This window comes from Thamnophis sirtalis, unplaced genomic scaffold (genome assembly GCF_051295495.1).
Source record: "Thamnophis sirtalis isolate CommonGarterSnake01/CBP01778 unplaced genomic scaffold, rThaSir2_p1.2 scaffold_2, whole genome shotgun sequence".
Taxonomy (NCBI): Eukaryota; Metazoa; Chordata; class Lepidosauria; order Squamata; family Natricidae; genus Thamnophis; species Thamnophis sirtalis.
In genome coordinates, this window is record NW_028261382.1 from 142,355,192 (window position 1) to 142,427,280 (window position 72,089).

The 72,089-nt window shown below is 39.8% G+C and overlaps 1 protein-coding gene across 2 annotated transcripts; it reads right to left on the reverse strand.

Moving 5' to 3' along the window:
- Positions 1-29,774: 29,774 nt before the first annotated feature.
- PPDPFL (pancreatic progenitor cell differentiation and proliferation factor like) lies at positions 29,775-34,600 on the reverse strand. 2 transcript variants are annotated; one of them, XM_014064538.2, is made up of 5 exons: positions 34,457-34,600; positions 32,952-33,044; positions 32,025-32,117; positions 31,802-31,901; positions 29,775-31,524 (listed from the first exon to the last, which is right to left on the reverse strand). In XM_014064538.2, exons 2-5 carry the CDS (start codon positions 33,004-33,006, stop codon positions 31,512-31,514), a joined length of 261 nt encoding a protein of 86 aa, XP_013920013.1. In that variant the 5' UTR covers positions 33,007-33,044; positions 34,457-34,600; the 3' UTR covers positions 29,775-31,511. The 2 variants fall into 2 exon arrangements, with proteins under 2 accessions (XP_013920013.1, XP_013920012.1); XM_014064537.2 differs by having other exon boundaries at positions 34,336-34,543.
- Positions 34,601-72,089: the final 37,489 nt, after the last annotated feature.

The window sequence follows — 72,089 nt, forward strand, 5'->3', positions numbered from 1 at the left end:
ACCCCTGGATTTCAGCAAATTAGTTATAGGAAGCGCAATTTTGGCAAAGGAAGGAATGAATTGACGGTAGAAATTAGCAAAACCCAAAAATTTTTGCAATTGTCTACGAGTTCTAGGCGCGTCCCACTCAGTGACCGCCCTCACCTTTTCAGGGTCCATTTCAATGCCGGCTGGAGAGATGCGATATCCAAGGTAGTCAATCTTAGTTTGGTGAAACTCACACTTGGATAATTTGGCATAAAGATCAGCAGCTCTGAGTTTTTTCAAAACAGTGCGCACAAGTGCGACATGTTCGTCGTAGGAGCGAGTATAGATAAGGATATCGTCCAAATATATGATAACTCCTTTGTAGAGGTGGTCATGCAAGATCTCATTGATTAATTGCATGAAAACTGCAGGGGCCCCCTGCAGGCCAAAAGGCATGACCCAGAACTGGAAGCAACCAAGAGGGCAGTTGAAAGCAGTCTTCCATTCATCTCCCTCTTTTATGCGGACCCTATAATAAGCTTCCCTGAGGTCCAATTTAGTGAAAATGCGGCCCTTCCCCAACTGGGCCAACATGTCCTTCATTAATGGAAGTGGGTATACATTTTGGGCTGATATCCCATTCAAATTTTTAAAATTAACACATAATCGGAGAGAGCCATCTTTCTTTTCACGGAAAAGTACAGGGGCAGCAACCTTGGGACGAGCAGGTTCAATGAATCCCCGTTCCAAATTTTTATCTATGAAATTCCGCATTTCTTCCATCTCCCTGGGTGACATGCAGTATATTTGGGGTTTTGGTAGTTTAACCCCGGGTAGAATGTCAATAGAGCAATCAGTAGGTCTGTGGGGTGGAAGTTTGTCGGAAGACTTCTCACTGAAAACTCCCCTTAGGTCCCAATACACTTTAGGAATCTTTTCCTCTCCTTCGATCCTCTCCTGCCCTCTGGCGGCCACCTCAGGATTGCAATTAACAGGTTTCTCAGGAACGTCCTCCCCTTCCGGAGGCTCTTTTGTGCGAATGCGTAACCAGCCTTCCCTCCAATTTATGCGAGGGTTCCATTTCCGAAGCCAAGGTAGGCCCAAAATGAGTGGCCTGTCCATCCCAGGAGCCGCAATGAATGAGATTAGTTCTGTGTGGGAACCCATTTTCATTTCCAAGGGCTCAGTAAAGAAATGAGCGCCTCCCCCCCCGCGATGGACCCATCTATTTGGCAAAAGACAATGGGGTTTTTTAAAGTACGTAATTTGAGGCCCAACGTCTCCACCATAGCAGGATTGATAATTGATCGGGAACACCCTGAGTCAAGTAAGGCGTGAAGGGATTCCGGCTCCCCATCGGGCGGAACTTTTAATTCTATGGGGATTAGCATGGGGCCCTTGTTTGAACTCACCCAGCGAGGCGATGTGTCGTCATCTGAGTCATCAGAAGAGCTGGGGGGGGCGTCCGCTTCTCCCTCTAAGGCCTGGCTGAAGCGAGGGGGTCTGGAATCCACAGCGAAGGCAGCTTCCTTCTTTCTTTTGTCTGAGGACTTGCCAGATCTTTCCTCCCGCTTGGATGGGGGTTGGGAGGTTGAGGGCAATTTAGCACGGCAGTCGGGTGCGCGATGGCCTAATTTTCCACAACGAAAACACGTTACTGGCTTTGATTTCCCCGAGGAGCCACCCCTCCCTTCGCCCTTTCCTCCGAACGGGGCTTTCCGGCTAGGGGGGGGTGGATTTTGCAGCTTTCTCCTTCTTTTTCTGTCTCTCTTCTCTTGCATAACGGAGCCTCGTTAAATCCAGCTCGATGTCAGCAGCGTGTTCAAACCAAACGGTTAAGTGCTTGGGGAGATTTCGATTGACACATTGCTGATAGATATCTTCATCCAAGCCCAAAGCAAATTTGTCCAAAAGGGCTTCTTCACTCCACCCCCTCATGTACTGGGAAAGGCGTTGAAACTCTTGAATATACTGGGACACCGGTCTGTCGTCTTGCTCGACGGTTATAAATTTTAACTTGCTTCGTTTCTCAGTAAGGGGGTCATCAAAGCGTCTTTTGAAAGCCTCCATAAACCTATTGAAATTCCTCAGGAGGGGGGAGGTCAATTGATGTAAACCAGTACTCCAGTCAGACGCTTCACCGTCTAAAGAGAGTAAAATCATCCTTATCTTCATGGTATCTGATTCAAAATCTGGGCCGTAGATCTCCATGTAATTGTAAACTTGCATGATAAAAGACCCCAGTTTCGCAGGGCTTCCATCATATCTCACAGGCAGGGGGGGAATTTTAGCCATTCTGCGTCTTCTGGGAGGTGGCCCCCCTAGTCTGGCAAAAGGCCCAGCAGGAGGGGGTGAATCAGCTCGAGGGGGGGTGAATCAGCACGTGGGTTTTCTCGCTCCCAACCCCTCCTGACCTCTTCATCTTCCCCACATATTTGCCCAAAGTACCTTTGTTCCAAGTAATCAGGTTGATCTCCCCCCTGGGGTCTTCTTTCGGCTCCCGCCTCCAGCGGTCTTTCTTGGTGTTTCCTTCGGGTAACCCCCGCATCCCAGCCTGGTTCCTCCTCTCTTTGTCCTATCGAGGTGGACCATCGGGGGGGAGGTGGGTCAGCCGGGCTTGATATCTGCAGCTGAGACAAATCTTCATGAAGCAAGAGTTCGGCGGGGAGTTCTCCCTCCTTTCCTTCGCTGGCTGGCGAAGACATTTGCACCCTCCACGGTAGATGGTGATCTCCTGGAAAGATGATTTTGAGACTTCGCTACTTGTCAGCACCTCTCCATTTAATAATTAGGAAAGAAAAACCATGAGACTCCATACGTGGAAAATCAAATGTACTTTTACTAATTAAAAATGGTTAAAGAGCGGTTGCATAGTGAAGTCTGATTAATTAGGCGCGAAAGCAGTTGATATATAGAATAGCCCATTCCACACCCCCTGGCATCATAGGCCTAGTCCAATCATAAGTCCTTCAAGTGTCAGGTGTGAGATAACTTCAAAAGGCATCACGAAGATGGAATGTCGGTGCCGTTAGTCCAGGTGGGAAACACCCACGCATGCGTAGTCTGACCATCCAGAGAACTCCAGAACATTCCTCCAGCACATCGAATAACCCCACCCAAATACCATGCCCTCCCTCCCCGTTTTATGGCAGCTGAAGCAACAGCAAAGCAGAAGCTGACAAGTACAATACGATGTTGGCTATGTAATAGTATACATGTGCTTATATGTTATGAAAATGAAACAATACAAAACTTTATATGAAAAGAAGAAGCTATCATTTTAAATTTGTTGCCTAACAAATGCAAATGTAATTGAAATAGCCCATTCAACCCCACATTTCATTTATTAAGAAAAGAATTATTATTGTATTTACTGCAGCATCAGTTTTTAAAGGTGACCATTTCCTTAATGATAGGTTTGGATGATGGGGAGGAAATATACTATATCTCCATTTCTTTACAAAAAGAAGGTTTATTCTATGCTTTTTACTATACACCTTTAATTTGATGCAGAGATCTTACTTTGCTGTGAACTGGAGGGCCATCTGTTAAGGCTGAAGTGAGGAATTTATTCCCATTGATGAAGTGCAGATTGCAAAAGGTCAAATATCAATTATAGGTTAATTAACTTAAATTTATTGTACACACTTAAGTGATTTCTGTTGAATGGCGAACCCTTAATAAGGGGCAGATGTCATTTAAATGAACTTTAGATATTTCATACTCTAAAAATTCATTGAATATTATGTTTATTTTTTATTTTTTTTTGGTACTCATTTTATTGAGATTCATAGGCCGCCCTATTATCATTAAGTTGATAATGTATAAGCATTATTATAGAATATACACAGTAAAGCCGGGGTATCAAACTTGATTTCCTTGAGAGCCGCATCAGGGTTGTGTTTGACCGTGGAAGGCTGGGGGGTGGGGTGGGTGGGCATGGCCAGTTCGACTTCACTCGTGTCGAGGGTGCCTGTGGTGGCCAAGTGCTAAGGCAAGATTTCCCTGAGACCCTCACTCTCATTATAATCTTCTCCCTTCCTTTTCTTCTTTTTCCTTCCCTCTTCATTCTCCTTTCTTCTTCCTTCCCCTCTTTAGTTATATTTCCTTCCTTGCTCTCTTATCATCTTTCTTTCTTTTTCTTTGTCTTTACTCTTTCCCTTTCTCCTTTCCTGTCCCTTCTTGCATGCTCAAATGCAAAAAGGGAAACATTTTGTTTTGTTTTTACTTTGTTTTGCTGGTCCTCTGCCAGCAAAAATGGAGCCCCCCTCTGTTTTCGCTGATAGATGCACACAAGGCTGGTTCTTTGCTATTTTTACTCCAGCCCCGCAGGCCAGATCTAAACATCCCATGGGCCAGATCAGGCCCATAGACCTTGGGTTTGACACTCCTGCAATAGAGGATCACCCCCCCCCCAAAAAAATATTATCAAAATCCTATCAAAATATGATAATATCACAAAATGATGAATTTATATTTTCATTTTATATAGTTGTTCATGAAGTTCATTGTATGAGAAAAGCATAAACTGAGCAAAAAAGATAATTTTAGAAAATAAGAGCATGGATTGGATTCAATTGTATTCTGAATCCCCGGTCAAATTTGGTTGCTATGGATTGATTCACATGACAAAGGAGGATCTCTATAAGAGTTATCCAAATAAAATCTGTAGTCATTTGGAGGTCCGATGCACAAGTTGAGGCGAGTCCTGCACATAGAAAAAACAGATATTTTTTTCCTGCTAAAAAACTATGACCAGAACACTTGCAGTTGTTCTATAAATACATGGAAAGGGAGAAAAAAGGAGGTGTAATGAGATGAATGCTGAACAGGATACCTTTGAATCCCTGGAAATATCGAAGCAGGATCTCTTTAATCACTGAACTTTCAGGGTTCAGGGTTGACTCCAGTAAATGACATTTAATTCTGTCAAAAACATTTAATCCTATTGCAAAGGAATATATCTCGAGGTACAAATTCTATGCACATGTTAAAAAATAGATTGACAGGGTTTTAGTTTTCCTTGTCATTGTCTACCAAACAATACAGGAAATTAATTCTTCTCACTTTTAAGCTCTCAATTTGTCTGACATTCCCTCTGATCCTATTTATTTTGAGATCTGGCAGTTTAACCTCCCCAAAGAGATTATGTGCCAACAGATGTTAACTACTTTTGTCTAAACCCAAAACTTTAAGTATCTTTTTTATTTTTCATTTTTTTAAAAAGGTGGAAGGAAGAATTTAAAACTCAGATCCGAAACTGTTGATCCTGGTTCTTCCCAGACCCGCTTGTGGTTCAGCCCTGAGAATTACATTACATGAAATTGTAACATTAGAGAGTTGCTTCCTTTATAATTAACACACATTCTTCAATAATACATGAATTAATTAAGTTTCTTACAGGGACACGGTGGCCTTAGTGGTTAATACACTGAGCTTGTTGATCCAAAAGGTCGGCAATTTGGCAGTTCAAATCCCTAGTGTCGTGTTACGGAGTGAGCTCCCAGTCACTTGTCCCAAATTCTGCCAACCTAGCAGTTTGAAAACATGTAAAAAATGCAAATAGAAAAACAGGAACCATCTTTGGTGGGAAAGTAACAGCTCCGTTCACCTCCGGCATTTAGTCATGCGGCCACATGACCATGGAGACTTCTTCAGATAGGACTTGCTCTTTGGCTTTGAAACAGAGATGAGCACTGCCCCCTAGAGTCAGAAAAGACTAGAACATATGTGCAAGGGGAACCTTTACCTATTCACTTCTCAAGTTCCAACCTCATATTTTTACTTGCATATCAACAACTTATAGTACACTTTGGATCTGGAGATGGGGTGAGGAATAAATCCAAGTTCCAATTCAGTATTGATTGGAAGATGAGGAGTTATTTGCTAAAGTTCCTGGAGAACCATAGGCATGAATTGCTGAAGTTGAAAGAAAGAGTGACAATTCAAAAATTTACTTGGCATTGATTGGTCAAGGTCCCTGGAATGTTTGCTGAGAAGCAGTTCATATGCCCCATTCCCGAGTTACCTTTCCAATGGCAGGAGAAGATTAAGGCCTGCCAAACACCCTTTGAAATTTATTCCTGGAGACCAATAAAAAATTGCAGTTCTCCTGAGTATAACTTCTGTCTTCTGGCTCATTATGCATAGAATACCTGTTTGTAAAACTATTTCCTCCTCTTATTTTGCCTACTGAAACTTTTATTACCTTCTTCTCATTAGCTATCTGGATTATCCATAAAAAAGCAGATACTTACTTACAACACTCTAAATTCTCTTTTCTTCCCTCTTGATTGTTTAATATCTGATAAAGCCCTATTTGCAGTGTTGGTGTCACTTCATTGTTATGTACTTTGTTAAAACTATACAAGTATTATATACAAATATTATCTCCCCAGTCGGGCAGCAGAATCATGGTCATTCTGCACTCTACAGCATAGGACTATATATTACGGAATATATTTGCATACATCCTTATTGTTTAATGTAATTTTGCATTTCTATCAAAATTGCTTGAGCTCCACTGTGCCATGGCCAGCCACCTAGGATGCTAATAGGTAGAGTGGACTGCTTCACTTGGACCTCTGCAGATATGTTCCCTTTTTAAAAGGCAAAATCATACACTGTACTTCTGAACTGGCTGTCTCTGTGTGAAGTCTCACTTCCACAGATATCACCCCAGAATCTGTAGTTAAAATAATCCATTGCGGCAGTGTTAACCAGACAAAATTATCTTGTTGACAAACAAAGGAAGGTGAATGGAATGCAGCAAACAAAATAAAATTGAACTAATAAAATAGCAGCCTTCTTAATGTTCAACTCTTAGGTGTCTCATTATTAAAAAAAATTGTGCTTGCATAAGTTGGCTAATTTTTCTAAAGCCTTAATTTCAACTAATTTAAAGCAGAATTGTTAGGAATATAATTCTAATGGTTGGGTTGGCAATATGTAAATCATGTAACAATGCTATACCTATTTCTTTAAAGCATACTGTAAAATGTGATTGGTTGCTGTTTTTCCTCAATTGGCCATAAGAGAGAGCCAGAAGGACTGTTAGCTCTCTCTCTATTTGTTAGATGCTGGGCTGATCTGATCTGAGTGCCATGAGCTATTGTAAGTTTTGCAACTGTTAGCAAACTTTGTGTACCGGACTCATTATATGTTACTGGACTATGTTATTTGGATTATCCTTTAAATGAAAGACATTGATGACTGACTGAATTATCTGTGTATGAGTTGGACTGTTTGATGGACTCTGATACCTCTATTTCCATGAAAGTAAAAGCCTATTTAAACTGCAGTGTCTCTGTATGCTGGTTTGTGTGTCATCCAACACAACTCTCACAACGCTTCGCTGAACGTACTCGCTTTTCCAACGGGGAGCTTACCTAACACTTGTTATGGGCCCAGAGTGTACCAGGTGTAGCTAAAGGAGAGTTGGTGTTGATACGCAATACCGTATACAGACAGCTGTTTATTTAGTGATTGCACTATTCTGGAGAAGATGGTGAGCGACCCATCAACAAACCTATCTATGATAACCTGGTTGGATGGAACAAACTATGTTTTCTGGTCTATGAAATGCAGTCTATTCCTGCATAGGGAAGGTTTATGGGATGCTGTACAGAATGCACTGGATGTAACTGCTTGGAATCCAGATAACGATGATGATGCCAAGAAGATTGCGGATTTTCAGCGATGCAACGAATGGGCATTGTGTATAATTGGTCTAACACTGAATGACCAACAATTAATACATATTCGTGGGGAAAATTCTGCTGCAAGATGTTGGGAGAATTTGAAGAGAATTTATGTATGTGACACTGTAGGTGCACACATACATCTTACACGCAAACTGTTTAGGGCACGTCTTCTGAAAAGTGGAGATATGTTAGCTCATTTGAACTTTATGAAAGGGGTTTTTCAGGAGCTATATGAAAAAGAATTAATTTTCTCTGAGTTACATCAAGTTTATATCATACTCTCCTCACTGGATGAGAGTTATGATGTTTTTGTATCGTCTCTTGAAGTCTTAACCCAAAATGAACATACGTTGACTGACATTAATGCACGACTGTTGGAAGAGTCAAGGAGAAAGATGGAGAGGGAACAACTGAAAGAGAAACCACCACAACATGAGGAGTCACCTTCTACTGCCTATACTGTTCGAAAATGTTTTTCTTGTGGGGCTAAGGGACATGTAGCTAGGTTCTGTAAAAATGCAAAACAACAGAATGCCGCTAGACATAGAAAAAACACTAATGTCTACTTAGCTATGTCTACTTTGGCTATGTCTAGCAATGCACCTGTAAACCATGATTCATGGTTTGTTGATAGTGGAGCATCACAGTGCATTACTAGAAATAGAAAATGCTTTGTAAAAATGTTCACACGCAAGCAGCATGTATCTTTGGCAAATGGATGGAAGGTGAAGGCGGCTGGTGAAGGTAATGCATGTTGTTCATTCCTAAAGGAGAAGTTACCAATGTTATATGTACCTAAACTGAAATTTAATTTTAATTTAATTTATTATCAGTAAGGGCTCTAGTTAATATTACCTTTAGGGGAGATAACTGTATAATTGAAAAAGAAGGTAATAGGGTTACTGCCAAATTAACAAATGGTTTATACATTATATCTGATGCCCAAATAACTAACTCAGTTTATGATAATGTGAAACCACATGATGAATGTATACATTTACTACATAGACGTATGGGGCACATTAATTTCAAGATGCTGCAACAAACTGTTAAGTTGGCAGAAGGAGTAAAACTAAAACCATGCAGTAAATATTTAAACTGCAATATTTGCAATCAGGAGAAGAGCAAAGGTACTCCTGCAAACAGATTGAATGGTTTTAAAACAAAGGAACCTCTGGAAGTTGTTTTTGCTGATTTAATAGGACCTAAGAAACCCAGTTTGGGAGGTGCCTGTTGTGTTTTGAGTATCATGGATCATTATTCATTATTCAAGCTACGGTTTCTGCTATTTAATGAAAAACAAAACAGCATTCAGCATTTCTTTAATTGGCTGAAGTTTGCGGAGAGAAAGATGAAAGCCAAGGTTATCACTGTAGTTACTGATAATGGACTGAGTTTACAAACCAGAAATTTCAAACGATGTTAAGAACAGCTGGTATCAAGCACAAATGTTCTGCTCCTTATAGGCCACAACATAACTTGTTTGTAGAATGAAGGGGGCAAACATTACAGGCTATGGCTCAAACTATGATAGCTGATTCAGGTTTGCTGGAAACACTGTAGGGTGAAGCTATGATGTGTAGTAACCATGTTTTAAATAATGTGGTGAATACAACAACCGGTGAATTGCCATTCACTAGGTGGCATGGCAGAAAACCAGATCTGAGTTACCTACATACATTCGGAAGCCCCAGCATGGGTGCATATTCCCTCACAAGTAAGACTGAAAGGGCAACATAGAGCTCGACACTTATTTTTTGTAGGTTACGAGGCCAACCATAGATCGTTTAGGTTTTGGGAGAAAGGCACAACTAAGGTTCACTGTAGCGCTACTGCTAAGTTTATAGAACACATGGGGTGGAATAAAGTAGAACCAACTGACGATGTAATTATCGACACCCAGGTAGTCCCTAGTGATGAAATGGTAAAACCAGAAATTAAAGAGGAAGTGCGGGTCCAGGAGGAACTAGAAGAATGGGAGCAGGTTATACAGGAGAGTCCACTGGTGAGCCCTGAGTTGCCTAGACGTTCAACCTGTGTAACATGACCACCTGACAGATATCAAGCTACTATAGCGTGTCAAGTAGATAAAGTTCCTGCTACTTATCATGAATTAACCCTGTATCCTAAGGAGGAACAGAAAGTTTGGAAAACAGCAATGGAAAAGGAACTGAAATCCTTACAAAAGTTAGAGGTGTATGAAAATGTAAAGTTACCACCAGGTAAATGGATCTACAAGATTAAAACAAGTTAGATGGGACTGTTACTCATAAAGCCAGATTAGTTGCACAAGGGTTTGCTCAGTCAGCCAATGACTATGATGAGGTATTTGCACCTAGTCTAAAGGCTACAACATTATGTGCATCATTAGTTTGGGCAGCTAGGCATGGATATGTAGTGAATCATTTAGATGTTGAGACAGCATATCTCCATGCACCATTGCAACATACTGTATATTTAAAGAAGCCTTTAGGGTTAAACAATGATAGTAATACTGATTGCTGGAAGTTAAAAAAGAGTCTTTATGGCTTAAAGCAATCAGGCTATGAATGGAATCAATGCATAGTGAAGGAATTAACTAAGATGGGTTTTAAAGCTGGCATAGCTGTTCCATGTTTTTTTAAGAAAGAAAGTGATGGTGTGATTTCATTGTTGCTATTGTTCACTGATGACATAGCATTAATCACTAAAAGTGAGCAAGAAGCTATGAGTATTATAACACTGTTAAGGACGAAGTTCAGTATAAAACATCTTGGTGAGATTAGGCAATACCTTGGGTTAAAGATAGATAAAACTAAGGAGGATACAATCTCACAAACTGAGAAGATTAACCAGCTACTCAGAATGTTTAGGATGGAACTGTGTAAACCAGCTAAAACTCCAATGAGTCAGGAATTTAGCCATGATAATGTAAAAAGCCCTGTGTTTGATAAGGATATTTATCAATCATTGATTGGTAGCTTATCTGAGTAATTGGTCAAGGCCCGACATAGCCTATAGTGTAAATCAATTAGCCAGGTTTAATGCTGAACCTACTGAAAGGCACTGGCAAGCTGCTAAGATGATATTAAGATATCTTAAGCAAACGATGCATTATGCATTGTATTTAGAACCTAGAGATGATCTGAGCTTGACTGCATATGCTGATGCAAGTTTTGCTACAGATGTGTCTACACGGAAATCAACATCAGGGTTTGTTGTATTCCTGGGAAAGGCACTAATTGGATGGCGGTCTATTAGATAAAAACATTTAAGTCTATCGACTATGGAGGCTGAGTTCTCATGTCTGTCATTATTATGTACATATTTAGTGTGTTATAAACAACTCCTGCTGGATATGGGGATTGACATACGACAACCTATTGTTGTTCATGAAGACAATCAAGCAGCAATTCAGATGGCATCCAATCTTGCTGTAAAAACTAGGTCAAAACACACAGATATAAGATATCTGAATGTACGGCAAAGTGTGAATAATAAATTAGTTTCACTGGAGTATTGTATGTCTGAGGATAACATTGCAGACCACTTTACCAAGGCCCAAGGTAATATAAAGCATAAACGTTGTTGCGAGGAATACAGTAAGATTGTAAGATTTATATATTGTCCTACCCAAAGGGGAGAATGTTAGGAATATAATTGTAATGGTTGGGTTGGCAATGTATAAATCATGTAACAATGCTATACCTGTTTCTTTAAAGGATACTGTAAAATGTGATTGGTTGCTGTTTTTCCTCAATCGGCCATAAGAGGGAGACAGAAGGACTGTTAGCTCTCTCTCTGTTTGTTAGATGCTGGGTTGAACTGATCTGAGTGCTGTGAGCAATTGTACGTTTTGCAACTGTTAGTAAATTTTGTGTACCAGACTCATTATATGTTACTGGACTATGTTATTTGGATTATCCTTTAGGGGGTTTTGTATGCTCTGGAGGTGATGACACACTAGATCAAACTGCAACAAAATCTGCTCACTGTCAGTCCTGATATAGAATGAGAAGTTTCTTACTTACAAGGACATAGGCAATCAGAATTCAGAATGTGAAAAGCACGAACCAAGAATAACTTGAAAGTGTCAAAGCAAAAATGAAGGGTACCAAATTGGATGTTTTAGGATTAAGTGAATTTAAATGGACCAGAACAGGCTATTTTTACTCTGATGATTAAATTATGTCTTATACAGGGCATGAAGCCATATAAAGGATTGGCATGGCAATAATATTCAAAAAGGACATTACTCTTGTATAATACATCATAGATGTAATAGAAAAAATTATGACAAATTATGAAGATTGCTGAATTAAACATCAACAAAGGACACAGTGTTTTTAATAGCCTATTATAATGCAAAACTTTCAAGTGATATAAAAATTGGAAATCACACAAGATTTTGCATAGGTAAATATGATAACACAGTATTAATATAATAATGGGGCTTTAGAAAGCATATTGGGTTTCTTTTAACACCTGCTTAAAACAACACAAACCTCTGCACATGGATATCACCAGATAAAGAACAGTTTAAATACAGAGAAGGAAATATAATATGTAGATTGAAAACTAATCAAACACAAGCATTTCAGCCTACAGCTGGACCATCCATTATTGGCGGATGAGACCATAAATTATAAAATACATGAGTTAAACCTGAAAACTAAAAAAAATATAACATGAATCAACAGACTATAATTTGAATAGTATGTGATCAAAATAAAAGATTCATATCAGAAAGTTTTAATATGCCTGACTTCTGCAAAAATGAATGTTGGTTCTGAGGAACAAATAAGAGTTATGATAAAACTGAACTAAAAAATTATATTCCTTAAAGTTCAAAGAAGGGGGGGCTCAAGTTGGTTTCAGAATGAGAATCACATTCAGGGAAAGTTGGGAGGTGAGCACCAGGGCAACACGAAGACTGTATGGCATCTGAATACAGATTCTAACATCAAATCTGAAAGGATAAGGAAACCATATTGACAAGCAAGAGAAGAACATAACAAGAAAAGGAAAGAAAGGTCCTTTAAGAAAGCCCAAGAAACCCTTATAACAGTTATAGATAAGGTAGGAATGTTGAAGAGTAGTCATGAAAAAGATCTGAAAAATAAATGAAAAGAAGAGACCTGCCAATGGTGAGAGATATTCTTCCTAGATTTTCAAAATTATAAGCAAATTATTTAATCAGTATAAAAGTTCCTCAAATAAAAGGGTTGATTAACATACTGATTAGTAATTGTAGCTCAAATATAGGTGGATGTAGTACTGGGTAACTTTGAAAATACATATTAATTTTCTGCTTACCTGATTATACCCATTATCTGATAAAGATGCTTAGTATTTCTTATGAGTTCCTAGAATATCATAAAGTCCTGCAGATATTGACAGTAAATAAATTTAATCTGCAGTCTACATTTCAAGCACAGAGATATGCTTTTATCTCATCTGCAATGTCCAGTTGCCTATGTTTTAATACCAAGAATTTTTTTTGTCTATAAAACAGGAATTGTCTCTAATTTCACTCTGGCAGATCATTTTATTAGAGCTGGGTTTTTTATGTTCATAACTGGACAGTTTTTTTTTACTTTTTTGACCACACCTTGCAGAAAGTCCTGGAGACCTTCATGAAATGAACTGCTATAATCTGGAATTAGTGTCACAATTCAAGCTTAAGTAACTAGCACTTCCTTCAGAATGTGAATGAACTCCACTTCTTCATTCACCATGAAATAACAAATTCGTTGAGGCACATTTATATGTTCAGTAATAACTATTGGCAGGTATGTGATTGCTCAAGTATGATTAGAAGTAAGCAAACATTTTTGGAAGAAGGCGGGGCTTAGCAGTGAGAAGATGGAGTTTCAGGCTACTCCTGAAATTCCTCTATACCGAAGGATTTTTGGACGGGTTCTTTGAACCCTAGCTGTCCCGGAGACGACAGTGAAGGTGGGGAGAGGCCCAGGACCTCAGAGATATCCGCAAATCTCTGGGGGGGGGGGTATTAACTCCTCATGCCAATTCCTTTTTGGATTAGCTGCGTGCTAACTGAAACTGCAGGTTGCCCCTAAGAATGGAAGAAGTGATGTCATCTGGTAAGCTGATTTTATTATCCAAGAGAGACTGTTCGTGTTAAAAAATTAAGCTAATTGAAACCAAAAAACAGGAAGATTTAGCGGCGAATTGGCTTATTCTAATGGATTTATGACTGGTGGTTACTTTACTTCTTAAATGCTTCAAGAAACTCCGCGACATCCTCCCCCCTCTGAATCTCCCTAAGTGGATCGTAAAACTTATCTCCTACTAATTAGCTCGTCACGATTCGACATTTTTATTACTTTACTACCTAGTTCTGTTTACAGCTAGATAAGATTGACAGCCTGTAAGAGACTAAAAAAAAGTGCTTCGAAGCCGGTGGGGGAAAAAAAAGAGAGCTTCTAATTTTTAACTACGACACATCATGGCGTCCCAAAATACCTCTAAGATTTCATTTCAGGCTCTTTTTTCTGCGTGTAGAGGACTTTTCAATTCTTATCAAAAACTGGAAAGAAAACTGGATCAACTGATTATAAAATATGAAGCTAAAACTGAGATCGTTGAATGCTTAAATGTTCCTGAAACACAAATGGAAAATGTGAGAAATGGTGTCTGGTCTATCTCAGAGGAAGAGAGGAGCGGGGGAGCTATAAAGACAACTCATTTAAAGAGACAGAGTGCAGGAGGAATGGAAAATCCACCCTTGAGAATTAAAGTTAATTTGGGAAATTTTATAAGCCTAGGACAACATTATTATTTCATCACCGACATTCAGAATCCAAAGGTGCCGAAATATTTTTGTTTGGATTTGCTTATGGAAACACTTGGTAAACTTATCCAACGAATGGCTATTGGACTGAGGAAATCTCGTTGTTGGAGGGACACAGGCTGACAGATGGGAAAATACAACTTAAAATTAGCTAAATCGGATTACTTCAATTTGTAATAGATATAGCTGAATAATGACTGATATGGATAGCAATATATATAATTTGGAACTGGCTGATAGATTGATGAATACAATTGAAAACTAGTTAAACCTAATTGCTTTTTCTTGTAACAGATATAGCTGAATAATAATTGATATTGATAGTAATGTATATATTGTGGAGTTGATATGATAACTAACAATTGGATATGAGAAAACACCTTTAGACTATACATAAAGAGTATTAACTACAATAATTATCACTATTAAAAAACCAAATAAAATTCATACAATCAAATGTTAATCAATACTGGGAAAATGTTATGATATATGATATAATTGAATATTATGGATGTTTAGCTAAAATAGGATATGAGGATTTGATGATAATAGAGGATTTTACAAATAAGTAAATGAATTGCCAGCATGTGTTATGGACTAATTCTTTAGCATAGCTAAGGATGAAGGATGTTTAAATAACCATAATAATTAAAACTGAAGGTATAATGATGTTGATATGGTAAATATTCGAGTTAAGATATTTGAATTAATATGAATTAACGGAAGAGAAGCACCAAAACATGTTGTAACCAGTTGATATACTTCTTTTTTTTTCATAGTAGACACTTGTGTTTTGTTTTGTTTTCCTGATTGTCGTTTTTGTCTTTTTTTGTATTATTTACTATCTTTTATTTTAATTTTTATTTTCTATTTGTCCTTTTTTCTTTTTTCTTTTTTTTTTATTTTTGTTCAAGATTATTACTCCTACCAATATTTCTAAATAATAATCACAGTTAAATGAAAATGGATATATAATAATGCTTGAGTTAATATGAGCTATGTTGGTTGACTGTGGAGGAGATGTACCAAAACTTATCTGTAATTGATTGATATATTAAGAAAGATGCTGTACCAGTTTTAAACTAAAATTAAAAAACATTTAATAAAAAAAAAAGAAGTAAGCAAACATTTTTGACTATTTAGTAAGGTGACCAGACGTCCTGATTTCAGCGTGACAATCACGCTTTATAACAATTTGTCCCGTTTCCCGCTGCGTGTTCAAAAAGTCCCGATGTCAGCACCTTCTGGGTCTTCATCTAGGCCCAAAGCAAATTTGTCCAAAAGGGCCTCCTCACTCCACCCTCTCATGTACTGAGACAGGCGCTGGAACTCTTGAATATACTGGGCCACCGGTCTGTCGTCTTGTTCGAGAGTAATAAATTTCAACTTGCTTTTTTTTTCAGTAAGGGGGTCATCAAAGCGCCTTTTGAAGGCCTCCATAAACCTGTTAAAATTCCTCAGGAGGGGGGAGGCTGTCTGATGTAAGCCAGCACTCCAGTCAGACGCTTCGCCATCCAAAGATAATAAAATCATTCTTATCCTCATAGTGTCTGATTCAAAATCTGGGCCGTAGATTTCCATGTAATTAAAGATCTGCATGATAAAAGACCCCAGCTTTGCAGGACTTCCATCATATCTCACAGGCAAGGGTGGAATCTTAGCCATCTTGCGTCTCCTGGGAGGTGGGCCCCCTACTCCGGCAAAAGCCCCAGCTGCAGGGGGTGAGTCAGGGTGAGGGGGGGTGAATCAGCGTGTGGGTTTTCTCGGCCCCAGCCCCTCCTGACCTCTCCATCTTCCCCACCTATTTGCCCAAAGTACCTTTGTCCCCAGTAATCAGGTAGATCTCTCTCCTGGGGTCTCCTTTCGGCTCCCCCCTCCAGCGGTCTTTGTTGGGGTCTTCTTCTGGTAACCCCCGCATCCCAGCTGGCCCCCTCCTCTCTTTGTCCTACCGAGGTAGACCATCTGGGGGGAGGTGGATCAGCCGGGCTTGATATCAGCAATTGACACAAATCTTCATGAAGCGAGAGTTCAGGGGGAGGACGTTCTTCCTCAGCTGGGATTTCTGCCTCCTTTTCTTCTCTGGCTGGCGAAGAAGACATTTGCACCCTCCACGGTAGATGTTGATCTCCTGGAAAGGCGGGTTTGAGACTTTGCTACTTGTCAGCACCTCTCCATTTAATAATTAGGAAAGAAGACCACGAGATTTCATTTGTAGAAAATCAAATGTACTTTTACTAATTAAAAATGGCTAAAGAGCGGTTGCGTAGCAAAGTCTGGTTAATTAGGCGCGAAAGCAGTTGATATATAGAATAGCCCATTCCACTCCCCCCTGGCATCATAGGCCTAGTCCAATCATAAGTCCTTCAAGTGTCAGGTGTGAGATAACTTCAAAAGACATCACGAAGATGGAATGTCGGTGCCGTTAACCCAGGCGGGAAACATCCACACATGCGTAGTACGTCCATCCAAAGATCTCCAGAATCTTCCTCCAGCACAATAAGTAACCCCACCCAAATAATATGCCCTCCCTCCCCGTTTCAATGGCAGCTGAAGCAACAGCAAAGCAGAAGCTGGCGTGAACCCATCTTCATCTAGGCCCAAAGCAAATTTGTCCAAAAGGGCCTCCTCACTCCACCCTCTCATGTACTGAGACAGGCGCTGGAACTCTTGAATATACTGGGCCACCCGTCTGTCGTCTTGTTCGAGAGTAATAAATTTCAACTTGTTTTTTTTTTCAGTAAGGGGGTCATCAAAGCGCCTTTTGAAGGCCTCCATAAACCTGTTAAAATTCCTCAGGAGGGGGGAGGCTGTCTGATGTAAACCAGCACTCCAGTCAGACGCTTCGCCATCCAAAGATAATAAAATCATTCTTATCCTCATAGTGTCTGATTCAAAATCTGGGCCGTAGATTTCCTTGTAATTAAAGATCTGCATGATAAAAGACCCCAGCTTTGCAGGACTTCCATCATATCTCACAGGCAAGGGTGGAATCTTAGCCATCCTGCGTCTCGTGGGAGGTGGGCCCCCTACTCCGGCAAAAGCCCCAGCTGCAGGGGGTGAGTCAGGGCGAGGGGGGGTGTGAATCAGCGTGTGGGTTTTCTTGGCCCCAGCCCCTCCTGACCTCTCCATCTTCCCCACCTATTTGCCCAAAGTACCTTTGTCCCCAGTAATCAGGTAGATCTCTCTCCTGGGGTCTCCTTTCAGCTCCCGCCTCCAGCGGTCTTTGTTGGGGTCTTCTTCTGGTAACCCCCGCATCCCAGCTGGCCCCCTCCTCTCTTTGTCCTACCGAGGTAGACCATCTGGGGGGAGGTGGATCAGCCGGGCTTGATATCAGCAGTTGACATAAATCTTCATGAAGCGAGAGTTCAGGGGGAGGACGTTCTTCCTCAGCTGGGATTTCTGCCTCCTTTTCTTCTCTGGCTGGCGAAGAAGACATTTGCACCCTCCACGGTAGATGTTGATCTCCTGGAAAGGTGGGTTTGAGACTTTGCTACTTGTCAGCACCTCTCCATTTAATAATTAGGAAAGAAGACCACGAGATTTCATTTGTAGAAAATCAAATGTACTTTTACTAATTAAAAATGGCTAAAGAGCGGTTGCGTAGCAAAGTCTGGTTAATTAGGCGCGAAAGCAGTTGATATATAGAATAGCTCATTCCACTCCCCCCTGGCATCATAGGCCTAGTCCAATAATAAGTCCTTCAAGTGTCAGGTGTGAGATAACTTCAAAAGACATCACGAAGATGGAATGTCGGTGCCGTTAACCCAGGCGGGAAACATCCACACATGCGTAGTACGTCCATCCAAAGATCTCCAGAATCTTCCTCCAGCACAATAAGTAACCCCACCCAAATAATATGCCCTCCCTCCCCGTTTCAATGGCAGCTGAAGCAACAGCAAAGCAGAAGCTGACACCCGATTTAAAAAGGACGCCGTTAAAAAAAATTATTTCTCTGAAGTGTCGTTCCCAATGTGGCCTTTAGAGGGCAGTGGTTTCCCTCCCTCCACTCGGCTTGCTCACAGCCCCCTCCCCTCCTGCTCTTCCAAACATTCAATTCCTTTTGATCTGGTTGCTTTTCTCCGGTCTCCTTTTGGTGAGGAAGGGGCCGGGAGAGGGGGAGAAGATCTGTCATTTTTCTTCCTTTAAAAAAGGGGGGAAAAAACCCAGGATTTATTGCAAATAAAGAAATCCAGCCCAAATGGATCGGGAGGCGGGATGGGGGAGGGGAGTGAGAATTAGGGGAAAGGGGGATTTTCCTCCCGTGCCTTGGATTTCATTTATTTCTTTATTTATTTTTTAAAAAGTTGATTTTCTTGTATTTCCTCTGCTCTGCTCATTTGTTTGGTTGAGGGGGGGGAGTGGAGAAAAAAAGAGAGATCTGGGAGCTTGAATTGGTGCAGCTGGAATTGGCTGTGAGATGGGGAGGGCAGTGTCTGTGTGTATAATTTGGAAGAGGCTGGGGGGGATGGAAGAGATTTCCTTCTCTCCGCTGCTCTTCTCTCATCTCCTTCTGTCGGATGGGGTTGGGAGTGGGTGGGTGGGTGCGTACGATCCCCTCTTATTTTTTTAATCTATCCCTTTCCTACCTTGTCATCTCTGATCCCCCTCCCCCGCGCCCCCTCCCCAGGTTCCCCCATTCCTCCTGAAATCTCGTCAGCTGCAAATAAAAGACCCTGCTAGCTGCTAGCCTTTTGTTGCTGGTAAAAATCGTACACACACACACACACACATTTTGACTGCTCTTTTTGTGCATCCAGTGTGAAGTGAGCAGGAATGAAGGCTGGACACACACACACACACACACACACACACACAAACACAAACACACACACACAGAGATTAATAATCCCCGTTTTGCAGCCCCAGAATGTTAAAAACTCATCCATCTTTCCCCCTTTTCATCCATCCACCCCTCTTCATTCTTTACATTTCTCTACACATTTCTCTATTTATCGTATTAAGTCTTATCTCTTTTTTAAAATTATTATTCTGCTGGTCTTCCTGGGCAGCCTTGACGCCCCCCCCTCACCCCCCAAAAAGAGGCAAGTTAGAAATTTAAATTTTCATCCAGCATGACTAAGGTGTGCTTTATCCAATTTTCTCCTCTTGAGCTTCTGTGGGCAAGGGCAGTCTACCTGCCAGCGTCAGGAGTCATGGGAAAGGAGCAATATAGGGGGATTTACAAACTATATTCATGTAGACTTTCTAAAGATAATGCAAGCTAGTCTTAGCTTTCAAACAGTTCATTTAGTGACCAAAGTTACAATGGCATTGAAAAAAGTGACTGATGACCATTTTTCACACTTAGCGACCATTTTCACACTTAGCGACCATTGCAGCATCCTCATGGTCACGTGATCAAAATTTTTATGTTTGGCAACAGTTACAATTTATATTTGTAAATTGTAGTTATGTTGAAATAAAAAAAATTACAATACTATTTTTGCATTGTCTGAAAATGTTTGTTGCTCCGTATAAAATTTTTAATCAAGCTCCCCCCCCCCCGCCCCCGGTCAAAGGTGTCCCTCTTTACCAATCTGAAAATCTGGTCACCTTACTATTTAGCCAAATAGACATAAGTACATTTTCTTAACAGTGTGATGACAACAAACAGAAAGTACTTCATAGTAATCAGAAAAACATTTCAGTATAACATTTATTTTTCTGCACTTTGTATGATGATGCTCATCACAAAGGGAACAGTGTGTTGTTCATATAGAAATGAATTTTAAGAGAAAAAACACAAATAAAACCTATTCATCAAAAGGCAGTAACTGTCAGGAATACTTTGTATTGGGAAAGGCTAATCCTGTTAAATGGGAGCAGTGGACAGAATGAACTGCAACCAAGGTGAAATGATGCATTGAAACTCATAACAGCAAGAGGGAGGGAGGGAGGGAGGGAGGATCTCATGCTATTGTTACACTTCTGTACTAAATGGGGATTGATATGAAGTCCACTGACTCCAGATATTAAGAACCTTGTGGTTTCAAGTAAAAGTTGACAAAAGGGAAAGTGAAATTAATTCCATGCTGAACTGGGAATTATGTTTATGCTTACATGCCTTTTAGTTTCTTTCTCCCCTGAGATGCTTACTATACCCAGGAGAACCAACTGTATCAGGGCCTTATTGTTATGCTAACAGGTATCTAGTTTTGGTAACTCTATGCCTCTTTACTTATAGCATAAGACACTTTCTAATCCAATTGCTTGAAGACAAGAGAGGGCTTATAACTTGAGGGTTTGATGAAAAACAAACCAGGCATGTTGAAAGTTAACCCTATACCAAATTGTTTATTAAAGTTGGATTGATTAAAAGGGAAGTAAGAAACTAAGTGGGAACATTTTTTTTTTAAAAAAAAAATGTGCATAAGACGGGAAAAAGTAGAATCTTACTACTTTGAAGGAAGTGTCTGAAGAAATATGAAGACATATTTTCCTTTAATTAAAAAAAGTGATGTATTTGCTCACTTACAGTATATTTGTGATGGAGACAAAGTTTCTTCTCTTTCTTGGAGATGTTTCTGGAAATAATTAGACGATAAATAAGCATAGAACAGTTATTTCTGTCATTTAAATAAGCTCTCTTATTGGCCATCTTCTACAAAGAAAAAAAACCCGCTCATCTTCTCATCCAATTTGTAAAAATCTTCTTTAAGGCCATGAAAAAAAGCATGTCTTTTTTGTGAGGAATAAAGTGTTTCCTCAGGACAGTACTAGCTTAAAAAGAATTGAGAACATCTTTTTTTTTCTTCGAACAGATTTTCTGTAAAGTGGAATAAATGGGACAATGTGAGGAAAGCATTTAGAGAAACGATTCCCCAATTTGTAACAGGGTTTTTCCTTTTGGATAGCTTTCCTCGGCATTTTATTTTTAATCATTTTAGTGTTGTAGTATAGGAATTAAAATGAAGAAAACCTGCTTCATGTACCTACATAACTTTTCAGTAAGCTTTTTTGAAAGGAAACCCTATTTTGGGAGGGAATTTGTTATCTGAATCTTTTAAAATTAGCAGAGAAAATTTCCGTTCAGAAGTGATTCAAGTCTGGGCAGGACAACACTGTTTCTCAAACCAAGCATGATTAAAACACGAACCAGATAAGCAGAAATGCATCATTTTCACAGTCAGATTGGATCAGCTTAATAGTTTTTGAATGTAATGGAAATTTTACCAGCCATATTTGAAGAAACTCTTGATGTTCAACAGAGCAGAGTGAAGAGAGATGAAAGCAGTACTTAATCTTCAGGCAAAATGCATACAGTGCATATGTCATCTTTTCTATAAGGTACATATATGCATATATTTGAATAACACATTTACCATATGTGTCAGCCCTGCTTTCCCCCTAAATACAGTTTGGAAAAGTTGTATCCAACTATTCCCACATTCATGTATGAGCCTACAGGATAGAAATGCAACTTTATTGGATTCTATGCTGTTAGGTATGAATATTATGAAAGGAGAATATGGAAGTCATGCTGTGTAGCAAATTTCATTTGCATGACATAAAATAGGTAAAAGGAACTTTTGACCTCCAGATGTTACTTTAGCCAGAACATAAGCAACATCTGGACAGTTAAAGGTTGACATGCTTGATACAAACACTTAACAATTAGCATGTTGCACTTTATATGGAAACTCAACATGGAATTGTTCCATGCTTACCAAAAACTCTCCATTTAGATTTTGAACTACTAAACAAACAAATGGGAACTACATTTATTAGCCTGATTTAAATGTGCATTAAAACGAATGAAATGTACTCAAGTGGATTAGACCTGCAAAACAGCAGCAAACTATTTTCTGATACCCAGAGCCTTTACATATTTTTCTAATCTATATTTGTTCTGCTGCTAAGAAAGAATGCTATACAACACACTTATTTTAAAACAAAAATTGAAGTGAAATTGCTATAGGCATCCCACTTCCACAGTGAATTATACTGAGTAAGCACTATTGTCAATATTATGTTTAGATGCTTAAGGAAAAAAACACTACAGCTCAACCATTATTTAGTTTCATAAGTTGTACCTCATTTGAAATATAAAATGTAAGGGCACATGGTTCATTCATATAGGAGTTTAATAATAATAATAATAATAATAATAATAATAATAATAATAATAATAACAACAACAACAACAACAACAACAACACTTGTAGCCCACTTGTCGACGGATGTCCAGGGACCCCAACATCCGCCGCGGCCCTTGTTAACCCGCGCGACGACCGATGCGGTATGGAATTCTTATTTGTTTTTTTCACCATATTGTATGGGTTGGCGGGGGTTTTTTTTACGGGACCAGATGCCAACCTGACCCCAACCCTCCTCCTTTCTCATCCGGGCTTGGGACCGGCAACGGCGGAGTTTTAATAATAATAATAATTGACAAATAATTTGTCAAAAATTGACAAAATCACCATCAGTCAAATGCAAAAAGCCGCACTGCTTGGATCTGCACGCATATTACGAAAATACGTTACGACGTCCTAGGCCCCTGGGTGGGGCCCAACTAGTAACCAATGCCAAATCTGGCAAAACAACTGGCCGCTGTGATACAATTGTATAATAATAATAATAATAATTTCAATTTTTAAGTCCTGGTATTTTGCGATTTTTTCATGTTCCTTCTCAGCGACACTGCTATCACCTGGTATTGCGATGTCTATGATTGTGACCTTATTTTTCTCAACCAGTGTGATGTCTGGTGTATTATGTGCCAGTATTTTGTCTGTTTGTATGCGAAAATCCCACAAGATCTTGACCATCTGATTTTCGGTGACTTTTTCAGGCTGATGTTCCCACCAGTTTGTTGCTGTTTTAATATTATAATTTTTGCACAAATTCCAATGGATCATTTGTGCTACTGAATTGTGCCGCAATTTATAATCAGTCTGTGCGATTTTTTTACAGCAGCTGAAAAATTCAACGACTATGGCACAAACCAGCAGTGGTGATTCCAGTGGTAATTGGCACACTGGGTGCTATTCCAAAAGCACTGGAATTACATTTAAAACAGTTAAAAATTGACAAAATCACCATCAGTCAAATGCAAAAAGCCGCACTGCTTGGATCTGCACACATATTACAAAAATACGTTATGACGTCCTAGGCCCCTGGGTGGGGCCCGACTAGTAACCAATGCCAAATCCGGCGAAACAACTGGCCGCTGTGATACAATTGTATAACAATAATAATAACAACAACAACAACAACAACAACAACATGATGGATTATTTGGAAACAAACAACATCTTGCCAGTAGACCAAAAAGGCAACAAAAGAAGGAGCAGGGGCACAAAAGATCAGCTCCTAATTGATAAAATGATATTAGAAAATTGTAAGGAATGAGATCTACGGAATGGTTAATATCAAGCGAGGAATTTTCCAGGGTGATTCACTTTCACCTCTTCTCTTCATCATCGCAATGATCCCACTATCGGTAATCTTGAAAAAAATGAAATTAGGCTACCAAACAGCCAAAGAAGCTGAAAAATTTCGCATTTACTATATATGGATGGTTTGAAACTCTATAGAAAGTCAGAAATAGAAATCCAATCATTGACAAACACAGTCCGAGTATTCAGCACCGATATTTCAATGCAGTTTGGCATGGAAAAATGTGCCACTGTATCCATAAAAAGGAGCAAAATCACTGCATGTGAGGGAATTGAAATGCTCAATGGCCAACTAATTAAATGCAACAAAAATAAAGCCTACAAATACTTAGGCATTCTGCAGTTGGATAACATCAAGCATGGAGAAGTAAAAACTATTGTCAGGGGACAGTACACCAACAGAGTTAGGAAAATTTTGTAATCTAAATTGAATGGCGGAAATATAATCAAGGCCATAAATACCTGGACAATATCAGTTATAAGATACCCAGCTGGTATAGTTAACTGGACACAAGCTGATTTGGACATTTTGGGCCGAAAAACCAGGAAACTAATGACAATGCACTACAGTTTACATCCACGTGGTGATACTGATAGACTGTATCTGCCCCGAAAATCAGGTGACAGAGGATTATTACAAGTGAAGCAAACAGTTGAAGAAGAAAAACATGCACTGGCTGATTATTTAAAAGAAAGTCAAGAACATCTATTAATCAAAGTAAAGAACAAAAATCTACTGAAGGTCCAACAGACGAAACAAGAATACAGAAAAGATGTGATAAAATCAAGAATGGAGAGTTGGCAGAACAAAGCACCACATGGCCAATTTCTGGGGGGGAAAAAGATAAAGTGGACAGTGAACAAACTTGGTTATGGTTAACAACAGGTACATTAAAGAAAGAAACAGAGTCACTAATCCTGGCTGCGCAAGAACAAGCTATCCACACAAATGCCATTAAGGCCAAAATCGAAAAATCCTCTCATGATGCCAAATGCAGACTTTGCAAAGAAGCTGATGAAACTGTTGATCACATACTCAGCTGCTGTAAAAAAAATCGCGCAGATTGATTATAAATTGTGGCACAATTCAGTAGCATAAATGATCTATTGGAATTTGTGCAAAAATTATAATATTAAAACAGCAACAAACTGGTGGGAACATCAGCCTGAAAAAGTTACTGAAAATCAGATGGTCAAGATCTTGTGGGATTTCCGTATACAAACAGACAAAATGCTGGCCCATAATACAGCAGACATCACACTGGTTGAGAAAAATAACGTCACAATCATAGACATCGCAATACCAGGTGATAGCAGGGTTGCCGAGAAGGAACATGAAAAAATCGCAAAATACCCGGACTTAAAAATCAAAATTCAACAACTATGGCACAAACCAGCAGTGGTAATTCCAGTGGTAATTGACACACTGGGTGCTATTCCAAAAGCACTGGAATTACATTTAAAACAGTTAAAAATTGACTAAATCACCATCAGTCAAATGCAAAAAGCCGCACTGCTTGGATCTGCACGCATATTACGAAAATATGTTATGACGTCCTAGGCCCCTGGGTGGGGCCCGACTAGTAACCAATGCCAAATCTGGCGAAACAACTGGCCGCTGTGATACAATTGTATAATAATAATAATTTCAATCTGAAATCATATGATTGCTTATTTTATGCATACTTCTATTTCATAAAGCTATACTTAATACCTCCACTAAAAACACTGTTTGAGAGACATAAGAAATAGTTTACACAAGCTATATCCACAATGATAAATCCTACAGAAAAAAGCAGAATAACAAATATTGATCCTCTTAAAAGCATCATAAAACTGCTCAAAGACATTATCAAGCAGCTACAGCTTAATTGTAGAAACCTAAAGCTAAAATCTGATATGTGTCCAGTATTAAACGATATCAGCAACAACAGAATTGCAAGAAACACACAAACTGCTATGCTTGGTAATTTTTGTCCCTGCAGCACTTAGGAGCAATTCTGTAACCTGCTCTATGCAATAGTCCTGCTTTCTGTTTCCTGTGGTATAAAAAGACAGGCAACATTACATCACTGGGTAATGCAGCTGTGACTTTCTGGAAAAGATAAAGGCATCCTCAAGCTGGGCTCTCCTCCTGGGGACTACATGGACACCTCTTTTCAAAAACTGTTTAGCAACAATACGGCAATCATTTATCATTGTCTCTCCCCCCACAGTCTAGTCTACAAACCTTCATACAGTCTTTGATGCTGAATATTAGCCATTTTATTCATTTCCCCAAATGACTGACCTTGTCAATGCCATTAAAATAAAGTTGAAATGTTATGTATGGTTCATATCACTTTGCTGAAGAGAAGACGAGTACAAATTGGGGCTGTTTTTTCTGTCAGTGCTGCTGTGTTTTCATATTTTCTTTTCTGCCTTACTCCCTAGAAGTCATTGGTGATACAATCTCCATTCCTACCTCACTCCAGGGAAAGGATTCTGTAAAATCCCCTATTCCCTCCCAATCAGCTGGGATTCGGGAGGCAGAGAATAGATGGGAGTGGAGCCAGTCAGAGGTGGTATTTACCAATTGTCAGAACTATTCAAAATTTCCGCTACCAGTTCTCCAGAACTGGTCAGAACCTGCTGAATACCACTTCAGCACAAACACATTTATTGTAACACAAGATTTATGGGCCAGAGATCACTTCCTTCATTGAATACACTAATTCAATGTTAATTATTGTTAAAATTATAATTTTTTTTTCTTCGGCAAAACCACATTGTAAAAAGAAACAGAAGTCATCAACAGCAGAGACAAATAATTGACTCTTAGCTTCTTAAATACAATTAAAATATGATTTTTATACATGGTTTAAGCATTGTAATATTGGTCTTTATGTCTTGTACTTCATGGTACACTTCAATAAAATTATGTCCAATATTGTTTTAACTGTAGCAAACAACCCATTATTTCAGAGATTAGTAGCATATTAGTATGCAGTGTAACTCCATATGTACAAGAAAACAATGATTTAACGTCATATTTTCTGACTTTTGAAGGCATGCTGCCTAATTATTTGAGAAGTTACTTGAGATACATTGTCAGTTAATCCAGTTGTTCAAATTGAAAACTCAATTAAACTGACTGACATATGTATTAAAAGTGGTGTTTACTCTATTGCAAATTCCTCTATGTTGTGTCAATCATAGGACTCAAGCAACATAATATAGAATACAATACATTTACTAAATCAAAATTCATCAAATAGCAATAATTACAATAAATACTAATATCATTGCCACCACCACCACCATCGGTCATCCTTATATCATGAAACAGTCTCTCTCTCTCTCTCTCTCTCTCTCTCTCTCTCTCTCTCTCTCTCTCTCTCTCTCTCTCTCTCCCTCCCTCCCTCCCTCCCTCCCTCCCTCCGTCTCTCTCTCTCTCTCTCTGATTCTTTCTACTTGGGTCGAAAAGCAGGAGCATGATCTGGGTCTGGGTTGTTTCTATCCGGGAATATTATCTGGTGGGACTTAGAAAGCAAAGCTTGTCCTCTGGAACACCATTTGCCCTGAAATTCAGATAAATATTTCATAGATCCTTAAAAACATGCCTGTGTCCATGTTCTCTCCAGTGTGGTAATTGGCAAGTTAATGGGATTGGTGAGATGAATATTTATTTGTAGTGATTGTTGGTTTTTGCTGACACTATATATTTATTACTGTTATCATTGGTTATTTTTAGTGAGTATTCATTCTGTGCATCTACGCAGAATTATTATTAGAAAATATGCAGCCATATAAATTGATTGAAACAAGTAAACAAATAGCATAATACCAAGCAGCCAGATTCATCTTAGTTCAGCTACATTTTTCTTTTTCACCTCAGTGCCTGAAAGCTCATTTAAAAAATTATTCTGGAATACACGGAGGGAACTGCTTTTATTTCTGGTGTGAAGGCATACGATAGGGTAGAAGCACCAGGTAGAAGCACCTGAAGAAAAAAACTTGCCTTCAGATGTAACTTCATATCTCAGACAGAGCAGGGACTCTTATTAAATACTCTCCAAAGATAGCGGTATGTCTTCGAAGGACAGATTCTACCTGTATCAGATGATATCAGAGATAGTCAGATTCTAGGAGCTAGGCCATGTGCAGCCTTAAAGGTGATGACAAAATGCCTTGAATTGTGCCTGGAAATAAATAGCCAATGAATCTCCTACAGTATTAAACTTATTTAATAATTGGGTTATCCTAGTTAAATTCACAATAAAATAAATACAACCTTAAATATATACCTGTCAAATTAATTGAACGTCCAGTTTTGTACTAATAGTTTCTTGGTGTTATTCAAGACATTCCCATTTAGGTTGCATGACAGTAATGAGACAACAAAGGCAGAATGACTGTTTTCAAAATTTTCTACTCCAGGTATGATCACAATTGACACTCCAGAGACAGCTGAGTGAAGGCTCTATTGTCTATGGTTTCCATCTAATGTTCATACAGAAAATAAGAGTCTAGGAGCAGTTGTGGAGTCCTCGTTTAATGAGCCCAAGTGGGAACAGAAACTCAGACAGTAAGCAAAACTGAACTGTGCTTATAATCTTTTGGTTTCTTTGCTTTAGAGACTTATGAAAATTGGTGGTAACTTTTCCATCAGTCATAACTGTGATTGCTAAACAAGACAATTGCTAAATAAGATCTACCTGTAATCTATTAAAGAGTTAGATTTGGTATTCTCCGGGTCAGTTGACTTAAAGATCCAGTTACTTTACCTTGCTAGGAGTGTACAATTTTTTTTATCTGCTTGTTAAGTTTCACATTTTAAAAAATGACTTTGATGTAGATTTATAAGTGTATTTAATTAGGGCCAGCTTTCTACATCCCAATTGATATTCCCTGATAGACAAAACTCAGTGCATTCAATAATTTATGTTGAAAAAAGGATGTGTATTGATTTTAGCATTCATTATTTTTTCAATGACAATACCTTTCTATAACTTGTATTTATTTCCATTTTAAGTGACGCCTCCCAATGGCATAAAATTAAAGATGTATATTTTAGGTTGTATAACTTTTAAAAAATGTAACTTTTTATCATTTATGTTTGTACTGTAATTTGTCAACTATAATGCTGACCAGCCTATAAAAAGATCTGAAATATCCCAATGGGTAAGTCAATCGAAATGAAGCATAGTTCTTCTTGTTTTTCCTTCTCACCTGCAAGGTGACCTTTCCTAAACCGAGGCTTTGACTACAAATCAGGAGAACTGTAGTCTGGTTCAGCAACAGCTGAAGAGCAACAAATATTGCAAACTAATGCTTAAAACTGGCAAAGGTACACTGCCTATTAATATGTAGTGTCAATAATCTATTATGCCTCAGGAAAATTTTCACCTGGCATTGAACACTATGTGCACATCTATAAGGGCAAAGAAAAAAGCATTTACTAGATTTGTGTACACAAAATTGCCTACAGCTTCACTTCACTGCCACAGAGTTTTAGAGATATTTAGTGGAAGCTTTGTTCAAAAGAAGTAACCGGAACGCATCTTTATCAATTTTTATTAATACAAAATTTCATAAAAAAACAAGTTATGTACATTAACACATCGCTTGGCCAATATTATAAATAAGCTTCTATATACAAAGTTGAACAGACAGCAAAAAGATAATACCCAAATGGACGCAGACTTTAGGGACAGACTTACTGCATGTTTATATTTTATTGTGTTATATTAATATTTTTCCACTAGAGAGATAGATATAGTGTAATATGTGTGTGTGTGTGTGTGTGTGTGTGTATGTATGTGTATGTATATATATATATATATATATATATATATATATATATATATATATATATATATATATATATATATATATATATATATATATATATATATATATATATATATATATATATATATATATGTTATATTTGTGCTGATAAATAAATATAGGGAGGCTAGTATAGATCTATTTCAAGCTATTTAGCTCTCATCAGCTAGCCATACCCTTACTGGGATTCGAACCTGTGCTGTATTGCATCTTAGGCAAACGTCTTAGCTTAATCATCTGTCAATCGGCTCGTCACAAGAGTCCATCACGACAGAAACCCAATATTTTTACTGTTGCCTTTGTTATATTTGTGGTTTTTTTATTTGTGCTGATAAATAAATAAAGGGAGACTAGTATAGATCTATTTCAAGCTATTTAGCTCTCATCAGCTAAGTGACGAGCCGATTGACAGATGATGGAAGCAGTTAGCTTCCTCCCATAATTGGGGCTTACCAGGGGTTGTGACTCTAAATATATACCTTCTTCCCTGGCTTCAGCTGATAAGGAGGAGACCTGTGGCTTAATGGCTAAGACGTTTGCCTAAGATGCAATACAGCACAGGTTCGAATCCCAGTAAGGGTATGGCTAGCTGATGAGAGCTAAATAGCTTGAAATAGATCTATACTAGTCTCCCTTTATTTATCAGCACAAATACAACACACACAGACACACAGACACACAGAGATAGATAGATAGATAGATAGATAGATAGATAGATAGATAGATAGATAGATAGATAGATAGATAGATAGATAGATAGATAGTCTCTCTGTTTTAAAGCATTATGCATCCAGATATGCAGTCAGTAATAATGTAAATAATGTATCCAGGAAAGTAATAATTTGTTAAAACTTGATGTTACTATTCATTCATAGTACAGAACGTTGTGTATAAATATTCCGAAGAATAAAAGGATGACAAAGGAACAGTAGAAACATCAATATATTAAATAATTCAATTAAATAATTCAATTTAGAATATTCAGCATTCACAGATTTCCTCATGTGATACAAATATATATTTCTTAGTGTAAGTAAATAAAACTTACAACTCCTACAAAGCAGAATATGGGTTTATTTTTTCTATGCTTTGAAACAGAATGGTATACATCAAAAATTTAAAAAAATCAATCCAGAGTTCTTAAATTATCTCTAATTTGAAGAGTTAATATAAATTGTATACTACTTGATGTCAAAGCTGTAATATACAATAGTAGCACAACTATGAAAGAAAGCTCCAATGCAAATAGTAGAATTAGAATCAGATAAGGAGTTTAATACTGAGTATGTTCCATTTTTGTTTTTTAATCGAAGACCATAAATAATGCCTTAACAAGTTTTCTTCTAGCTGTTGACAAATAAGAGAAATTTGTATTTGGCATTTTAAGTAAATTTTATCATAGTTACATCCCAAACTTAAATTCTATGGAAAGAGGTGATCTATTTTGCTGCTTAAAAGGAATGGTAAACTTACAAGATTTTGACCCAAGCAATCTATAGCATTTCAATTTAGTAAAAGATATCCCAAGTAATCAGATATACCATATCCCAATCGACTTCGCGTCTGCATTTTCTCTTGTGAAGCACAAAAATTATGAAATGTAGAACACCTGTTCATTATCAAGAATTCTTGCAACAGACACTATAAAGATGGCTGTTTGATGAATAAGCTCTGATTAAATCCTTGATCTTCTGTATTTCTTATTTCTTCTACAACTGAATTCTCAAGCAGTTCATTTTCTTCACAGAAGTGAATTCATTTCAAGACATGACAGTCTATAATGTCCCAGCAGGAACTTTCAACTTGATATCCCAATCAGCTGTTAGTACTGTCAAGACAGAAATCATGATTTATGAACATGATTAGTGTAAAGAATTACTGCCAAGCTTTCGGGAGAAACTAATGCAGCTGTTTAGGAGACGTGGCAAAAGGAATAATCACAGTCTACCTTTGTCCAGAATAAGCAGAGTTAAGCTCTATTTTGGGTTGAACACTTCTATATAAACTACAGTTATAATTAGCATCAGAATGAACCTCAAGAAGCACATTAGCTTGAGACTAAATTCTAAAGAACATGTGTACTCCAGGAGAGAAACAGTTCTTACCTGCTGGCTGATAAGGTTTTTCTGCCTACATTTGGAGGTGTTGGCTCACTGTGAAAAAAGCTTTTTATCCACCAACACTTTTCAAACATTTCAGGTAAGCCTATAAATAGAAGATGCAAAATATCCATTGTATAATAAAGCTTTAAAGCACAAAGAAAAGTATTACTTTTAATGAAGCAGCAATATTGGCAAAAAATTATATATATATATATATATATATTACCGTGGTGATTTTTTTCCTGGTCTGAGAATGATGTGGGATCAGAACAGCAAGATGAACTGCTTGAAGAAACACTGGACTCAGAATTCAATCGTGCTATATGTGAAAATAGAAACATTACACCCTATTTCAGAAAGTGGAGAGCATTTTATTAAAAAGTAAACTAGTATTTAGTTTTCCTTAAAATTCAACATTTTATATATTCCTGTTCAAAACCTAAAATGCCTTTGATAATGCAGATGATCAGACAACATGTGTGCTATGACCATTTTGCCAATCAGATTATGATCCCTTCTGAAAAGAGGATAGCCATTTTATGTATGGAAGGCTAGATCGTATAATTTTCAACTAAGAATGAAAGGAGAATAGTTCTTTCACTTTTCTTAAATAAATATAATGCAAACCTATTAGCTGTTGTTTTCAGTTTTCTATAACTCAAGAAATAAAGGTCAGGTGACCTAACCAACTTCAGGACTGACAGTTTGTCAATAACACACTCACTAGCTGGAGTTAGCACTATAACTATTCATATTCCATTCTGATGTTTGCATATTGGCCTTCAAGGAGCTGCTGGTTTATTTTTATTCATGCACATATATTAGTATCTTATCAATTAATAGTGCTCACGTTCAAGTGCACAAATTTATCATAGTCTGTGATAAGACTGGATCACATCCAAAGATTGTACATTAAAGACATGAGATGGATTGCAATAAATAGAAAATTAAATTATTCACAAACTGAATAAAGGAAGAGACTGAAGAAACTCCTGGTTGTTGCTAGGCTAGCTAGGAAGGTTAAATATCAAACTCTATGGCAATATAAAGACTATACAGGGCACTCTCTTTTATACAGAAGGAAATCAGTTTTAATATCATGCAAATATTGAGAACACAAAAATCATCCTTGATTTCAGGGGACAATACTCACTTCTGTAGTACTGGTTCTTGGCTAAAAGGCAGCCAGCTGAAGGCACAGTTGCCATTGTAATGTTTTTGCAGAATAACAAATTGCCAGGGCACCCTGCAGGTTGAAAGAAAATGGGAAAACTCCATATTACTTTTCCATAGCTTATGGATAGGAAATCATATTGCCTATTTGCATAACAATACTGAGTGTACCTCTATAAGGCTGGGTTTTGTAGACGGAATATATTTAACATACCATATATGTGGATTCATTTATTTGACTTATACTTTGGCTTTTTCATGCCCACGCCTTGAGATTAATTCTTCTTATATAAAAATAAGCCCATCTATTTTGTTCTCCTGTAAAAATGTAAGATGGGGACAGCAACTGGATCCCCTCCTGCTATTTTTGATTACAATTCCCACAATCCCTTACCCTGCTAGCTGTCCTCCTCAATTTGTATTGGCAGCAAATAAACACACTTGCAATTGGAAAAATTCTTTGGAGTCTCACAAAAGACATGATGAATAGTTTATCACAGTGTCTATGGAGATTCCCAGTCACCCAGGTCATGGTTTTCCCAAAGATGCTTTTTTTTCCCTTCAAGAGGCAACTTGACGTCATGTGTTTTTGTTTTTGTTTTTTGAAGATATTTTGCTTCTCATCCAAGAAGCTTCCACTGGATGGTGGGGAATGGAAGGATTTACATGAAAGTCCAGTTGCTTCTTGAAAAAAGCACCTTTGGGACAATTTACAGCAATGTTCCTCAACCTGGCTGAGAAATTTGGGGAACTAAAAATCCATGCATTTTAAAGTTGCTGAAGTTGAGACGCACTGGTTTAGAATTTGTCTGTCTCAGTTACTTCTGCTGTCTGTTTGACTGAAAGAGTCCACTACCTTTCATCCCTTTTTCCAGGATCTGAAGACGCTCAGAAATGCAGCCTGAGACTATACTTCCAGAATACAAAGTATGCTCCGTGTGCTGCTAACATATTACCCCTTTGAACAAGCAGTGGTTTCTTCGCCGAGAGACCATTCTGTGTAGGATTTAAGTCTTACTCCCACTCATATATTCAGGAAATGTGCTTAAAATTCCTCAAAAGCCCTAAGAAACTAAAGGCCAAGTTGCTTTTATAGCTTTTTCTTCTAAAGAGCCCCGTTTCGGATTAACTAGTCCCAACACGCAACCCTCGTTCAGTCTCCGTGAAATCTCTGCAGAAGAATTTTCCAGCTTTTAAACAACAACAACAACAACAACAACAACAACAACAACAACAACAAAAGGATCGTATAAAGTCGCTTGCTGAAGTTACCTCGACAGAAAACTTCAGGAAAGAATTTGTCCTATTTGAAAATGTGGATTTGCATTCCTAGCATTCCAAGACTAACAAAGAGATCTAATTACCTGTTATCGTGTCGCACCGCGGCCTCCTGGAACCCCTTTTCACTTTTTTTCGGGCAACCAGATCCCCCCAAACCTGCGTTATGTCCCGGGAGAGCAATAAAGCGGGGTCGCAGAAACGTACCGGTAGCAGGAACGCAGCGAGTTTACCAAAAAACCGTCCGCAAGCGCACCCTGAACTTCCCATGCCTGACTCTAGGGCTGGCTTTATATAGAAAAACGAGGGGCATTGAAACTTGGCCAGGCGTCTGGAAGGGGTGGGGTGAGCGAAGTCTCCCCGTCTCTGGAAGTTTTCCTTTGCTCAATAGGGTAAAGTTTGCTCCCTTTTTCCTACCCCCGCCCTGCTAGACTGGTTGATTGTATGACGACAAGCGCAACAACAACAAACATAGGCCACACCGTACACACGCGCTAGGCGATTGACTCGTGGGAGAAGAGCGCATGCCCTTCTGTCGGGAAAGGTTTGGCAATTTCGGGAGAACTGACGAAACGACCAGCTTCCTGGGTTGTTCACGTGGAGCAGGTTGATTTTATGGATGGCCTTTGTGGTTTAGCCCAGGGTTTCTCAATCTCAACAACTTTTAAGATATGTGGACTTGCTACCTGCGGCATTCTGGGAATTGAACAAAGATGATTAGGGAACTGCAAGATAAAACATGAAGAACTGTTGCAGGAACTGGGTATGTCTAGTTTAATGAAAAGAAGGACTAGGTAGCAGTGATGATAACAATGTTCTAATATCTCAGGGGTTGCCACAAAGAAGAGGGAGTCAAACTATTCTCCAAGGCACCTGAGGGTAGGATAAGAAGCAATGGGTGGAAATTAATCAAGGAGAGAAGCAACTTAGAACTGAGGAGAAATTTCCTGACAGAACAATTAATCAGTGGAGCAACTTGCCTCCAGAAGTTGTGAATGCTCCAACACTGGAAGTTTTAAAGAAGATGTTGGATAACCATTTGTCTGAAGTGGTGTAGGGTTTCCTGCCTAAGCAGGGGGTTGGACTAGAAGACCTCCAAGGTCCCTTCCAACTCTGTTATTCTATTCTATTCTATTCTTGAAGTCTACACATCTTAAAGTCACTGCGGTTGAGAAACACTGGTTTAGCTATTGCTTGTTTGGTCTGATTTTCTTAAACCAGGGATAGATAACCCGTTGCCCTCCAAATGTTTGAATTTGAATGTATCCAATTTAGGCTACAATATGTTATGGAACAATCTGGATTATCAATATCAATAAATGGAAATAAATATCTTGTTGAGTTGTTATTTAATATTCAGGTGGCTTTTGTAGCCTAGGGAGATTGTTGGTGTTGTAAGGCAATTCTACAGTGTCTCTCGCCTACTTCACCCAGCTTGAGATTAAGCCAGGAGACGGAATTGTATTTCTGTTGGCTCTCCCAGTATGACAATAATGCTGGCTGGGCATTTGGTTTGGGCTAGAGTTAGAGCAAGTCTTGATTGGTAGATACCTTTCCCTTGCATCCCTCCTACTCACATTGAGAACATGCATGGTACAAGTGACCAGGGACTTGCTTGAAGATTTCAGAACCACTTGGCTCTCCTGCTACAAAACAGTCAGCATTTTTGGAAGGATGCAAGAAATACAAACTTTGCTGAACCTTCTCATGGTCACAGAAAACATAGCATTGGGGCAGGGCTCTGAGGCCAGGTTGACTGCCCTCTACCAGAGATGATTTGGAAACTCAGGGCAAACATTTCCCCCAGACCATAAAACACGACTGGAGCAAATGCAAACACATCAAAATGTTTCTCCCAGCTTATATGGGATCATGGGAGAAGCTCCATCCAATGCATTGCCTGCACTAGTTCCCACTTTCCCTTCTTTCCATAGGCAGTGGTGCAACGCAATAGCAATAGCAGTTTGACTTATATACCGCTTCATAGGGCTTTCAGCCCTCTCTAAGCGGTTTACAGAGTCAGCATATCGCCCCCACAGTCTGGGTCCTCATTTTACCCACCTCGGAAGGATGGAAGGCTGAGTCAACCCTGGGTCGGTGAGATTTGAACTGCCAAACTGCAGATAACAGTCAGCTGAAGTGGCTGCAGTACAGTATTCTAACCACTGCGCCACCTCGGCTCTAACGCAGTTCCACACATTTCATATTTTAGCAGGGCTCCTTTACTTTGCTTTACTTATTTATGTTCTCTGTTTGGCTTCTGAGCAAGAGGCAGGGAGAGAGAGAAGTTCATTGCCTTCACTCTAAAGCAAGGACATTCCAGCACAGATCGGATAAGAGCCAAGTCAAGGCACAGGGCAGAGTCAGAATTAGCACTCTTACACCTATCACCATAGAAGCAGCTCTTGTATACAGGATCAAGTGCAAATAATAATACTCATATGCAGCATGTATATTCTTAGTAGGGAATTTGGGAGTACTATGGGTACGGTGGCATGGTGATATCTCCTTTCACTTTTTTTAAAATAAATTTTTATTTTTATTTAACAAACAACACATACACACACACACACACACACACAAAAGAAGAAAAAAACTATCATCACATACAGCATGTCATTTGGCTACAAGTGTTTTTGCATCCATATTCTCGAATAGCATTTGCCATCACAGATTTTTCATCTAGTATAACTAAATACCTCACTTTCATTGTACAGTATATGTTCAATTATAATTAGTATTATTATTTTTTCCAGTAAACCTAATTCCCTTACATTCTTGATTATCTATTTGATAACAGTATACCTTTGTATAATCACAAATCCCAATATGAATTTTTTTTACCAACCATTTATATTTGTATATCACTGTTTTCAATTATGCATAATTCCACCAATCAACTATTGAGTATGCTTATGTTCATTATTGTCCTTATACATATATTCAAACAGAAATATTATTCCTTCATTTTTCAACAAAATATTCTAAATAGTCACTACATATATATATATACCAATTTTTAATTACTTCCTTATTGAAATTATTTATCAACAACAAAATATCTTTTTAATACATTCTTAGGGTTATATATTATATCACCGATCCTCTATCAAGTATACATAAAATCATTGTTATCCTTGTCCATTTTGAAACAAATTTTTTTAAAGTATTCAATTCATATATGTATCAGTTTTTCATTGTATCGTTGTTAATCTATTTCACAGCATAGTTATGTTATCATTTAACTCCTTCAGTTAAAACATGAGTAAAACATTTTTCATTTCCCAGTTTTTCCCCAACCACTGATAAAACAAATCCCATATCTTATAAAATTGCTCGTCCTCTTGTTCTCTAATTTCAAATGTCAATTTACTCATTTCAGCACACTCCATTATTTTTCGAATAACTTCTTCCTGTTTTGGTATTGTTTCATTTTTCCAATTTTTTGCAAATTGAATTGAATTGAATTGAATTGAATTGTTTATTATTTATAGGCCGCCCTTTTCCCTGAGGGGACTCAGGGCGGCTTACAATTCATGGGAAGGGGAGTGCAAGACAATATAACATAATACGTGAATAAACAAAATAATAACAATAAAACACAACAGTCATTCAACATTCGGGTGGAGCGGCGTAATCCTTATCCCCAGGCCTGACGGGATAGCCAGATCTTAAGGGCTGTGCGGAAGGTCTGGACGGTGGTGAGGGTACGAATCTCCACGGGGAGATCGTTCCAAAGGGTCGGAGCTGCTACAGAGAAGGCCCTCCTCCGCGTAGTCGCCAGTCGGCACTGACTGGCGGATGGAACTCGGAGGAGGCCTAATACGATTCTGGCTGCTGTTAACATGTTTACAATCAAATATTTTAAGTCTTTGTTATAGCTTTCTGGTATAATTCCCAGTAAGAAGACCTCTTGTTTAAAGTCTATGTGTTTGTGTATCATTTTCTCCAAAATGTGAATTTTAGTCCAGTATCTTTTGGCTTCAATGCAAGTCCACCACATGTGGTAATATGAGCCCGGTATCTGATGACATTTCCAACATTTTTCTGATTTATTCTTGGACATTCTTGCAATTCTCGTTGGGGGTAAATGCCACCTGTAAAACATCTTATACAATTTTTCTCTAAATGCAGTAGACATTGTCATTTTATAGTTTTGAGACCACAATTTCTGCCATTTCTCTAAATCAATCCCATACCTAAAGTTTTTCCCCCAAGCTATCATAGTTTCTTTAACTTGTTCTTCTTGTAGTTTAACCTCCAATAAATATCCATATAGTTTTTAATTACTCTTTCATCAGTACCTGTTAAGATTTTATCTAACTCAGTCATTTTGTTGTAAAAACCTTTTAATATTCTATCTTCATTATATCTAGATTGTATCTGTACATATGAGTACCAATTCATTTCTATCCCTTCTTGTTTCAACTCTTGGATAGATTTGAGTTCACCCTCTGCATTCAATATTTCAACATATCTAACTGTTTGTTCCTTTTTATATATTATTGGATATGAAAATGCTTCAATCGTTGATATCCAGACTGGAATTTTTAAGTAGTATAATCTTTTAACCTTTTCCCAGTTTAATAACAAAGCCTCCCTTATATAATGTCTTCTAAAATAGCCATGTGCTTTAGTTCCCTTGTACCCTTGAACGTTCTGCGCATGTGTGAGTTTGGAATGGCCGCTCCGCTTTTTCGCTCCATTTCACTCCGACGAAAAAATGCTGGGAAACCTTTCAAATTGACCGCATAATCTTTTGGAAAGGTCCCCAGGGATGACTGAGACCCGGGGGGACCCGAAGAGACCAGACAGCTGGGGAGGTCGTCACTCCCAGACGATTCCAGACCACGCAACGCTCAGCGGCTTCTGAACGACCTATGCTGCTTGATGGAGGCCGCGCGCTGGCGATGGTGGTGTTTCTTATTGACTCTTGGCGCCTGCGACATCCCCTGACTCTGCCCACCCGACCTGGTGAGCCTTTGGGGACTTTTTTGGACTACCATCACCCCAGAGGGGGGGGTGAACAACCTGTGCATCTGTCGAGGCTGGGCGAATTGGGCGGCTAGCTGTATTTGCCTTCCGGACCATGCTTGCTGTATGTATGTTAGCGAATGATCCCACTTTTTAAACTAATTTTTAACTTTATGCTCTGTTTTACTGTAATTTATGCTTTTAGTGTTAAAGTGGGACATGCATGTTGGGAATGACTGTTTAGTATATATGAGGGGACCGAGAGTGCGGCCTGGTGCCCCCTCCACTGAGTGCAGAAGCAGAAGTGGGTGGGGGCCTGGACCCGCCTCTCGTCCCAGAGTGCATGGGGTAAATGGCCTGCCGAGGAGAACAGTGGTCGTGGGAGGGGAGGAGGGGTCTACGGAAACGGGGATGGGCCGGAGCATCCTGGTCACGTTTGGGAGAGGCAGGTACGACGGGAGTTTCAGGGCTGGCCATTACTGGGGAAGGAGGGCTCGCTATGTAACAGTGATCCCTCGTTCCGGCCCTGAAAACTCAACCCAAGGAGCAGGTGGCAAGAGATGTCAGGGGCCTGGTCTCAGGTTGCTGCTGCTAAATGCCAGGTCTGTGATTCATAAAGCTCCCCTCGTCCAGGACTTAATATTAGATGAGGGGGCAGATCTGGCATGTATTACTGAAACCTGGCTGGGCCATGAGGGAGGAGTCCCCCTCTCAGAAATGTGCCCAGAAGGGTTTCAGGTGCTCCACCAACCACGACACCAGTGAAGGGGGGGGGAGTCGCAGTTGTCATCCGGAAATCATTAGCACCTCGTGGGATCCCTGCTCCGGAGATTGTCGGGTGTGAGTCCCTTCTGGTGAAGCTGGACCTTGGGGGTCAAGTGGGCTTGTTTCTAACGTACCTACCTCCCAGCTGCATTACAACCGCCCTGCCTTCGCTCCTGGAGTCAGTAGCCGGACTGGCGGTTGAGTTCCCCAGACTGATAGTACTGGGGGACTTCAACCTGCCATCTCTCGGCCTTGTGTTTCTCTCAAGACAGTGGAGATGTGATCTGGAACTGAAGGGCATAGAGACCTTGCACTTGTCATGGTCAGATCACTTCCTACTGAGGCTTGATTTTCAGAAACTACTCCCCCACCGCAGGGAGGTGGAACTGATTAAATGGTTCCACCCCAGACGCCTGATGGATCCTTTGAGATTTCAGACGGAGCTTGGGGAGATACCCGACTCCCTTGCCCACAATCCGACAGAGTCCTTGGTCACTGCCTGGAACAGAGCGGCGGCTGGGGCTCTTGAGCCAAGGTGGCGCAGTGGTTAAAAGCAGCACTGCAGGCTACTGCTAGATCAGCAGGTCAGCGGTTCAAATCTCACCGGCTCAGGTTTGACTCAGCCTTCCATCCTTCCGAGGTGGGTAAAATGAGGACCCAGATTGTTGGGGGCAATATGCTGACTCTCTGTAAACCGCTTAGAGAGGCCTGAAAGGCCTATGAAGCGGTATATAAGTCTACTGCTATTGCTATTACTGCTATTGCTATTGATCGGATTGCCCCTTTGCAGCCTCTCCGCAGCAGTGGATCCAGGAGGGCTCCTTGGTTTACCAAGGAACTCCGGGAGATGAAGTGCCAAAAGAGACGCCTAGAGCGACGCTGGAGGGCCAGTAAATCTGAATCTGACCGAACACAATTAAGAGCCTTTATTAGGACTTATTTAGTGGCGATTTGGGCGGCAAAATGTACTCATTTTTCTGCTCTTATTGCATCCGCAGATTCCCGCCCAGCTGCCTTGTTTAGGATAACCCGCACCCTCCTGAAAGGGAAGGACACGGGCGAACCCTTACAGGGAAGATCTGAGGAATTTGTCCAGTTTCTGTCAGACAAAGTCGCTCAGATTCGGACGGACCTGGATTCCACTTGGGCAGTATCTGCTGAGATGCCGAGAGTGGGCCTTGATCGGATTTCTTGGAGCGATTTCCAGCTTGTCACTCCTGAGGAAGTGGACAAGGCCATGGGAGCTGTGAGTTCCTCCACCTGCTTACTGGACCCGTGTCCCTCCTGGCTGGTCTCGACCAGCAGGGAGGTTACACGAGGCTGGCTCCAGAGGATTGTTAATACCTCTTTACAGGAGGGATCTTTCCCGCAGCCCTTAAAGGATGTGGTGGTAAGACCCCTCCTTAAGAAGCCTTCTCTGCATCCAGCTGTCCTTAAAAATTACCGTCCAGTCTCCAACCTCCCTTTTGTAGGGAAGGTTGTTGAGAAGGTGGTGGCCTTTCAACTCCGACGGACCTTGGATGAAGCAGATTATCTAGATCCCTTTCAGTCGGGTTTGAGGCCTGGTTACTCCACCGAAACTGCTTTGGTCGCACTGACCGATGATCTCTGGTGGGCCAGGGATAGAGGAAATTCCTCTATCCTGGTGCTTCTTGACCTCTCAGCGGCCTTCAATACCATCGACCATGGTATCCTTCTGCGACGTCTGGGAGAGGTGGGAGTGGGCGGCACTTTTTTACGGTGGTTCTCCTCTTACCTCTCGGATAGGTCACAGTCGGTGTTGGTTGGAGGACAGAGGTCAACCCCTAGGCCCCTAAAGTATGGGGTGCCTCAGGGCTCGGTCCTGTCCCCCCTCCTATTTAACATCTACATGAAGCTGCTGGGCGAGATCATTCGCCAGCACGGGATCAAATATCACCAATACGTGGATGATACCCAGTTGTATCTGTCCGCCCCATGCCAACTCAGCGAAGCGGTAGAAGTGATGTGCCAGTGCCTGGAGGCTGTCAGGGTCTGGATGGGAGGAAACAAGCTGGCACTCAATCCAGACAAGACCGAGTGGCTATTGATGTTGCCCCCCAAGGACAGACCAGATATTCCATCTCTCAGCCTGGGGGGTGAAACCCTTCACCCCTCAGAGAGGGTCTGCAACTTGGGTGTCCTCCTGGATTCGCAGCTGACATTAGAATACCACCTGTCGGCTGTGACCAGGGGGGCTTTTGCCCAGGTCCACCTGGTGCACCAGTTGCGGCCCTACCTGGACCGGGAGGCACTTCAAATGGTCACTCATGCTCTCGTCACCTCTAGGCTTGATTACTGCAATGCGCTTTACGTTCTTTAATATTTTTTTTGATGAATAATATTTTTATTTTCCATTTTTTCATTTTCATACACTCACATGTATACTGTGCATAGCCAATGCCATACAACATTAAACAATAAACACAGCAATTCCTCTTGTCAACAATACCCAAAAATAGAAACCCAATATACCTCTTCCACTCTCTATACACCTCTTTCTTCCACCCCCTCCAACTTTCTATCATCCCTCCATCATCCCCCTCTAGCCTACTTCCCCTCCCCTCTACCACTCCTCTCTCCTGATCCACTCCCTCCCTTCCTTCTCACCTTCTCTCCCACCCTCTCTCCCATCCCTCTCTACCCATCTTTCTTCTATCCCACTCCTCCTTCTCTTGGTGTTCCACTATATGTCAATATACTTAACTTATCCTATTTTTACAGAGAAATTAGAGAAAAACAGTATACATGTGAAGTCACATTGCATTGAGAACTAACACATCATGTCTAGCCTAATGTATACCCCTCCCTCCCTCCCCCCTCCCCCAAACCCCCCTCCTCCTTCCCCCCCCGACTTCCCAGAACCCGTACACGGTATAGATTTTTAACAAACACAGTCTAAAATCTATTGAGAAAAAAGAAATAAAGAAATTAATAACATCTCTACATTGATCTTAGCTTCTTCTTGCTGACCTAACTTTAAACAATTTAAATCATTCCTGATCTTAAGCATAGGCTAACTGGAATTTCTTGGTCCCGTATTTATTTTGTATATAGTCAATCCATTTTTTCCAGTCTCGTTTATATCTCTCATTTGAGTGATCTTTAAGATATGCCGATATTTTAGCCATCTCGGCTAAGTTTGTAACTTTCAATGTCCATTCTTGAATTGTAGGCAAATCTTCCTTCTTCCAGTATTGCGCCCCAACAGTCTTGCTGCCGTTATTAGGTGCAGAATCAAGTTAGTCTCTACCACTGTAAAGTCAGTACTTATACCTAGTAAAAATAACTGAGGAGTAAACTTTATCCTTCTTTTAAAGATATTTTGCATAATCCACCATATTTTTATCCAAAATGTCTTAACCTTTTGGCAGGTCCACCATATATGAAAATATGTAGCATCGAGAGAGCCACATCTCCAACCTTTAGGCTGTAAATTCGGATACATAGAAGCCAGCTTTTTAGGATCTAAATGCCATCTATAGAACATCTTATAAAAATTTTCTCTCAGGTTTTGAGCTTGTGTAAATTTCACATTTCTTACCCAGATTCTTTCCCATGTATCCAGCATTATTGGTTCTTCAATATTTTGAGCCCACTTTATCATACAATCTTTAACTAATTCTGTTTCCGAATCCATCTGTATTAATACATTATATATCCTCTTTATATGCATTAAGCTTTGATCTCTTATTTGTTTAAACAGATTATCCTCAACTTGGATAAAACCAATTTTTTGATCTATTTTCCACCTAGCCTGTAATTGCCCATACTGGAACCATGTTTGAACTACCTTCTCCTCTTAATACCTCTAAAGATTTTAGTTGTAGTACCCCCCTTTCCAAAATGAGAATCTGTCTGTAGGTAATTCTATTCTATTTTTGTGCTATATTCATATTTTCAATTGCGTGTCTAGGAATTGCCCACATGGGTATCTTGTCATTTAATTTATATTGGTATTTTTTCTAGACCCGCAGTAAAGCATTTCTTAAAATATGACTTTTAAAATTCTTGTCCAATTTTTTGTTGAATAACAGGTAAGCATGCCAACCATATAACAGATCGTGTCCCTCAATATTCAATATTCTATCATTAGTTAAATGAGTCCAATCACTAATTACAGATAGCGCCACTGCATCATAATATAGTTTTAGGTTAGGTAATTTCAAGCCTCCTCTCTCGCATACATCTTGCATTATTTTCATCTTTACCCTCGGCTTCTTTCCTTCCCATACAAATTTGTTGATACCCTTCTGCCATTCTAAAAGATTCGCAACTTTTTTAAGTATAGGTAACATTTGAAAGAGAAATAAAAATTTTGGTACGATGTTCATTTTCACTTCCGCTATCCTACCCAGCAAAGATAAGTGCAATTTCTCCCATTTTTTCATCTCTGTCTATATACTATGCCAAAGTGGTTCATAATTATGCTTATATAGTTTCCCATTTGAAGTTAAAATATTAACTCCAAGATATTTGACTTTTTTAACTACCTCACATCCTAGCATCCCTCCTAGTTCTTCCTTTTGTTTAGTATTCATATTTATAGCTAATATTTTTGTTTTTCCTAAATTTATTTTAAAACCAGACACTTGACCATATTGATTAATCGTATTCATTAAAACCATACTGAATTCCTGCGGTTGTTCCAATATTATGACCAAATCATCCGCAAAAGCGCGCACTCTGTATTCTTGCTGCCTAATCTTGATCCCTTTTAGACCATCCAAGCCCCGTATTTTATTCAACAATACTTCCAAAGTTATAATAAACAATAATGGGGACAAAGGACAGCCCTGTCTTGTACCCTTTCCAATTTGAAAAGAGTCTGTTAAACTTCCGTTGACTATGATTTGTGCTGTTTGCTGTTCGTATATTGCTTTAATTGACTGTAAAAAATTATCTCCTATCTGCATTTTTTGCAATATCTTCAACAGAAATTGCCAGTTAACTCGATCAAAGGCCTTCTCAGCATCCAAAAATATGAACGCAGCAGGGATTTGGTTGTTGTTTCCCAAATATTCTAATGCATTAATAATTAATCTAACATTACTTTTCATCTTTCTCCCCTGTATAAAACCTGTTTGGTCGGTGTGTATCAATTGTTGAATAACCAGCATTAACCTATTTGCTAGTATTTTAGTAAAAATTTTATAATCTACATTAAGTAATGAGATAGGTCTATAATTTTTTGGTTGGGTAGTATCTTGATCTTCTTTGGGTATCAAAGATATAAACGCTGTCTTCCAGGATGGAGGCACCTTACCTTCTGTTTGAATCTTATTAAATAATTCTCTAAGAGGTTTTACCATTTCTAACTGTAAATTTTTATAGTAAACCGCTGTCAAATCATCTGTACCTGGTGCTTTCCCTAACTTTAATTGCTTAATTACCTGCAAAATTTCCCCCGAGGTTATTGGTTGGTTCAATTTTTGCCTGTGCTCTTCTCTAACTGAGGGTATTTTCTCTTTATTTAAATATTTGTCTATATCTAAACCATTAATTTTATCCCCTTTATACAATTATGTAAAAAATTCCCGAAATGCCTTTTGAATCTCTTCCTGTTGAAACACCTCCTTCCCTCTGTAAGTCAGTTTAGATATATTTCGAGTTTTCCTTTTTTTCCTAATCTGATAAGCTAACCATCTGCCAGGTTTGTTTGCATTACAAAAAGTATTGTGTTTTGCATATAATAAACTAGTGGCTACCTGGTCAGAGATCAACATGTCGAATTGAGATTTTAATATGGTGATAGCTTCCTTAACCTTTGTATCACCTGGATTCATTGTTAACTCCAACTCTTTCCTCTTAATTTCCTCTTCCAATTCTGTTCGTTTTAGCCCTTGTTTATATCTATGTGTTTTATTTATATTCATCAGCACTCCTCTCATATACGCTTTGCTTGCATCCCATACGAATTCCATAGGTGTACCCTTATTCATATTCAAAACAAAGTAGTCAGATAACAATTTTTTACAATCATTAATATACTTTTCATATCTAAATAAGTTTTCATTCAATCTCCAAGACCTTCTTGCCTGCACTGCCCTTCCCAATTCCATCCAAAATGGGTTATGATCCGAAAGGACCCTAGCCGCAATCTTTGTCTTCTTCACCCTAGAAAGCAAATCATTAGTGATTAGTATAAAATCAATCCTTGAAAGGGATTGATGTCTATCAAAAAAGAAAGTGAAATCATGTTCCTCTGCGTTTCTTTCTCGCCAAATATCTCTCAATTCAAAGTCGTCCATCATGTCAAAAAAAGGTTTGGGTAGCTTTGCTCACATCTTAGTATTTGGGCGAGAAGTCTTCTTATCTCTTTTAGTGTCTATCACACCATTCCAATCACCCAATAGTATACAAGACCTATAGTCCCACTGTACTAATTTAGCATGAATATTTCTATAGAATCCATCTTGCTGTTGATTAGGAGCATAGATTCCCAAAAGTAATGTCTTTTTCCCTTCTAGGATTAGATCTAACGCGATATATCTTCCAAAGGGATCTGCTTCAATTAATTCAGCTTTACAATGCGCTTTACATGGGGCTGCCCCTGAAGAGTGTTCGGAGACTACAATTGGTCCAGAATGCGGCTGCGTGAGCGATATCGGGTGTGCCTAGATACACCCATGTTACACCTATCCTCCGCAAGCTGCACTGGCTTCCCATCGGTCTCCGAACTCGCTTCAAGGTGCTGGTTATTACCTTTAAAGCCCTACATGGCTTGGGACCTGGATATCTGCGGGACCGCCTCCTGCTACATACCTCCCAACGACCCATAAGATCTCACAGGCTGGGCCTCCTTCGGGTACTGTCGACCGGGCAATGCCGGTTGGCAACTACTCGGGGGAGGGCTTTCTCTGTAGCTGCCCCGGCCCTGTGGAACAATCTACCCGCAGAGATCCGGACCCTTCCCACTTTCTTGGCCTTCTGGAAAGCCACTAAAACCTGGCTGTTCCAGCAGTCCTGGGGCTGTTGACCCCAAAACACGGTCCAGCCCCATTTAGAACGGAGTGTATGATGTGTTGTTTTAAATCTATCTTTTCTTTCCCTGTATTTTATTTTTGATTTTATTTCTGTATTGTAAGCCGCCCGGAGTCCTATGGGATTGGGCAGCATATAAATGTTATTAAATTCTAAATTCTAATTCTAAATACCATAAAAAAGCATGCATCCCAACAGTAAATCATGACCTTCTAGATTCAGTAGTCTAGAGTTTTTTAGTGTTATCCACTCCTTAATCCACATCAAGTTTGTTGCTTGGTAGTATAACTCCCAATCAGGTAAACCCAGTCCTCCTCTAGTTATAGCGTCTTGTAACAGATTAAGTTTTATTCTTGCTTTTTTCCCTTGCTAGATAAACTTCAAAACTATTTTATTTAAGTCTTGAAAAAAATCCTTACCCAGTCTGATTGGGATTGTCTGGAACAAGTATAAAATTCTAGGTAGAATATTCATTTTGATTGTAGAAATTCTTCCCATCATTGATGGGATAGTTGTAAATTTTCCCATTTTATCAAGTCAGTCGCAATTTGTTGTTTTAGTCTAGTATACTCCTTAAGAGTACTTTCTCCTTTCACTTGATCCTCCACTGGAAGCCTAAGGGCAGGAGAAGGGCCAAGCACAGTGTTGCATAGGAAAATGACAAATGATTGTGCACCTAACTAAATGAATCCCCAGGGTCTGAGAGAAAAATAGCTCTCCATCCTGCCATAAGGACCACCATAAGTGTAGTCACATGGCCCAAACCCACATTCAGCTGGCAGTATCACACAAGCAGTGATACTGCCAGTTCAAGGGCAGAGTGTAGCAGGTGAACTGTGAAAAGCCATTCCACCTCCACATCGTTCTACCAACATTCCACCATCATCCAAACCATCAGAGTCACATGGTCTGATGGTTTGCAGATGCTATGGAGGTCATAGCACTAATCAGAGGGCACGTTGAAATCAGTTGTCCCACACGCTGCAACCATAACAAGTCAATGGCAGCCGATGGGGATGCCCTGCTAGCATTTCTGTGATGATATGGAGGGTAAGACTAGAAGAGACATATTGTTGATACATTTAGAGATTGAGAGCTGTGTGGCACTACCCACTTATACTTTACAGGAAATGTTTTGGTCTTAAGCCATGGCAGTCAGGTATGAGTCAAAAATGTTTTGAGGGCATGTAATCAAACACAGTCACAGGTGAACTTTGCAAAAAGTGTCTAGATTCTGGTGACTCCCTTGGAGCTCCTACTTAACTTTTGCCTCACCCTAAATTTGGTTTTATTCAACTTTTGTGATATTAGTCTATTTCCTAGAAGGAAGGAAAAAGTAGCCTTGTTTCCATAGTTCTGTATTTCAACACAGGGACGATGCGGTAGCTCAGTGGCTAAGAAGCTGATCTTGTTGACCAGAAAGGTTGGCAGTTTGGCGGTTTGAATCCCTAGCATTGCATAACAGAGTGAGCTCCTGTTATTTGTCCCAGCTTCTGCCAACCTAGCAGTTCAAAAGCACATAAAAATAGGGACCACCTTGGTGGGAAGGTAACAGCATTCCATGCGCCTTCGCCATTTAGTCATGCAGGCCACATGACCACGGAGAACTTCTTCGGACAGCACTGATTCTTCTGCTTTGAAATGGAGATGAGCACCACCCCCTAGAATTAGGAAAGACTAGCACATATGTGCAAGGGAAACCTTCAACTTTACCTTTATATTTCAGCATAACAGGGCAAGAAGTTGGCATTATAACATTTATTTCATTTCTTTTCATTTCCCCTTTTTAATTTGCTAGAAAAGCAACACAGAACGTTGGGCCCTCCTCTCTTTCCAATACTGGGGTAAGAGAAGAATGCCAGATGAGGCATCACTCTGGAAGTTGAATGTTAGCAGAATAACTCCTGATAATTATTGTGATTGCACAGCATGGCAACCAATTGTTAATGCAGGTTTTTCTTAATTACCCCAATTTTCAGTGTTCATATAAGCACGCTAGTCTTTAAATCAGTGTTTCTCAACCTTAGCAATTTTATGATGTATAGACTTCACTTCCCAGAATTCCCCAGCTAGTTTTCTGGGGGAGTAAACACATCTTAAAGTTGCTGAGGTTGAGAAACACTGCTCTAAATTAACTACACTCACAACACACCAGGCTGAATTGTACTTCCTTGTCATAGTTGCTGATTCATATCAACTTACCATTGTCCATAAAAAAAAAAAAATTTCTTTAGGAAAAAGATAAAAGAAAAGTAATTGAGATTGCAATTTCCAGAATTCTCAACCAGCAACCCCAAAGCAAGAAAATTATTTATCTGAAGACAAAGGAAGGTTTAGAGCATGCTGTTGCACGAAAAATAGCCAGGTGTTGGGCCCATAAGTCACATTGAGTAATAATAAGGTTAATTTAATTTATCATTTGTAAATCACAATTTTTTAAAATGTCATGTAAACACATCCAATTGTGATTCATTCCAACCCAATTTCCCCTTTGTGTATTATCTAACACAATTTTTGTGGCATAACATGTCATGGTTCTAAATCCCTTCATTACACATTTTAAAATTGCAACTACAATGAGATGGGATAGGTTATATCTTGATATATTAATCAGATCATATTACCCAGCTTTGCAACAGCTTGAATGTCCTGTGCCTTTCCTGAAACCTCTGAAAGTAATAATATCTCTTTCACAACATTACAAAAAAGTATAGAAGCATTCCTGAAACTTTAGATTTGCTTCTCAATGTAAACAAGAACCATTTATCCAGTACAGGTAGTATTTTACATGAACCTTCTGTCGGAGTTTCAAATGGCAAGTTATAAACTTTCCAGAGTGGAAAATTGGAGACTTGCCCCAGGTTAGCATAGTAGAGAGGGCAAAGTGTCTTGAAGTCTTGAGGTCTGTGCTAAAATTAGTAGGTTGAATTAATTCAGGTTTTATGTCTTCATTTTATTTATACTCTTGGAGTTATTCTGTTCGTTGGGTAATGTAACCAGCAGAAATTGCTAACACAATCAGGTATCTAAACTGAAGTTTAATTCACACACAGTCTGTTGGAATGTTCCTAGGTAGCAAAAATAAATCTGCACTAATTTTATCTGGGTTTTGGCTCAGTGTTTCAGCCACCTGTCATACAATTCTTCTTCATTCTGAGGGGAAATTACTTTTGGAGGAACTTTTAATCTTGGTGATATGGTAGGAATCAGTTCAGTCAGAATGAAATATATCAGGTTGTTATTCAGAAAGGCTAGCGTAAGAAGCTAAAGAAACTGGGCCAGTTTTTGAGGGAGCACTTGCCACTCAGAAAATGGTGGTTTGTTTCTATTTTCATAAGAGTTGAGCATCCATAATTTTCTCTATAGTAGAGAAAGTGACATTATTAGCCAATAGGTTTGTGCAAGGAAGCTGAGTTTAGCCTTGGTGACAATGGTATCATTAAAGAAGTGTCTAAGTCTGAAAAATGATAGGTGCAGTGTTATGATCAAATAAAACACACACATCCTTTTCTGTAGGTATGCTTCACAGTGCTGGGCCAGATATTTTGTAAATTTTGACCTTTCCCCCCAGACACCCTATTCTGATGAGGAACTGTCTCCATCAGAAGCTATGCAGCACTCCAATTCTAGTAACCAAGAAGGCTTCTGTGCATGCATGCATGCATGCCTACATACATACATACATACATGTATGCCTACATACATACATACATACATACATACATACATATATTCATTCATACATACATACATACCAGTACATACATACATACCGGTACATACATACAGGGGAAGCATTACTTTATGAAACAGCTTTGTAAGGATGTTTCTCACAAATTTGTCAAAGCTAAATATCCCATGTAAGCTTTGCATAGTCCTACTATCTAAGACAGGAGTCAGCAACCTGCAGCTCTGGAGCCACATGTGGCTCTTTCATCCCTCTGCTGTGGTTCCCTGTCACTCAAAATATGCATCACAACTGCTAATGTGTAATACCTGCTCAATTTACTGAGCTTTTTGATACCCAGTAGGCCAACTATGCATAAATCCAAGAAAAGAAAAGTTTCAGAAAAAAACAGAATGTTTTATTCAACTACATATGCTAGTTCTATGGCCGCTCAGGGAATAGTCAGGCACGGGAAGGGTTTTGTGGCTCCCGGTGTTTTCTTTTCTGTGGGAAATGGGTCCAAATGGCTCTTGGAGTGTTTAAGGTTGCCAAACCCTGATCTAAGATCACTCAGCATGGATTTGTGTGTACATCATGGAGAATTTCAGGATTTGGAAATTACACTAAAAACATTGCATATCCACAGTGCAATTCTCCTCAGTTAATTTGGTCAAGAAAGAATAGAAAAATGAAGGGTTGTCGTTGTTGCTGCAGCAGCTGCAGCTATTGTTGTTTTGATATTACGCAGCCATGGAATTCTCAGCCTTCATTAATCGAATGCAGTTTCCCACAACTTTTTCCTGTATTGGAAACCACATTTCCACCACTTTTGTAAAGTAGAGTAGAGAAAGCTACATTTCTGATATTGGCAAGTAGTTCTCAGGTCCTCCTGACAACACTGCTTAAACAAAACTTTGAACCTAAATAGTAGACTACAACAACAGTGTAATAAATAGATAGGTAAGGTCATTTTTCATGATAAACCATTTCCCCAAAATCTCTACAAAAAAGCCCAAAACCTTATCATACTTTAATCCAGGATTTGCACAACTCGCTAAATATTTACATTCAAGAGGAATTGAGAGGAAAGTTCATGCACATTTATAAATACATCGAGATGTCAACAGTTTTATCTGATGAGACTCTTTCTTAGAAATGTTATCTGAGACATAAGTGACTACTGTACAACAATGTTTAATTAAAACTAGTTTGTTATTTGCTATATTTGTTTCCACAGGATATTTTAAGGCCAATTAAACTGCATCTACTATTAATATATAAATTATAAAATAAAAATTGATTAAACACACTGAGATCACTGTAATATGCCTTATCCTTTGTTCTTTTCTAGGGCAGCATATGCAGAGCTTACATTATTGCCTGGAATTGTTTGAGCCTATATGTCTCAAATGTTTTTAAATAAATAGCCTTAAGCAACAGAAATGAATGCAATAAATTAGAATGTGACCAGTAGAATACAAAATTCATAAAACTTAATATAAGAGAATGAGAAAGACTACATTGACTGCATTACTGTCATCTTTTGGTGATCTGGCCTGTTCCAATCCAAATAAGTAGCACCAACAACATGCCATTTATAACTGTTGAGCATAGTTAATTATCCCAGTCTAGTCCATGGCCAGTAGAAAACTTCCAAATTAGGAATACTTCACTTTTGTTTATTCATCATCTTATTTTTTAACCATAACTCTTGACTTAGATAGCTAAGCAAAGTAACTCATAAGAAAAACATTGTATTTGATGAGGAATGGGATTCAGGTGCCATGAAAACCATTATATCTAGGTTCAAGCAATACAATCATAGACTAATAAACTACATTTTGGATTAATGAGCTATATGAGAACAGCCAGTTTGACCTTTTTAAAAAAATATGAGTTGATCTTCCCTACTAAAATTGTCCAAAAATACTTGTCAAGTATTTTTCTAGCGTTAGGCTTAGGGTTAAGATCTCCCTGTATTTTTGTTACTGGCAAGAAACTAAAAACAAATCCAAATAATCCTAGATTCAAGCCATGGCAAACTTGAATTCTGCCAAACAGTTGTCAATACTACAGTCCTCATTCCATTCAGTTTATGATTCTCCAGATTTTTATGATCCAGATATGGCAACTATAGTAAATCAAATTCTAACTATACTCCAGAGTAGTATAGTAAAAAGATAAGGGTGCAGGGAGTAGACGTAATAGAGATGTTGAAGGATGGGAAACAAAGAATAGCTTTTCCAGTGACTTTTATTAAACCAACTTTGCAAGTACAGATAGTTCTCATTTAATGTAGCAATAGCACTTAGACTTATATACGGCTTCATAGTGCTTTTACAGCCCTCTTTGAGTGGTTAACAAAGTCAGCATATTGCCCCCAACAATCTGGATCATCATTTTACCCACCTCGGAAGGATAGAGGGTTGAGTCAATCTTGAGCCGGTGAGATTTGAACTGTTGAATTGCAGCTAGCAGTCAGCTGAAGTAGCCTACAGTACTGCACTCTAACCACTGTGCCACCTCGACTCTATCTTCCCTTCCATGCCACCTTTATTCTGCTTCTTACTTTACTTTCCAATGACCCCTGGATAGTAAAACAGAAAACTTCTTTAGCCTTTCAACACCTAAACTGAAATAGACAAAGCACATATTTTTTTCAAAGGTGAAATTGGCAAAAGTCAGCAAAGTAACTAAATCCCTCATTCCAATAATAGAGAAATTCCTCAATCCAATAATAGATTTCCTTCATGTAACCCATCACCCCAATATCATTTTGTCACACAAAAGGTAAAGATTGCAAACCCACGGCCATGAGCCAACCACATTTCCTCTCTACCAGACCAGGTGTGCTTCCCAGTAATCTCTAGAAGGCAGAATGACTTTGTGCTTTTTATAGAAAGCAACTCTATAGAAGACCTACCTATAAAAGCAACCACTTCAAAACTATAACTTTAACTGTTGTGACTGTCTTGCTGTGACTTGCTTTGTCTGTCATGCTCCCAAATAAACCTCACCTCTGCTACAAGTGATTTGTCCTGTGTTCTTTGAAAAACCCAGCTCAGATCCTGTCAGATGCGACTTCATTTAATAATCAGGAAAGAAACCACTCAACTCCATTTGTTTGAAATCAAGTGTACTTTTACTAATTATAAATGAACAGTATCAAAGCTAAGCTGAATCTGGTTAATTAGGCACGAAAGCAAAGAATATCATGTATAATTCAATCCCCTCCCCTTGGCACCCCAGTCCATAGTCCAATTATAATGCACCCAACTGTCAGGTGGGAGATAACTTCAAAACACATCACCAGGATGGAATGCCGGACAGTTAACCTTGGCGGGAAACTCCCCTCCTCCACATGTGCAGTAAGATGGTCAGGTCAGCGTCTCGAATCTTCCTCCAGCACATCATGATTCCCCTCCCAAATACCATGCCCCCCCTCCCCGTTACAATGGCAGCCGAAGCAGCAGCAAAGCAGAGGCTGACATCCGGCCCTCCTCCAGAAAAGGACGGTCAGACCTGCAGAAACGAAAAGAACACAAACACACAACAATACATAAAAGAGAGAAAGGGGAAGGGAGAGAAAAAAAACAAAAGAAAGTAAAAATTAGGAGATTGTCCGACAATCAGGGCTTGTCTGGATAAGCAGAGTAGAACTTGCGGAGCAGACGAGGCGCCCGAACATGGGACCCATCAACCCATTCAGTGTGAGATGGGGGAAAATGCTTCCAAGCCACCAGGTACTGAACACGGTTTTGACGTTTACGAGAGTCCAGAATCTCATGGATTTCGAAATGTTGCTCACCTTCAATCAAAAGCGGAGTGGGTGGAGGAGGGAGAGGTGGTCTCAAAGAAGAAGTGCAGAGAGGCTTCAGGAGATTAACATGAAAAACAGGGCAAACCCAGTTGAGATGCTTAGGCAATTGGAGTCAGACAGAAACAGGGTTGATGATCTTGACAATGGGAAATGGGCCAACATATTTGGGCCTCAATTTCTTCGATTTCTGGGGTGTCTGAAGAAATTTCGTGGATAAATAAACTTGATCACCAACTTTGTACTCATAGGGCTCAGTCCGTTTCTTATCAGCCTGTTTTTTATGAGCACGGTGCGCAGCATCCAGAGTCCAGAGAGCCAAAGGCCAAATGTCCCGAAGGTGATCACTCCACTTGGACAGCGATGACACTTGCGGTTGCTTGCGAGGAATCTCAGGAATGGGTACAAAATCCTGGCCGAACACCACATGAAAAGGGGTAAAACCAGTGCTGCTGTGGACGGAATTATTGTAAGCCACCTCAGCATGTGGCAACAAATCCACCCAATCATCCTGCTGGTAGTTGATGAAACAACGTAAATATTGTTCCAGTACAGAATTAGTCCTTTCACAAGCCCCATTAGTCTGAGGGTGGTGAGAGGAGCTTAGCCCCTGGGCGGAGCCAATCCGCTTCAGAAACTCCTTCCAGAATAGGGAGGTGAACTGAACACCTCTGTCCAAAATGATGCGGTTGGGCATCCCATGCAAGCAATAAATATGAGAGATGAACATCTTAGCGAGAGATTTAGCAGAGGGGATCTTGGAGCAAGGGATGAAATGGACCTGTTTGGAGAATAAGTCTGTAACAACCCAAGTTTGACAATGAAATCCATGGAGATCTCCTTCCACGGGGCCACTGGGCGAGCCACCGCTTGGAGTAACCCTTGGGGCTTACCCGGAGGGCGTTTAGCGGCAGCACAAATGGGACAACTGGCAACATATATCTCAATGTCATTTTTCTACGAGGGCCACCAAAATTGCCGCTTGACGAGGTGTAGAGTCTTGACGAACCCAAAGTGCCCAGCCATCCGGGAGTCATGAACCGGTTGAAGAACAATAGGTCTCATGGACACAGGAACATATAACTTCGCCCCAATCCAAGGCAATTCATCCTTCATAGTGCATTCATTCATGTGCTGTTGGAACCAGTCATCTCCAGTAAGGGCCTTTTTTAGGTTAGAAAGAAAGTCCTGAGTGACCTCCACCTTAGAAGTTGCCTGAAGTCTAGCTTCAGGGTATTGATGACCACCTTTAAAGCACTCCATGGTAGTGGATCTGGGTACTTGAGAGACCGCCTTCTGCCGATTACCTCCCTTCGACCGATTAGATCGCACAGATTGGGCCTCCTCCGGATTCCATCTGCCAGTCAATGTCGACTGGCGACTACACGGAGGAGAGCCTTTTCTGTTGCAGCTCCGACCCTGTGGAACGATCTCCCCGTTGAGATTCGTACCCTCACCACCATCCAGACCTTCCGCATGGCCCTTAAGACCTGGCTCTCCCAGCAGGCCTGGGGATAAGTTTTTAAATTACCCGCCCGAGTGTTGACTGTTGAATGCAAGTTGGTGTTTTATTATCTATCTTGTTTACTCACTGTTTGTCTTGTATTATTGCACCCCCTTCCCGTGATTGTAAGCCGCCCTGAGTCCCCTCAGGGAGAAGGGCGGCCTATAAATCGTAATAAATGTCTAAATGTCTAAATGTAACAACAGGAGCAGCGAGGCTCTTCGCGGGAATGACAGGCTGGACCACACTGAGTTTAGAACAGTTGTACTGAGGGAGTCTGGACAAAGCATCAGCCATAAAATTCTTCCCCCCTGGAATGTATTTCAAGGTAAAATTGAATCTATTGAAATGCTGAGCCTAGCGCAACTGCTTAGGAGAAAGTTTTCTGGGCGTCCTCAAAGCTTCCAAGTTTTTATGGTCAGTCCACACCTCGAAAGGGTGTTTGGCGCCCTCTAGAAAATGGCGCCACGTGGACAAAGCCCAGCGAACAGCAAAAGCTTCTTTCTGCCAAATGGCCCAACATCTCTCTGTCTCGGTCAGTTTGCGAGAGGTGTAAGCGCAGGGTTGTAATTTACCTTGGCTATTAGCTTGAAGTAGTACAGCACCCACAGCCACGTCACTGGTGTCAGCTTGGACCACAAAAGGTTCGTCCATGTCCGGGTGTTTGAGAACTGGTTCCTCTGCAAAAAGGCGCTTTAACTTCTCGAAAACAGCTTGACAGTCCATAGTCCAATCCAGCGGCTTGCTAGGTTTGGGTTTGGCCCCTCCCTTAGACTTAAGGAGGTTAGTTATTGGGAGAGCTATCTTAGAAAAAGAGGGAATAAATTGACGGTAGAAATTAGCAAAACCCAAAAACTTTTGCAATTGCTTACGTGTACGAGGGGCCTCCCACTCGGTGACCGCTTTGACCTTAGCGGGGTCCATCTCAATACCCCTGTGTGAGATGCGATAGCCCAGGTAATCAACCTTCTCCTGATGGAATTCGCACATGGATAATTTGGCATAAAGTTCAGCGGCCCGGAGTTTTTTTAGCCCTGTGCGAACAAGTCTCACAGGTTCTTCACGTGTTTCCGTGTAAATAAGGATGTCATCCAAATAGACGATAACTCCTTTGTAAAGATGGTCATGTAAAGCCTCATTAATCAGCTGCATGAAAACTGCTGGCGCCCCCTGTAGGCCAAACAGCATTACTCGAAATTGGAAACAACCAAGGGGGTAGTTGAAGGCAGTCTTCCATTCGTCTCTCTCTTTAATTCTGACTCTATAGTACACTTCTCTTAAGTCCAACTTAGTGAAAATACGGCCCTTCCCCATTTGGGCCAGCATGTCGTTCATCAGTGGTAATGGGTACAGGTTCTGAGCTGAGATGCAGTTCAGGTTTTTGAAGTTAACACACAATCTGAGGAAGCCATCTTTCTTTTCTCTGAACAACACTGGCGCTGCTACCTTGGGTCTTGCTGGTTCAATGAAACCCCTTTCCAAGTTTTTATCAATGAATTTCCTCATTTCCTCCATCTCTTTAGGGGACATTGAATATATTTGGGGCTTTGGAAGCTTTACTCCAGGTAAAATATCAATGGTGCAATCTGTGGGTCTGTGAGGGGGCAATTTATCAGAAGATTTTTCACTAAAAACATCCTTGAGGTCCCAATATTCCTTTGGAATTCTTTCCTCGCCCTCAATTCTCTCTTGCCCCCTGGCTGCCAGTGTGGGGGTAGTAGTATCAGAGGCTGGAGTTTCAACTTTCCCCTCAGGGGGTGTGGTTGTTCGAATCTGTAACCAACCCTTACTCCAGTTAATGCGTGGGTTCCATCTACGGAGCCAGGGGAGTCCCAAGATAAGGGGCCGGTCCATCCCAGGGGCCACAATAAAAGTTATTAATTCCTGGTTGGTGCCCATCCACATCTCGATGGGTTCAGTGGAAAAATGAGCAGGGCCGCCTCCTGCAATAGAACCATCAATTTGGCAAAAAAGTAATAGGGACTTTTAAAGTCTTTAATTTTAAGCCCAGTTTCTCCACCAACTCAGGGCTTATCATGCAGCGGGAACACCCTGAATCTAATAGAGCAAAAAGTTTCTCTATTGCGCCAGAAGAGGGCACTCTAAGCTCAATTGGGATAAGCATAGGACCAGATCGGGAACTTACCCAGCGCTGAGAACTCTCATCATCAGATTCATCAGACAAGCTGGGGCTTCCGTCTCCCTCCTCCTCTGGCTTGAAGCGTCGAGAAACATTCTCCGCAGTGAAGGCAGCCTCCCTCCTCTTGCTTGGAGTCTTCTCCGATTTCCCCTCCCTCCGGGGGGGTGGAGCAGGTTGAGTCAGTTTGACGCGGCAATTCATAGCATGATGCCCCTCCTTTCCACAGCGGAAACAAGAGAAAGGCTTGGCTTTGCCCGTTAAACTTCCCCTGCCTTCATTCCTTGGGCGGGGGGGGGGGGTTTAGGAGGTGCTGGGTGGGATTTCTCAACTTCTCCCTCTCTCATGCAACGCAATCTGACTAAATCCAATTCCACGTCTGCCGCGTTTTCATACCAGGTTTCTAAACGACGGGGAAGGTGTCTGTTTATGCATTGCTGGTAAACATCTTTATCCAAGCCATCAGTGAATTGATCCAGCAAGGCCTCTTCTGACCACTCCCTCATATAGGCTGACAATTCCTGAAATTCCTGCACATAGTCAGGCACAGTTTTCTTTCCCTGTTTAAGGGCTGTAAATTTCAGCCTAGCGCGACACTCGGTCAAAGGGTTGTCGAACCTTCTTCTCATGGCTGCCATAAATTCATCAAAATTCCTCAGGAGAGGGGAATTGCATTTATGTAGCCCGACCATCCAGTCGGCCGCTTTCTTCTCAAAAGCCATTAACACCATTCTCACTTTAATTTCATCTGTCTCTAAATCAGGTCCATATATTTCCATATAATTCCAGACCTGAATAATAAACAACCCGAGGCCTCTGGGGTCTCCATCATATTTTACGCTTAAGGGTGGGACCTTAGCCATCCGGTGTCACCTGCCCCCCCCCGCTCTTGGAATGTCTCTAGCCGCAGGGGGGGAGGCTGGTTCTGGGTTTTCTTGTGCACATCCCCCTTCGGCCCCTCCAGTTTCCCTTAAGCTATGCATTGAGTACCTTTTCTCCAGCTCCTCTATTGGCTCCCTTTCCACAGGTCTCTCTCGAATTCGACGTTCAGTCCATGCCTCTTCGAGGAGCCTCATGGGGTGGGAGATTTTGTAGTCTTCTTCTCCAGTGCCACTCCAGTCAGCCGCTGGTTTTTTCTTGGGCCTCCTTCTCGGGACTCCAGCTTGTAATTCCTCAGGTTCCTCTTTCTGTCCCACACCCCAAGTCCATCTGGGACAGACAGCAGGTTCTTCCACTCTCAGTTCGGCCAGTCTTTCTGTTAGAGATGGTCCCGCCGCTGCCCCCACTTCTTCCTCCTGGTCGCTTTCATGCAAAGACATTTTCTTTCCTTCTTGTGAGGGCACCCCCCTCGGTAGTTGTTAGCTCCGGGATGGGTGCGATTGAGATTCAGCTTATTGTCAGATGCGACTTCATTTAATAATCAGGAAAGAAACCACTCAACTCCATTTGTTTGAAATCAAGTGTACTTTTACTAATTATAAACGAACAGTAGCAAAGCTAAGCTGAATCTGGTTAATTAGGCACGAAAGCAAAGAATATCATGTATAATTCAACTGTCAGGTGGGAGATAACTTCAAAACACATCACCAGGATGGAATGCCGGACAGTTAACCTTGGCGGGAAACTCCCTCCACATGCGCAGTAAGATGGTCAGGTGAGCGTCTCGAATCTTCCTCCAGCACATCATGATTCCCCTCCCAAATACCATGCCCCCCTCCCCGTTACAATGGCAGCCGAAGCAGTAGCAAAGCAGAGGCTGACAGATCCTACCAGAATTTCCATCTACACAATATTATTAGCACTTGCATGAAAGAACCTGCATCTAATCCCTCTTTCCACAAAGAAGTTCACACCACAGTCAAAAGTAAAACTCAGTCTGCCTTATGGCTTAGCATACAGTTTATAAACTAGAGTTCATTGAATTCTACAAACTTAGATTGATACTCATGGTTTAGTAGGATATGGGAACCAGGTCTTGCAGCCATTATCACATGGTTTCAGAGGCGGTATTCAGCAGGTTCTGACCAGTTCTGGAGAACCAGTAGCAGAAATATTGAGTAGTTCAGAGAACCAGTAAATACCACCTCTGACTAGCCCCACCCCCATCTATTCTCTGCCTCCTGAGTCCCAGCTGATCAGGAGGAAATGGAGATTTTGCAGTAACCTTCCCCTGGAGTGGGTCAGAATTGAGATTTTACAATATCCTTCCCCTGTCATGCCCACCATGCCACACCCACCACACCATGCCCACAGAACTGGTAGTTAAAAAAATTGAATCCCACCACTGCATGGTTTCTTATGTTTTTGTATGTGTGTGTATGTGTGTATATAATATTTATGTGTTTAATAAACCTGATCTTCTAAGTGTCTTAATTACACACCTCCATGATTAGAAAAATAACAGACTAAAGCTTATAAAACTTTTCTATTTATTTATTTTTTTGAGAATTTTTTTATTGTTTTAGTTAAACAGAAAAAAAAATAAGAAAAAAATCATCTTTCGTTACATCTTGTTGAAAGCGTATCGATTGGTTACAAATATATTCCGTGCATTTATTCCACAGTCCTTACATATACTTCATTCAAATCATGTTGTACATTTTAAATCAAGAAAGAAAAGTTATATATTTTACTATCCCTGTACGATAATTCTCATTTGGTTACCATTGTTTAAACATGTTTTTATCTAGAATCATTTATATTAGAAGACACAACCTACTGGCATTCATTTGCAATTTCAATAGATCTCCAATACCATTACACCTTTATGACATGTTCTAAAATTAATTCGGTTAAGTAAGATATCTGAGCATTCCCCCACCCTGTAACACACTTGTATGTATCATTAAATATTGTCCATTAACATTTCATTGTTATTATTGTAGTTAACTAACGGTTATTTACTAATTATCTCACCTCTCCTCTCCAGGCCCACACAATATTATAACTTTATAACCATCTTTAAACAATGATTTATTAATAAGATTTATAGGACTTTTCCCTCAATCCCAAATTAGTTAATTACGGGCTAAGAAAATAAACATTAGACATCTAAGACAATCTAAGGAATATTAACATTTCTACTTGACAATCACCCAGAATGTATATTAGTATTTCTATGGTCTGGTTATTTATCCTAACTAGGGTTATTATTTCTCTATTAGTATCATAGTAAATTTCTGTTAATGGATAAACATTCAGTGATAAGGTACAGTCTATAAGGTACTATAATCTCTACTTAATAATCATCAAAAATTAACTAGCTTTTCCCCATCAATTGGCAGTTGTTGTGTCAATTCTATATCCAGAACCTTTCCAGGGTTTAAGACTTCTCTCCGCACATTGAAGCTTAAAGATTTCTCATGTAGTTTTGTTGCCCTTGAGTTGTTATTAATGTAAGCTTAACTTTAGTTGTCAGGTTTGTTTCTGAATAGATTTATCTTATTACCTCCATCTTTTTTGCTCTTTCTTTTTCTTCTACATCTTGAAGTTTGGGGTGGAACACCAAATTATCAAAGTCACTTTTCCAGCTTCCCTTCTTTTCACTTTCACTCACATTTACTCCATTTATAAGTTCATCTAAGTTCTTATCTTTGTTTTCTGTATTTCCATTCACTTCCTTAATTTCTGGGGCTATAACCCCATCATCTTTTTTTGTAATATCCCATAGTCTGTCCCATTACTTGTAGAATCTCTCAAATCCTTCTGAGATGTTTTGAAGTTCAAAATGTTTTGAATTAACAAGTTTTCTTCATCTGAGTATTGCTCTATTTTTAGAATAAGGAATAATATAGAGAAAGAGCAAGAAGAGGAATTTGGTACAATCTGCCACTCTAGCCTGTCACAGATTTTGAAGAATATATCTTTTTTTTATTTTAGACGAATGTTCTTTATGGTTTTCAAAGCAGAATGGTTCTAAAGTTTTCTTTCCTTTTCCAATTCTTGTCAAAATATTTTCCACACACCACTATTTGTGACCTTGAGTCTTTATCAGGTTTTAAAGAGATGTTCCAAACCCTTTTGTTGCACAGTCACAGTCAGTATAGTCAGATAAGAGTGAACAAAGAAAACATTGTTACAGCAGCAGAGGAAAAAAAGCTTCATATTTGGGCTTTCAAGTGGCAGATTCGATTCTTTTAAAACCTCTTTCCTTAAGTATCTCCAATATAATATTGCAACAAGTAGAAGAAGAAATTTATTGAAGTAAAAAGAGTTTTAATTTAAACCAAAAAAGTTAAAGTAGTCAAGGAAAATAAGGAAAAAAGAGAACCCTTCACCTCAAGCAGAAAGAACAGGAGCGTTGCAATCACTCAATCCACAAAAGATTACAAGCAAGAGCAAAAAACTTTCTAAGGCAGTCCAATGGGGATTAAGTACGCCGCTTTTTTCTTGCTTAATGGACTAATTAAGCTTAAGAAAAGAGTTTTTTAGGGCAATCTTCTAAAAGAAAAGAAAAAAAAACCTCACCAGGTAGAAACACTTTCATTCTCTCTTCTTGGAGCCGTCTCCAACTATGTCAGCCAGGGGGGGCTGCCTGTTTGCCGCTGGTTGGAAGCACTCCCCTTGGGTCGATCAGGGACTTTGTGATGTCCCTGCGACCAGCAAGGTCTTGTCTTCCCAGTCACCGTCTGTTTGGGACAGTTTAGGTCCTGCCGGACCGTCCAGGGGCAAAAGTGTCATCGGCAGATTCGGACAGCCGAATGCACACAATGTATCGTTGTGACATTGGCTCCTCCCACCTAAAAGTTTTCTATTTATAAAGATGCAATCATCATCACATGTTCTTCCAGAAACACCAAATAATTTATTACATTGTACTAACATAGAAAATATCAAATTCACATGAATCCTACTCATAATAATTGAGTAAGAGTAAGTAAAAATTGTAAGTAACAATTATTATAAATAATTGTTTGAGACAGCATCATATTCAACATATTGTACTTTGTGACAACAGTGGGGTGTAATCTATAAAACCAAATATGTCATAATAAATGTGCCAGCCTGTAAAATAATGCTAAATGTTTACTTATTTATACATGCATAAATGCTGCAACAGTCTGAAAGTTAAGATTTTATTATCTTAGTGAAAATCTTTTGACAGATATCAAATATCTGTCAAAGAGGCAATAAAAGTAACACATAATCTTTTATATTATAGCACAAATGAGAATAATATGGTAATAATATTTTCTGAAAATCTATAATTCTTGGGCCTCCTGTATAGATTCTGTGATTAGAATCTATAAATATCAGCAGATTAAACAAAGTAAACAAAACATTAAGAAGATTCTGAAAAAAGTAATGTTCTAAAATTTATGTCCACTCTTTATTTTAATTAATCATAATTTCATACGCATACTTTTCATACTCTCTCATTCCCAAACTTATTTTCAAAATAGTTCTGCCCTTCCTTCTCATATGTGGAGCACATTTGGCTTTTTAGTGTTTATTGAAAAGAAATACAGTGAGGGGAATGATTCCTTTGGGGGAGAGATGGGCATCTAAACAAATTTGAAAAATACATAAATATTCTACATAAGGATGCTAAAAGTTGCAATCTGACACCATTTTTAGATAATATTGATTATGCATCCCTATTTTCAATTGTTAATTTTTATTTCTTCTTAATTAAACAGTATTGGACTCCTTATTAACCAAATCGGATAGAATAGGATATTAGCTAAAGAGGATAATAGGGAGAACTTATCTATACAATTTGTTGCCAATAAATAAGAGGTCCATTCATTCAACAACAGTTTCTGATAAGTTCATAGACATGTCCATGTAGCTTTCTTGGCAGTACAACACAAGTTGTTTGCATTTTTATCTTCTGGTGTTACTCTGTGTGTTTTTTATTTTTTGAAACCACAGCCTAGCACGTAGATTCAAATTTCCTGCCGATATAACAGAAGCTTAAAATTATACATTTGTGAACAGTAAAGGTTCTAATTTCCTGTTCCAATGTAATACAAGAGCATACAGTAATTTTATTTGCTGACTCTTATCTGGATTCTTCCAAAAAATCATCTGAAAAAGACTTCATCCATGCCTGATGTTGTCTCCTTTGATTGATTATATATTATATATTTCTTTCTATGTTGCTTTTGGGGGGAAATGACAGATGGCTATCTTTAGACTGTATTTGATTGAATAGACTATACCTAGACATAAGTTTCTTACAGAATTGCTAAAATATAAGCAATATATGTACATATTTATCCTTATAGTTGGTTATAGTTATCTGTAGTGAACTTTATCTCTTTACAGTGAAATATAAGTTCATTCTTCTATTCACACTTTTTGTTCACAATCAAAATATTGGGAGGTTTTAACACCTTTATTCACAAAAACTGCCATCTCATGTTGTGTAGAAATTGTGCCAATACATTCCTTTCACCATAAGTCTTTCCTAATGTTTCAGAGTTGAGTCACATCTAACATTATAAACACATTTATGAAAGCATGCTTACAATGAGTGATTTCTTTAGACATGAAAAGCAGCCTAGCAGATAAGGGCACACTCAGGAAAGCTATCATCTATCTATCTATCTATCTATCTATCTATCTATCTATCTATCTATCTATCTATCAATCATCTAGCTAGCTATCATCAAATACATATTTATGTAGCCTCATTTATCAATAGAGTAACTAATTGTCCAAAATCTGACAGCTATTTCAATGTCCATTTTCTCTTCTATTTCAAGGATATTGTAAATTCACTAATTTGTTTTGCTATTATTATTATTTTTTGTACTCCTTAGTTCCTGACCCTTATATACAACATAAGAAATATTCTAATAATCTTTTGCTTTATTCTGTTACAGCAACCTTCTCTGTGGTGTATTTGATGACTGAGCTATTGTTCCCCACATTAAATAAAGTTTCTCTGAAGCTAAGCTTGACTCCTGGTAATTTCAAAAATGTTTCCATATAGTTTTCTTGATAATGTTACAATAGTAGCTATTCTTCCAGTATAATGTGAATTACATTAATTGTAAAGTCATATGAAGAACGGTTGCAGGAACTGGGTGTGTCTAGTTTAATGAAAAGAAGGACTAGGGGTCACATGATAGCAGTGTTCCAATATCTTAGGGGCTGCCACAAAGAAGAGGGAGTCAAGCTATTCTCCAAAGTATCTGAAGGCAGGATAAGAAGCAATGGATGGAAACTAATCAAGAAGAGAAGCCACCTAGAACTAAGGAGAAATTTCCTCACAGTTATGGTATAGGATTTCGTGCCTGAGCAGGTAATTGGACTAGAAGATCTCCAAACTCCCTTCCAACTCTGTTATTCTGTTCTGTTCTATTCTTTGTACATCTTCAGATATATACATAGGAATTTACACATGCATGAATGAAGAAAACATGAGACATCTATAGTAAAACAATAGCAGAAATAGTTCCTTCCTTTTATGTTATCCAAAATCACAATAGCAATCTCAGTGGATGAATTCAAGCAACACATTATGTTGAACTAAAATGGAGTTGGGCAGTTTATATTTCAGCAAGTTGTGGATTCTCATATATTTTTAACATGAGTTTATAAAAATGCCTGATTATCTTGATATTTCTACATAAATAAATATATAGTTTTGCTCACTGAGGACTTTTGAGGATAACCTGCTCTACCGTGGTTATCCATGTGCTTGATCATTCCAATCTCCATTGCCATTCAGAGGAAGAGAGCAAGGTAAATGTGCTAATTGCTTCTCATGATGCTACTCTACTTTTTGTTGGGAGAGAGTAGATAATGAGGATAAACAAAAGGATTGTTTCCAGCTGAACTGTACACCACAGTAGGTTCCTAATGCCTGTGATGTTTGCAGGCCAACCCATTTCTCTTGCATGACTTTAATTTTCTTCTTCTACCATTTCTATTACGTGCAGCAAGAGCACAAGAAAGGCTTTAGAAATTGCCTTATGTGACCAATAGTTACTGAAATGTTTCAAATACTTCCAAAAATTGCATACAAGACAAATTTTATAAGAAGAACCCTGCCATATGATGCTAAATCAATCTTACGGTAAAATACATTGCAGTCCTCTTCTTAATAATGTTAATTTTCTTAAATTGGGAAGGGGGGAGGATGGAATAATTTTTAATGTTCTGATGTTTTAATTGATTTTATTATTTTAAGTGACCTTTTTTGTAAGATTGGGAGCTGCCTAGAGTTTTTGAAAGGCTATATAACTTTTTAAAAAATAATAATTTAATAGTACTTAAAATAAATAGTTTGATAACATTTTACATTCCAAGAGTGAAGAAGGATCTGCTCATAATTGCCTTGTCTTGCCAATGGGGATGAAGGCAGACACTGCAGGGGTCCAGCTTAATCTCATACAACAGAAGTCAGACAGAAGAATGCCAAGGGAAGACTTGGGAAAAGCTGGACTCACACATTTTTACCTTGTGGCATTTGTCACTCTAATTTTCTACAATCAGCAGGAAAGAGAAAGTGAGAGAAACAGGATCCTTTTTTTCCAGATTACCAAGCAAATGTTTTTATTTGTCCCCTTTTCTTACCATATGTGACCGATGAGGCCTTTATTTGCAGCCCACCCCAGATTTTACTTCCCAAACACCAAAATGCTGCATAGGAAAAATGGAATCTAATGTAATATGTAAATCAGCAGCACCACTGTATATTCTACTACCTAAATGATACTTTGGGCCAAATTAAACAATACTTGGTGAGGAAATGATGACAGTTCTTTCTGAGTAATTCTGAGAAATGTAGTAACAAGATCAAACATAAACCAGATACCTTTGTTCTAAGAACACAATTCTAGAGTATGACCAGATTTGTCCATCCAGAATCTTCCAAATTATTTGTTTAAAATGTTTAAATGTTTATTGCATTTGTATGCCGCCCTATCCCGAGAGACTCAGGGCGGCTAACAAGCAAGGGGGAAGGGAAATACAAACAAAAGACAAACAGGCAAGTTAAAAACAGAGCAACAGTCACAACAGTTTAAATGGGGCCAGGAACTCATCAGCCCCAGGCCTGCCGGAACAGCCAAGTCTTAGTGGCTTTGCGGAAAGCCGGAAGGGTGGTGATGGTCCAGATCTCCACGGGGAGATCGTTCCAGAAGGCCGGAGCAGCCACAGAGAAGGCCCTCCCCCGAGGGGTCGACAGTCGACATTGGCTAGCTGATGGAATTCGGAGGAGGCCTAATCTGTGGGATCTAATTGGTCGAAGGGAGGTGATTGGCAGGAGGCGGTCTCTCAAGTACCCAGGTCCAATACCATGTAGGGCTTTAAAAGTAATGACTAGCACCTTGAAGCGTGTCCGGAGACCAACAGGCAGCCAGTGCAGCTCGCGGAGGATAGGTGTGACGTGGGTATACCGAGGTGCACCCACAATCGCTCGTGCGGCTGCATTCTGGACAGGCTGAAGTCTCCGAATGCTTTTCAAGGGCAGCCCCATGTAGAGCGCGTTACCGTAGTCCAGTCTTGAGGTCACAAGGGTGTGAGTGACTGTTCTAAGGGCCTCCCGGTTCAGGTAGGGTCACAATTGGTGCACCAGTCGGACCTGGGCAAATGCCCCCCTGGTCACAGCCAACAAATGATGTTCCAAAGTAAGCTGTGGGTCCAGGAGGACTCCCAAATTGCGAACCCTGTCTGAGGGGCGTAGAATTTGACCCCCCAGCCTGAGAGATGGAGTACAAGGCCAATCTTTGGGAGGGAACAATAATAGCCACTCGGTCTTGTCGGGATTGAGTGCAAGCTTGTTCATCCCCATCCAGATCCTGACAGCCTCCAGGCACTGACACATCACTTCAACCGCTTCACTGAGTTGGCACGGGGCGGACAGATACAACTGAGTATCGTCCGCATATTGGTGGTATTTTATCCCATGCCGACGAATGATCTCACCCAGTGGCTTCATGTAGATATTAAACAGGAGGGGGGACAGGACCGAACCCTGCGGCACCCCATAGTTAAGGGGCCTAGGGGTCGATCTCTGCCCTCCGACCAACACCGACTGCGACCTGTCCGAGAGGTAGGAGGAGAACCACTGAAGAACGGTGCCTCCCACTCCCACCTCCCGCAACCGCCGCAGAAGGATACCATGGTCTATGGTATCGAAGGCCGCTGAGAGGTCAAGGAGCACTAGGATGGAAGCATGTCCCCCATCCCTGGCTCTCCAGAGATCATCGATCAGCGCGACCAAAGCAGTTTCTGTGCTGTAGCCAGGCCTGAAACTGGACTGAAAGGAATCAGATAATCGGTTTCATCCAAGGACCGCCGGAGTTGAAAGGCCACCACTTTCTCAACAACCTTCCCAACAAAGGGGAGGTTGGAAACTGGACGATAGTTACTCAAGATGGCTGGATCCAAAGATGGCTTCTTCAGGAGGGGTCTCACCACCGCTGCCCTTAGGAGGGGCGGGAAGGATCCCTCCCGGAGAGAGGTGCTAACTATCATCTGGATCCAGCCGCGTGTCACCTCCCTGCTGTTCGCAACCAGCCAGGAGGGACACGGGTCCAGTATACAAGTGGAGGCACTCACAGCTCCCATGGCCTTGTCCACTTCCTCATGTGTGATTTGGTATTCTCCAGTGAAAGCCTGAATCATTAAAACTGCACCTGAAAGCAAATGAAAAAGAAAAGCTGGACATTTATAGCCTTCAAATACTAAGCTATTCTCCCCTCAATTCCACCTTCTATTTTCTGACTTTCTTGGAGATATTACTGTGTTTCCCTGAAATTAAGACTGGGTCTTATTTTCTTTGGGGCCCCAAAGCAAGCTCTAGGGCTTATTTTCAAGGGGTGTCTTTTTTTTCATGTATGGGAGGCCCACTTCTTCTTCCTCGTGGCGGAACAGGAGGCTACATGCCAGGGCCACCACTGTGAGGCAGGGGGTGGAGCCGCCCCACATGCCCCACACCAGCTTACCTTAGGGCCCCCGCAGCCATGCCACCAATGGCCTGATACCTGCCTTGCCTCACGATGGTACATTAACAGCACAAATGTTATTGATCTGCTATATTTAGGAAGGCATATCTCAAAAAAATGAAAGAGAGAATGAAAAGTTTATGGAACCTTTTTTTTTTCAATAATCCAAGAACAATTCTACACTTATTTTTAATTCACATCCTTACCATGAAGATTATATTACTTTTTACTCCTGTAACATTCAAATTTCATGCTAATTAAGATGATGGAATCCAGCACTTCCTTTCCTTTATCTGGTCTCACAAAACAGCGTTCATTGAGATGGCCATTACCTGGAGATCTGGAGATTGTTGTCAAAATAAATAGGCAAAAGTATCAAAGGACCTTTAAAAAGATCCACATTCTGTGCTCTCAAGGTCCAAATTGACTTGGGATTACTTTGGGGGCACTATATTCAGACAGGGCTTTGTATACTTTTTTCATTTTTGCACATAGGGAATATTTGTCTTGAATGCATACCAAATTCATGTTCCATCCTATGTAGAAGCTGTATGATCATATACTGTATTGATAGAAACTCTTCTGATATACTTGGATTAAAGACTTAACAATGAGAAGGACACAGTTTATCTCCGTGGGCCTAAAACATTCCTTAATTGTTCCTCCAGAGTATAAAAAGATCCCATAAGGAAAATCTAGGTGAGATAATCAACTGTCTTTGATCATGCTTTTTAGGTCATCTGTTTTCTGAAAGATCATCAGCAGGTGAGGCAATATAATTTCTTACATCCCTCCAAAAATACTCAGGAAACAGTATTACGTTTCCTATAAACAGTACCAAAAGTGAAAGTTTAGAGATAAAATATGGGAAAAGCAAAATATCACCTCTATCTTTCTCCAGCAAAAGCCTCTGCTAGATCAAAATCCTTTTTACAAGAAGCCTTCCATTAACCAAGCAATTGTTAGCATCCAAGCCATTGCCTCCTACAGAAATTACTAGCATTCAAGTGATGGGGCTGCTATTAGAAGACAAAGCATGCAATGCTCAGTCCCCATTCTTTATGGCAGCTGATACTCCCTCTCCATAATTGCCCATTCCCCTAATAGATGTCTTCAAAAGTCCATTCCCTTCAATGAATGACTGTAGTACAGCAGTCACCTTTCAATAAAGACAAAAACCAGCATCAGCAAGTCCTTGTGTTATCTATTATCTATCTTACTAACGATGTTTTACGCCTGTGCCACTGGAGCATGGCTTTTAGCTTATTTAAAAATTAATATGTTTGGGAGTACTTTCTGATTGTGCCGAGTTCAGCATTGGGACTTTCCATTTTCTCCCTGCACAGTCAAGCTGTTTGTGGGCCAGCAGTGAACTTCAACCCAGTTTTCAATAGCCTCTTAAAATAGACCGGTGCAAAGTGTTCCTCTGTTTTTGGCATGTTACATCTGCATTGACGGCAGCCTCTGATAACCAACTGGGTTTTTTGTAGGGCAAAAGTGACTTGTGTGTGATGAAAAACCCAGAAAACAGTTGCATTCTAGGAGATCAAAGACTTGATAATAATTTGAGGTTTTTTTTAAGTATTAAAACAGGGGTTCCTTATTGCCAAGCTCATGGAAAAAACCACAAACAGTTCAGTGGTTGGATTTTACAGTTTTTAACATTAAACATGTAAGCAAATATTTTTTTCTTACTATACAAAAAGGATAGAGAAATAACTTGTATTTATTGGGGAAATAGATACAGTGTAGAATCAAACATGCATCAGATTTAACTACATTAAATGGAGGACTTTACATACATTGCTTCATTTTTTTCTACAAGCGTCATATAAAACTATATCCTTTTCTACCATCATCCACATTTCAACCCTATAAAGTATTTTAGATTAGGCCATATTGACTAGTCCAAGAACTGAATATGGACTTGAACCCAGATCTCTCCTAAAATAATTGATTTTGCCTTATAAGCACTAATCCGCACAGCCCTCAAGAACTGGCTAACCCGTCAGGCCTGGGGATAATCTTATTTCGCCCCGCCCGAATGCTGAGTGAATGTTGAGTTTTTATTGTTTAATTTACTTTGTGCACATTTCTTTTCTTTTTTTGTATTGTCCTACACTCCCCTTCCTTTTTTGATTGTAAGCCGCCCTGAGTCCGCTCAGGGAAAAGGGCGGCCTATAAATAAACAAATCTAAAATCTAAATCTAAATCTAAATCCATATTGTTATAATAATCACAATGACTCCAGTGCATTTTTATGTGCATTTTTATCTTTACTTAAAAAGCTATAGTCTATGTCCATTTATCTAGGACCAATGAACAATACAGTGCCAAGATAAAAGCTCACGATGTATTTTATTTTTGAGATATTCAGTTCTCAAAGTGTAATGGATTTAATAGATGACTTTGGTATGGAAAAAGTCTTAAGGAGGAATTGGAAAACCAATTACATTGTCTAGAGAAGTGTCCAACCCCCAACCTTATGGGCACCAGGGACCAGTTCCATGTAAAAGGTTTTTCCAAGGACCAGAGGGGGCATGATTTTGTATGCTGCCTGCATCCTGAGGATGGGCTTCACTTGTTTGTGTGGACAGGTTGATGGCATGCCATGGACCAGTGACAGTCCATGCACTAGGGGTTAGGGAACTGGTCTAGAGGTTGAAGCAAGTGTGAGAAATAAACTCAAAATAACCAGGATATGATTTTGCTGGTATAAAAGAAGATAGAAAAAAATCAATGTAAATTTCTTTATGCACAGTGTTATTCTATACCTATGTTGTCAAAAAACCTGGCCTTCTCGGGGCTTAGCAGTGAGAAGACAGAGTTTCAGGCTATTCCTGAAATTCCCCTATTCTGAAGGAATTGGATGGGTCGTTTCAGACCCTAGCTGTCCCGGAGAGACAGTGAAAGGTTAGGGGAGATCCAGTGACCTCAGAGACGTTCGCAAGTCTCTGGGGGGCTTGGAATTTAACCCCTTTTGCCAGCTCCTTCTGGATTAGCATAAGCTAACCGAAACTGCAGGTTGCCCCTAAGAATGGTGGAAGTGATTTCAACTGGTAAGCTGATT

Excerpts from the sequence above, each read along its gene's own strand:
- PPDPFL (XM_014064537.2), bottom strand. The coding sequence starts at position 34,519 with ATGGGAAGTTCAGGGTGCGCTTGCGGACGGTTTTTTGGTAAACTCGCT. Across the intron at positions 33,045-34,335 it reads GCGGTGCGACACGATAACAG|GGTGCCCTGGCAATTTGTTA; the intron begins GTAATTAGATCT and ends TTCAACCTGCAG. Across the intron at positions 31,902-32,024 it reads CCAGGAAAAAAATCACCACG|GCTTACCTGAAATGTTTGAA; the intron begins GTAATATATATA and ends TTCTATTTATAG.